Source organism: Bos javanicus, chromosome 16, assembly GCF_032452875.1.
Source record: "Bos javanicus breed banteng chromosome 16, ARS-OSU_banteng_1.0, whole genome shotgun sequence".
Taxonomy (NCBI): Eukaryota; Metazoa; Chordata; class Mammalia; order Artiodactyla; family Bovidae; genus Bos; species Bos javanicus.
In genome coordinates, this window is record NC_083883.1 from 36,977,076 (window position 1) to 37,049,164 (window position 72,089).

At 42.0% G+C, this 72,089-nt stretch overlaps 1 protein-coding gene across 1 annotated transcript; it reads right to left on the reverse strand.

Annotated features, from left to right (window-relative positions):
- Nucleotides 1–19,907: 19,907 nt before the first annotated feature.
- DPT (dermatopontin) lies at nucleotides 19,908–56,535 on the reverse strand. The gene is made up of 4 exons (XM_061382541.1): nucleotides 56,138–56,535; nucleotides 37,767–37,892; nucleotides 26,193–26,300; nucleotides 19,908–21,031 (listed from the first exon to the last, which is right to left on the reverse strand). Exons 1-4 carry the CDS (start codon nucleotides 56,440–56,442, stop codon nucleotides 20,965–20,967), a joined length of 606 nt encoding a protein of 201 aa, XP_061238525.1. The 5' UTR covers nucleotides 56,443–56,535; the 3' UTR covers nucleotides 19,908–20,964.
- Between the last annotated feature and the right edge of the window lie 15,554 nt (nucleotides 56,536–72,089).

Sequence of the window (72,089 nt, forward strand, 5' to 3'; positions counted from 1 at the left end):
GGAATGGGTTGCCATTTGCTTCAGTTCAGTTCAGTTCAGTTCAGTCTCTCAGTTGTGTCCGACTCTTTGCGACCCCATGATTCACAGCACGCCAGGCCTCCCTGTCCATCACCAACTCCTGGAGTTCACTCATACTCACGTCCATCAAGTCAGTGATGCCATCCAGCCATCTCATCCTCTGTTGTCCCCTTCTCCTGTCCCCAATCCCTCCCAGCATCAGAGTCTTTTCCAATGATGCTTAGGTAAAGTTAAAAAAAAATGGACTATTAATGTTCATGATTACCATGCTTTTAAGTTGCACACTTCAGTATTATCACCTGGAGTAATGCCACAGTGAATGACTGTTATAGTGAGCTGCAAATACGTAATCATTGCCAAAACCAGCAGTTGCTATGATTTGAATGATTGTGTCCCTCCCAAATTCATGTGCTGAAACCTGATGCTCAAGGTGAGGTGGTTGTCTATACAGTCTAGACAAAGAGGCTTGCTACTGTTGGTAACAAGGCAGAGATGAGCATGTGCCATGGATAATCTGATCATTGACCTCTTCCATATATTCAGATACATGCAAAGGAAGGAACTTGTCCTTCTGAGCCAGAGTTGTCTGTGAAAAGCTCCCATTGAGGCCAATAAGAAAAATAAGCTCTTTTCCTCAGAAGGGTCATTGAATGTAAGCAATTCTAGCTCTATCACTAAGAACCACCTTTGTTCTTCACTTCCCTGTACCTTTTATGGAATTCTTTGTTTCTTAAGTCTGTCTACAATTGGTCCTCACCACTCATCTCCAGAAATGAACTTACCCTGATTTCACTGGATGAGGTCCCAATCCCACCTCTCCACGCAGGGGCCTAGGTCAGGATGGAGTGTGCTATGTGACACTTGCTTGGCTATTTGAACTTGAGGTATGGTTTGCTTATATGACCATTGTACGCATCTTAATGCCTCTGCTCATCTTTTCACTCTGCTATTTCTGCTTATTTTTACTCATGGTGATTACTCACCCTTTTCATTGCTCAGTTCCTACCCAGGTGCACAATCCAAAGAGGCATTTGGAGCTCTAAAATCTTCAGATTCAGTTGAGTGAGAGGCTAAATTTTTCCCAAAAGGCCCATTTTTCTACAGCTGCCTGTGACTGAGAGGCACTGCTTACATTTCAGAAAAAAAACAAACAAAAAGCCTAAATGAGGACTTCTAAGAATGCTAATTTTTTTTTCAGGATTTAAAGAAAATTAGTATCTTCTCTGATTTTGTCCTGGGGGAAAAAGGCTTGCTGTCTGAATTCCCCTCACTTTTCTATGTTGTCCCTTTATAAAGGTATGTGTGTGTGTGCTCAGTTGCTTAGTTATGTCTGACTCTTTGCAACCCCATGTATGATAGCCCAGCATGCTCCTCTGTCCATGGAATTTTCCAGCCAAGAATACTGGAGTGGGTTGCCATTTCCTCCTCCAGGGTATCTTCCCAGCACAGGGATAGAACCCACGTCTCCCTTGGCTCCTGCATTGCAAGAGTATTCCTTACCACTGAGCCACCAGGGGTAGCCCCTTTATAAAGGTACTTTGCAAAATCAAAACATTTATGCAAAACTTCGAACACTTTTATGAAAACCAAACAAAGTGATCTAAAACAGCAACAAAAAAGCACATCGAGTTCTTGAATAATACTTCAGCCACACTCAATTATAGCATGACTTATGAGCATGTTTCTGAAACACAAAAATACCTCCAGGGATGACAAATGGCATCTGGGTCAAATGGAAAGAGAAGATGTTGTCTAACAAGGCTCCAAGCCTGTGACTTTCATCATACCCGTGACATGAGACTGCTCAACCTAATGCTGCCTGCATGCAACTTTCACACAGAGGAAGAGCTGTTGTGGCTAGGTGGAAAGGTTTTCCTTTGTTATTGGGAGATTTTCAGTTTAGTGGTAGGGACAGAGGTGGAAATACCCAGACTTGCCAGCTAGAACTCAGGACAATATTGAGAAAAGATGTTCGGGTGGTTAAAACTGTATTTTACCCACATGTTGTTTTAATAGACTAGATTTCACAAACCTAGCAGGGCTTTTCTTACTGCTGCCAGGGATCCTAACCCTTGGCATTGCAAAAATGCTTAAGAAGGCCACTTAATTGGCTTCCAGGAATGTTCATGGTGCCAGGCAAGGATCCTTGATTCTGCCTTTCTTAGAGTTTTTAATTTGTTCACCAGTGGTTTTCAAACCAAGGAACATTCCATGTCTGAAAAGTTTAGTGCCCAAGTGTTCAGTCACTAAAACAGAATAATGAAGGTTACATACCAACTCATAGAGAAAACAAAATTACCAAATAGCGATCCAATCTTATGTTTCTCTCCTAAATGTTTCCTGATCTTTGAACATCTGAATGGACCAGTAGCTCATGAAAAAATAAAAGAAAAAGATACATTTTTAAAGATGATTGAAAACATGTCTCTTGAAATCCTCACTCTGCCACGAATGTAGGCAAATTAATCCACTGCTTTAAAGCTTCGGTTGGTTTTATCATCAGTAAAAAGGGGATATAAAATTTAGCTCACTGGGTTGTTATATTAAATTAGATAATATATGTTTGATAATATCTGTAAAGGTCTTAGTATAGTTATCTTGCACATGTTACAGACCAGACTCAAAAAATGTTCATCATTTTAAGCTAGACAGAGAAGGAGAAATACCGAATGAGATCCTTTTTAAGTGGAATCGCAGACTTATAGGCTTAGAGAACAAACTTATAGTTGCCAGGGGGAAGGATCGGGGAAGGGGATAGTTAGAGGGTTTGGGATGGCTATGTACACATTGCTATATTTAAAATGGATAACTAACAAGGATCTACTTTATAGTACATGGAACTCTGCTCAATGTTATATGGCAGCTGAATGGGAGGCCTCAGTTTGTCCTTTAGCCCTGGTCTCAGCTCAGGAGTGGATCAACTAAAGGGTGAGCTTTCCCACAGTTTAATCTGTCCAGGTGTCCACATCTGCACCCAGCTTATATTCCTCTTTCACAAATCTGTGCCTCATCACTGTCTGCTTTCCACCTCCGCTATGTATTTATCCATCCACGAGGTCTCATCTAATTGGCTTCAAACCCACATTAGCCTGATTTGTTCAGTTTGTGTTTCTTTTGTATCCATATCTTCTCCATGACTATATCATGAGGTTCTTAAGGTTAGGATTGCCATATATTTGTTCCTTCATTTATTGTTAATCCTCATAGTTCCTAGCAGAGGGTGGGACTCAAACTTGGTACTCAACAGATAACTGCTTACAAATGCTTTCCTATTCAAAGGTGAAAGCATTTAAGGGATCTGAAAAGATCCTCAGGCAATCTGATTTCCTCAGGCAATCCCGAAAGGCAGGGCATAATATAAAATTAATACTAATAATGAAATCAGCATATGGTATTTACAGCATGTTTTATCATGTTTATATCTAAACTGACTCTCACAACAACTCAGTGAGGCAGGGAGGGATTAATACAGTTATCTTCGTTTTACAAAGACTTCGACTCCCGAGGACTGAGTTACTTTCCCAAAGTTGGCAAGGCAAAACATTATGGAGGCAGAATGAGACCCAGGTATCTCGACTCCGTATTCCATACTCTCCCAATGGTGCTGAGCTGCTCCCTTCCCAAGTCAGCTGATAAATTATTTCCCTATAAAACCTCTATAATGTTTATATGATCCAAGGCATGAGGAGCCATACTTTAGAAGCAAGAGCTCTCATTGTAAAAAAAAATGTTTTCCTGCTTTTCTTTCCTTAACTACATTTGTATAAGACCTATGGTCCTGGTTAAGGCTGGATTGTTTTCACTTTTGGTTAAAATGTTGTCTTTCAGAGAAGTTTGTCTCAGGATGTAGCAACTACATTAAGTGTAAAAGCTTGAAAGTCAGGCCAAGACGTTTAGAATGCAGCTGACAGATACCCAGGGGACATCTTAGTAGCTGCAGTCCAACACAAAGCTGCTGAAGGCAAAGAGGCTGATACCTGAGAGGTACACTTAGGAGGTATCTCTTATTGTGGTATTTAAAAATCATTCTCACTGATGTTCATTATTTGAGGAAGCAGGAACACACCCTAGGAGAAAAGAAAGCTGAAAGTTTGCCTTGAACATTTCACACTGTCTTCCCAAATAGTGTGGAACTAGAAGCCCCAGAAGATTCTCTTCATGGCAATTCAGATTAATAGTCTAAGACACACTTAGAATGTCCTAGAAAAGTGGAACATTCTTGTGATTATTTAGTAATTACATAATGTTCAAGTCATAGTGATATTAATATATTCAACAATGTATTAGAAATTAAAGAAATAAATAATAGGATATTGTGTAAGAGTACAGAGACATGAAAGAAACCAGAAGAGACTATCTAAATATTTTGGAATAGCCAAAGTACTTTTTTTTAGAACCTATAATAGCCAAAATGCAGTTTTAATGAGGGCACGGTGCTCAAAAGGAATTCAGTGTATTATTTGTCATAACACTGAAGGAATGAAGTCATATTAAGTCTGGCTAAGACTATGGTTTGGTTTCACTCTTAAATGGTGTAACCGTTGTGGTTAAAACACCCACTTAAGAAAGTCAGATATACTGTTTATTTCTTCATTGCCCTGATTGGTTGGTTGATGGAGCAATTCAGTCATAATGGCTGCTTTATGGCAGAATTGGTGCCCATAAGTACAGTCTAGAGAGGACTAGAGATTAGAAGCCATAGTATATAGTTTCTTGTCCACTATCTGTAATCAACTGTGCTTTTATAGATCTCATCTATAAAATCTCATGCTGGAAGGGATTTGATAGGACTAATGATACTTTTTGGCAAAATTTGACCGTTGCTTCTTGCATGATGTTTGAAAAGAGCTTGGGCTTTGAAGTCGGAAGATAGTTCAAAGTCTTGGTCCTGTCTCAATATCTATGTAAACTCGGTCAAGTCACAATCGCTGGGTGTCTACTTCCTCATTTGTAAAATAGGGTTAATAATACCTAACACACAGGTCTATTGAAGAGCTATATGGGTATGTTTTTTTTTTGGTTGCATTATTTTTAGATTCCACATACAAAAATTATCCTTTAGTATTTTTCTTTTTCTGTTTGATCTACTTCACTAAGTATAATATTCCATAGGTCCATTCATGCTGCTGAAAAAGGCAATATTTCACTCTTTTGTGGCTGAATAATACACACACACACACACACACACACACATCTTCTTAACCCAATTGTCTGTTGATGGACACTTGGGTTGTTTCCATGTCTTGAATATTGCAAATAGTGCTGCTGTGAACATTGGGGTGCATGTACCTTTTTGAATTAGAAGATTTTTTTTTTTCTGAATATATACCTAGGAGTGGAATTGCTGGAACAAAGGATAGGTCTATTTTTAGTTTTTAAATGAACCTCCATACTGTTTCCCATAGTGACTGCACCAATTTACATTCCTACTAACAGTGTAGGAGGGTTCACTTTTCTCCCCACCCTTCCCAGCATTTACTATTTGTAGACTTTTTCATAATAGCATTATGACCCATGTGAGGTAATAACTCATTGTACTATAGATTTGCTTTTCTCTAACAATTAGTGATGTTGAGCATCTTTGTTGGTCATCTGTCTTATTTGGAAAAATGTCTATTTAGGTCTTCTTCCCATTTTATCGGAGAAAGCAATGGCACCCTACTCCAGTATTTTTGCCTGGAAAATCCCATGGGTGGAGGAGCCTGGTAGGCTGCAGTCCATGGGGTCGCTAAGAGTCGGACACGACTGAGCGACTTCACTTTCACTTTTCACTTTCATGCATTGGAGAAGGAAATGGCAACCCACTCCAGTGTTCTTGCCTAGAGAATCCCAGGGACAGAGGAGCCTGGTGGGCTGCTGTCTATGGGGTCACACAGAGTCGGACATGACTGAAGTGACTTAGCAGCAGCAGCAGCCCATTTTATGATTGAGTTCTTCATTTTTTTGATGCTGAGTTATACGACCTGGTTGTATATTTTGGAGATTAATCTCTTGAATCTCTTGTTGGTTGCATCACTTGCAAATATTTTCTCCCATTCCATAAGTTGTCTGTTCATTTTGTTGATGGTTTCCTTTACCGTGCAAATAAAACTTTTAAGTTTTATTAGGTCCCATTTGTTTATTTTTGCTTTTGTTTCTTTTGCCTTGGGAGACTGATCTAAATAAATATTGCTACAATTTATGTCAGAGAATATTTGCCTGTGCTCTCTTCTAGGAATTTTATGGGGTTGTGTCTTATATTCAAGTCTTTAAATAATCTTCAGTTTCTTTTTGTATATGGTGTGAGAGGATGTTATGATCTTATTGATTTACATGTAGCTATTCAGGTTGTTTGGAGAAGGCAATGGCACCTCACTCCAGTACTCTTGGAAAATCCCATGGATGGAGGAGCCTGGTGGGCTGCAGTCCATGGAATCGCACAGAGTCGGACACGACTGAGCGACTTCACTTTCACTTTTCACTCTCATGCATTGGAGAAGGAAATGGCAACCCACTCCAGTGGTCTTGCCTGGAGAATCCCAGGGACGGGGGAGCCTGGTGGGCTGCCGTCTATGGGGTCGCACAGAGTCGGACATGACTGAAGCGACTTGGCAGCAGCATTCAGGTTGTTATGTATGTGTTCATTAGTAATAATCATGGATAGAACACACATGACTGTGACCAGACTAGCACTTGGAGGTGGAGACGAATTTGCACTGGACTCTTAGTTTCAATGTCTATGTGATAAATGAGTAAAAAGACAAACAGATGAAGCATATATTGACTCTCAAACCCTATAAAATATTTTTTTTTTCTATTTCCTCCTGTCCAAATAACTTCCACTTTCTCTATTCAGCTTTTAGTGACTGCCTCCTCTCATCAGATTTGCAGTGGTTAGCTTCTGAGTTTTATATTTATATATTATCTTTTATTGCAAGAGGGTACCTCCTTCCACCCAAACAGATTATGAGCTGCTTAAGTGCTGTTATTTCATTATTCCCCCACTGTGACCATGTGGTGCTGTCCCCACAAGATCCTTTTAATAAATGCTTGTTGACCAATTGACTGGAACCTTGCCTGATGAGAAGGGGCATTGTGGGGTGGCAAATAGTGAGGCAGAGCATGTAATGGAATGCAGTCAGCTACTCTTTATAGTAACCAATAAATGCAGTGATGCTAATGTCATGTGTTATTAGTTTAGAAACTACCAAACTAACATTTTAATTTTCTACTTATCTTTTATGGTATAATCAAATTTCAATTTGTAAAGCAGATTTTCTTCTGTGGAAAACCTTTGGTGAGAAATACAAGTCCCCTACCATTCTGAGATACATTAAATTTAGACTCCTGGAAGGCCTGATCTTTGTTCAAAAGTTTGCTTTCCTTTGCAACACTTTTCTGGCCATCTAACTACTGTGTCTATTTCAGATATTATTAATTCAGTACCCATTGATGAGTACATGCTCGAACAGAAGCTGTAGTAGCTACTAGGGATTCAGAGATAAATGTGACACAGTCCCTGTCCTAAAGAAATTTGTTCTGGGGATAGGAATATCACTTAAATAGTTGCCATAAAGTATCAGGAGACTCAGGTTCAACCCCTGTGTCGGGAAGATCCCCTGGAGGAGGAAAATGGCAACCCACTCCAATATTCTTGCCTGAAAAATCTCATGGACAGAGAAACCTTGCGGGCTACAGTCCCAAAGGTCACAAAGACTCAGACAAGACTGAACAACTAAGCACAGCACCTTGTGGCAAAGGCAGGGAGGGTGTTCTGCACACAGTGTTGTGGGATCCCCATGGAGACCTCCTAGCCAGCCTGGGAGAGATCACGGAAGGCAAGGAAGACAGTGATGCTTTACTAGGAAATGGAACTTAACCCCATGCTCTCCAGGGAGCATATAAAGTAAGAGTTAAAGATCACTATGTTAGATCACTCCCCTAGCGGTGTGTAAGTGGCATTTGAAGGAGGCAAGTCAGAATAGGGATAAGGAGACCTGATAGAAAAGTGGTGCAGTAGTTTGGAAAAGGGAGGATGAGTTCTAGTTGTAGCTATTTTCATGGAACTATAGAAACTCTCTGGTGTCGGAAGGCACTTCTTTCATTGTTTAAATATTTGTATAGCTAATAGTCAACAAATACCTGCTGTAGGTGGGGCAGTGGATACAAAGAGACAAAGAGAACATTTAGTTTTGTCAAAACAGGAAAACACAAAAGTATGACAAGTGATGTAAAGTAGGAATTATGGCAACATCCCAGAGGGACTTCTTTTATTTATTTATTTATTTATTTATTTTTACTTTACAATATTGTATTGGTTTTGCCATACGTCAACATGCATCTGCCACGGGTGTACACGTGTTCCTCAGAGAGGGACTTCTAACACACTTGGGGAATCAGGGCATATAGCACTGTGAGTCAGCCAGGGAAAGAAGGCCCAGGTACAGAGGCTTCCAAGTATGGAAAATAGTATATAAAGGGTGCAAAGGCATAGGGGAACATGACAATGTCTCCTCAGGGAAACGTGAATTATTTTGCATGACTAACATAGAATTATACCTGGTGGGCAGTGTGTGAAGCAATATATGTCATCAGAAGGAATGTGTTTAAGAATCATGTGAAGATTTTAGCAAGGATAAAACATATTAGATTTATGTTAGGAAAAATCTTCTTCCAGCTGATGGACGGATTTCCAAAGTAAAGACTGTAGCTAAGGAGACCAGGAAGCAATGATAAGGGTTTAAAAAAGTAATATTGTGAGACTAAATAAAATAGATCAAATCCAAGAATTGCCCAGGAAGTGAAAATTATAACTACTCTGATGATTCCATAGTACTTGGAGCATATGAGAATGTCTGGTCCCCACTCAAGAGAAATGCAGGGAAAACTAGGATTTACTTAAAGCAAGGAGGTAGGGCATGCATCCATGAACACAATGGAAGATGTATGGTTTTTTATTTTCTTTTACTTTTTTTTTCTTTTTTTTAATCTATGGGATAGAAGTTCTAAGAGCCTAGGAAGTATAAATGCATGGGGATGTAAGAATGAAAGGAATAGCTAGAGAATATGACTGGAAGAATATGAATAGAGAGTATGGGAGAGTGGCATTGAAACATGTATAATATCATACATGAAACAAATCGCCAGTCCAGGTTTGATGCATGATACAGGATGCTCCGGGCTGGTGCACTGGGATGACCCAGAGGGATGGTATGGGGAGGGAGGTGGGAGAGGGTTTCAGGATGGGGAACACGTGTACACCCGTGGTGGATTCATGTTGATGTATGGCAAAACCAATACAGTATTGTAAAGTAATTAGCCTCCAATTAAAATAAATACATTTATATTTTTTTTAAAAAAAGGGTATGGGAAAGAAAATATAAAGGGGCTGCTGCTTAGTCCTTCAGCAAAGAATAATCTACAGAGTCAGTTGTTCAATCACTCAACAAATATATTTTGATCTCCAACAATGTACTAGGTACTCCACCAGGTGCTGGGGATACAGTAAAGGACCATGTGTACCAGGCGGAGACTGACTGCCTTCACAGTTTCATTTGTTCGGTTGATTTGGTGCTCATACTGGCTGAGGCCTCAGATGGGGTGAGAAAGGATGGCATTGCCTACAGAAGGCAGCTTAGCTCAGTCTACATTGGAACACACATGCACGGGCCTCAGCCAGGTCTGACGAGTAGAGTCTGCAGTCTTGAAAAACTAACTCAATATCTGTGAGTCATTTTTCTCATTTGTAAAATGAGATTAATGACAGCCACCTTGTAAGTCGACTTACTATGAGTTTTCAAATGAGCTTCATTTAAGGGCCAAGTAAGGTACCTGGCTCAGAGAATGTATAAAAATAATTGTTATCATAATCATGATTTTATACCTATATTTAGAGACACAGATAAACCAAAGACTTGGTTACTTCAGTACATGAAGATCAACTGTGAATTCATGGAGGCCTGTGTGGATCGAAGCTTCACATAAAGTCAAAGGCAGCAGCATCCTTAATGATGATTGACTTCATGTGGAAGGACCTCAAAATTGCCACTACCTATAAATTTGCTTATTTTCTACTTTTCTTTTAGAAGTGAGATCTTTATAATGTCTGATGAAACTGGGGCACACTATTTTACTTCCTTAGATTAGGTGTCCAAATTCCTTCATTGGGAATTAAAGATAATAAAAAATAATTTATATGTCTATTGAATTGGTTGTGACTACCAAATACCAGTGATAAATTTGATTTATGATGCAGGTAACCTTCATCCTTCAAGACAATGTTGGAGAAGAGCCTCAGGAGATGAAGTGAGCTAGAGCTTTGATATCAGCCCAGCACATTCCTGCTAACAGACTGGGTATCCTGGGGTTTAATCAGCTGAAGAGAACAGTAGTGCTTATTAAGCGTGATGATGATTCTCTAGGCAGAAATCTTCCCGGGGCACGTGCAGCAAAAAGAAATGAGTCTGAGACTCTGTGTGGAACTGAAACAATTGTGGAGGCTGGGAACAAAGAAAAGATGAGTATGTCTCAGCTGTCAGAGTAATTCTTCTTAGCTGGGTTAGATTTATGGAATTGGGGGTTTGTGATGTAGGAGTCATTACAGAAGGCAGATAACAACGAGGTATTGTCACTACAGGAGATGTTGAATCTCTTCCTGGTTTTATTGGGATGAGTAAAGTCTAAAGTAATATGAAATAGTTGAGTAGTAAGGTTATGATTTTCAGGCCACCCGTCTGACTTTTTAGACCTCCAACAATGTTCTCTCACTTACCTTACAATGTACCTCTCTCTCTAAAGGTAATATGTAAAATATTGGAATAAAGCTGTAAGTCTTTTCTATTGTACAACATTTAGCTATGGAATAATAAGAAGCAGTTTAAAAACTTTCTTCTTACTCTCAGTGGAAACCCTTGGCTCCAGGTTGACATAGCAGAGAGAAGCTGGGCTTCACAAACAGCCAGACTTGGATTCAAAGTCCACTCTCACTAGCTGTATGACCTTGGGCAAGTCTTCTATTTCAGGAACTTTTGAACTGAGCTATAAAATGGCAATAAGAAGGCCCATGTAGAGTAGCTGCAAGTGTTAAATGGGAAAGCCTGTTAGAGCACAGAGTTCAAGGGCCTGAATCTCCCTTTCATGTTACCGTACTAAACCACTGTGCAGGGACCTGGGAGCGTACATCACTGAGCTAATAGCCCAGAGCCTTGAATTCTAGATCTGACTGTGCCACTTACTCATGGGGTATCCTTGAGCAAGTCATTGACTTCAGTGGGCTCCAGTCTTCTGTTAGTAAGACGTAAGAATTGCATGCATGGTTTCCCTCAGCTCCTTGAGAAGCACCTCACTTCCATAGGTTTGCCCAGGCAGTCTCCACTACTGGCATGACTCTTACTCTTCCTTCACTTGTTCTGATGTCTTCTGTTTCATCAGCCTGAAACTGTTTACCTCAGATGGGGACTTGAACCCATGTGCTGGGACTAAAACCTGGCCAAAACTTGACTGGGACTTAAGATTTACTGAGGCTCAGGTTCTTTGTGTCTCAGCACAGAAGGAATTCAGCCGGAGGCAAAGTGATAGTCGAGGGGTAGATTTTTTAATATAGGGTGCTTGTAAGAGATGCAAGTGGGCAGGCGACGGAGCTCTGCCCCAACGATTAAATGGGCTATGATTTTATAATCAAAGGAAAGTGGGGGAGGGGGAAAGACCACCTTATTCAAGAAGATGTCAGGCTTACATCACTAGCTCCTCCTTTATATCAGGCAGGAGAGTGTCTGACCCTATGAGGTCAACTAGGATTACCATTCTTATTAGATTCTTCCCTGGTGGCTCAGACGGTAAAGAGTCTGCCTACAATGCGGGAGACTCGGGTTTGATCCCTGGGTCCGAAAGATCCCCTGGAGAAGGAAATGGCAACCCACTCTAGTGTTCTTGCCTTGAAAATCCCATGGACAGAGGAGCCTGGTAAGCCACAGTCATGACTGAGCAACTTCACTTCACTTCTTCTTCAGGATTACCATAGGGCTTATTAAAATCAGTAGAAGGGTGGTGACATTTTTCTCGCCCCTACTGGGGCTTCTCCAAATACCTGTATAGCTGTCCCGTTCTATTCCTGTCAGGCACATAGTGATCCTCCTTCACAGTGTGTCACTCCCTGTGCCTTTGACTGTCACTCACTGGGCCCTCGACTGTAAACAGCTTTCTTTTGATTTCTAACCTTTCTGGATTTTAGGCCTTGGCTCCCCAACTAGAACAAAATTCTTCCTGAGGGAAGAAGTATGTTTTAGGCTTTGTGACTTCCTTCAGTGTGTTCCAGGAACAAAGTAAGTGATTAATGATACCTTGTTGAAGTAACAGTCGACATTAAATGTACAAAAGCACAGATGTGTGGGATTATGGATTTGGAACAAGCATTGGTGCCATTCTGGGAAGGGCTGAGTCTGATGCCCCCACCACCAATAATCCACTCATCCACATCTTTCCATTTTTTTTCTATCCCTCTGCAAAGGTTTTTATCAAGGCTTACCTGTGCATGTAGAGAATTAAGCTTGCCTTGGCTCTGAATTTCTGTGAAGTCCTTCTCCAGCTTGAGCTGTGCTGTTTTACACTGTGAGAGGTGTTTGGCCCCTTCCTCCTGGAAGCCATGGGCAGAACTAATTTACATGACATTGTACTGTCAGTGACATTATACTGTCTCAGTAGGGGACAGGCAGGTATGACTCAGAGCATGTTTGATTCCCAAAGACATCTTTCCAAGTGGTGATGGCTAATGAGCTCACTTTCGAGTCTGCCAACAAAAGAGACCTGGGAAACACTCAGGTCAGCTGAAATCCACCAGTCCCAGAGAGGGAAGATGTGGCACACAGGCATGGTCTATGGATGCATGCCAGGCAACCTCATGAACAGGAAACCCTGACTCTCAGAAACTGGCTTCGCTGCTTCAGCCCAGCTAATCACAAGCTAGTCTCACAAGTCAACTCTTTGTGGGAATAACAAGGAAAAACAAGGGTCATAAAATCTATATTCACAAAATTTTAATCTGTGTTATTGCTTGTCTTAGGGCTCTACTTGTATTTACTTATCAAATGTTTGTTGTATAGGGGATACATCAAACAAAAATCACTGCCCTCCTATCCTCTGGAACTCATATGCTATTATAAGACTCAAAATGCATCCAAATTCATACAGAGCTACACCAATTTACCAACCTGTGCCCCTTTGCCCTCGGCCCCTCAGTCTCTTCAAGGGTTAGTTACCTAGGTGCTACCTCATGTTTAACAAATGCCTAGTTCTGTACTTCCCTGGTGGGTCAGTAGTAAAGAACCCATCTGCCAATGCAGGAGACTTGGGTTCTATCTCTGGGTTGGGAAGGTCCCCTAGAGAAGGAACTGGCAACCAACTCCATTATTCTTGCCTGGAGAATCCCAGGGACAGAGGAGCCTCGTGGGCTGTAGCTCTTGGGGTCACATAGAGTTGGACATGACTTAGCAACTGAACAATAGCAACAAGTCCTGTACTTGTTGCCCAGATGTTGATTTCAATATAGTTGAAAAGGTCATAAAAATACTAAAATTCACATTCTGGTTTTTAGTATGGTGACACACTTTCTGAACACGTAAGTAACAATTGTGACTGACTGGTATGTTTTCCAACTCACTCATCATTAGTGAATAGCTCTTAGAAGGATGAAATTAATGATTACCTAATGATGTTGAAGAGAAAGCGGGAAATGGCATTGCATGTGTGAATGCTGAGTTGATTCAGTCCTGTCTGACTCTTTGTGACCCCGTGGACGGTAGCCTGCCAGGCTCTTCTGACCATGGGCTCTCCCAGGCAAGAATACTGGAGTGCATTGCCATGCCCTCCTCCAGGGGGAGAGGGCATTAACTCCCTTCTAAACCACACATTATCATAATACCATGCTTCTTAATACAGCTATGCAATTTTCAAAGTGCTTTTACACATGTTTCCAATTATTGATTCCTTAAAGCTTTGATTTTGTTGTTGTTTTAGTCGCTAAGTGGTGTCTGACTCTTTTGCGACCCCAAAGAATGTAGCCCTCCAGGCACCTCTGTCCATGGGATTTCCCAGCAAGAATACTGGAGTGGGTTGCTATTCCTTTCTCCAGGGGAATCTTCCTGACTCAGGGATGAAACCCACGTCTCTTGTATTGTCAGGCGGGTTCTTTACCACTAAGCCAGCAGGGAAGCCCCAGAGCTGTGATAGGTCTTCCCAATAAAAACTGAAAATCAGCCTGGAAATCCAGATAAATTTTAAAGCACAAGTCTTGGATGCCCACTATATGTAAAAATATCCTGTTAAGCACTAGAAACCTACAAACAAATAAGTCAGGACCTCTTCCCTTAGGGAAATGCAAACAAAGACTGGATTACTGAGGAGCCAGGAAGGGACCCTGAACCAGTCTTAGCAAACACTGCAAATTTTCTGGGGAAGCTGAGTCCCATGCTTGGTCCTGAAGGGCAAGCAAGAGCAAGGGCACTTCAATGAGTGGAGGAGTTTTAAATATTTGTTTCTCATTGGCCATATGACAGAATGAACATCTGTTCCATTGTCTCTGGGGATGGTGAGAGACGTTGGAAAGAGCAGGTAATTCTGCCTATTAAATTATAACCCACTAGGCAGACTGTTAGATGAAAGAGTCTGGTTTTATAATCTCTCTCTTTCCATAAAGTCAGCATATGCTCACCTTTCAGCTGGAGCAGAGTCCTAGGGCTGAACTGTTTAGCAGCTGGTGACTGTTCTTGTCCCATAAGATTAAAATTACTTAAGAAAAATTATAAACACAATCAATGGTAATTGTTTTTTAACGTTAGGAAAGGCAGAGAAGTATTAAAAAAATAAAGAAATAAACAGTAATGCTACCATTCAGAAAATTCAGAGGATATAATAATTTGCATTTTTTAAAAGATGTTTCTATTCAGCAGTTTTCACTGATACGGATATTCACTCACATGGATAACTGGGCTTCTTCAGGGGGTATTGGGAAGAGGAGAAGAAGGTTACAAATGATACATTTCCAGTGCTTAAGAAGGCACAGAGGAACCTAATAATAACCTAAGAATCTATCTCACAATACAGGGGACGTAGGTTTGATACCTGGTTGGAGAACTAAGATCTCACAGGCCGCAGGGCAACTAACCCGAGTGCATTGGTAATGGATAAACACCCCAGTTAGATCCAGACCCTGTTTTGCAAAAGATTTCACTTACCTTCATGACTCTGGCTCCCAGAATGGTAACCAGGCTCTGGTAGTACTTCTTAACACAGTGGTTTAATTTCACAAAACTAAACAGAAGGTTTAGTTAAAATGGACTGGATCTTTGTAAGATTTTTTTTTCCTTTTCTTTGATTTTCTTTGTAAGAGTGGATGCTGTTGGCTCTGTGGCCGTTGCTTGTGTTGGCCACCTGATGTGCATACCTGTTTGGATGCAGGCTGTACTGAGTGACAATTTCCTTCACTAAAAGGGGGAGAAGAACCTGGAAGTATAAGGAGAGAACCAAGTAGGTTGGAAGCTAGACAAGGGACTGGCTAGAAAGAGGGAAAACCCCTGACTACATGATGAATAATAAATAAACATGGAAGAAGGAAATTATTGAGTCCTGCCCCAAGGCCACTGAAGCAGAGCCTAGAACCAAGGACACCTCTAAAGCTAACTGAACCCCTTTACAACCATCACCAAAAGCCTCCTGATCATTACTAACAAGCCTCCTGACTCCAAATTAGGCAAAGATGTCCACTCCAGTAAATCCCCTATAGTGCTCCCACCAATCACCTACTGCTAACCTTCCAGCAGTAATTTTATTTGTCTTGAGGCTATAAAAATTAGCTACTAATCCATGAAAACTGTCAGCTTTCCCTGGTCTGTCAGGAGGTCAGTCTAGTGCATTCACAGTGGTCACATGATTTCTGCTCTTTGTTCTTAATAAACTTACTTCCTTCTGAAATGCCCAGTGTATGGAAATTCTTTTCCAACCTGCATTCAGACTGCCTCAACCAAAATGTCTAAATTTTTGTTCTTTGCTTTTTTAGTTTGAGTTTGTACATTCATTAATGCTTTTATGAGATTACATTCCTCTGTAGGAACTAAAAAAATGCTGAGTTTCTAGTCTGGGTCGAAGCAGTTGACCCATAAAGATAATACATATGGATGAACACCCAGGATGGAGAGAAAATTCCCCAGGCCATGGCATTGTGCATCTGGGTGCATGGAGCAGAGAGAGGATTTGTTAAATTCCCTCTCTCTAGATTTCTAGGAGGCCTCAGCTGCAATCTGAGTTCCAGATACCATAATTGTAATTATTAATATGCACACATGGTGGAATGCCTTATGGTGCTGACGTGAGCTACCTGTACATCCTTAGGGTATTTGTGACTGTGTACTGTGCCTCCCAGACACTGGTGGCATCAGTGTTTTCTGGGGAAACTTTCCTAAGCCTTTACATCCTTTAGTGCCTTCCATGATGTTGTTCCTCTCCCTTTCCGCTAGGGGCTCCCTATCCTACCCCTAGCCGGAGAATTGATGCTTTTGAACTGTGGTGCTGGAGAAGACTCTTGAGAGTCCCTTGGACTGCAAGGAGATCCAACCAGTCCATTCTGAAGGAGATCAGCCCTGGGATTTCTTTGGAAGGAATGATGCTAAAGCTGAAACTCCAGTACTTTGGACACCTCATGCGAAGAGCTGACTCATTGGAAAAGACCCTGATGCTGGGAGGGATTGGGGGCAGGAGGAGAAGGGGACGACAAAGGATGAGATGGCTGGATGGCATCACTGACTCGATGGACGTGAGTCTGAGTGAACTCCGAGAGTTGGTGATGGACAGGGAGGCCTGGCATGCTGCGATTCATGGGGTCTCGGAGAGTCGGACACGACTGAGCAACTGAACTGATCTGATCTGATCTGATGATGTTGTTTCCATTGCCTGAAATGCCACTCTCCCTTTTCCCACCCTAACCTCTCACCACTCTCTGTTGCAATGCCACCTATTCTTGACTCACCAACCTGGACTGTGATGATTTGCTTGCTTGTTTGACTCCCTTAGTTTATAATCCTCTGGAATGCAGGAACTCTGCCTTGTGAAGTGGCTGATATATAATAAGCCTTTAATAATGTATTGGTTGAGTGACCGAATGTGAATAAATGAATAAATAAGTGAATGATAGCAAAACTGATCTCACCTCTTCTATGAATTTTCCTTTTCTTCATCTATACCAATATCCAATTTACACAAGGAACATTATTTCTAAAGTATGCTAATAATATTCTATTTCTCTTACTACATTTATTGGGTCCTTATTAGTGCAAGACACTATGAGATCGTATTTAATCTTACAAGAATCCCACAGTGTGGGTGCTACTATTGTCTTTGTTGTTGTTTAGTCACTAGGCCATGTCCAACTCCTGTGACCCTATGGACTGTAGCCCACCAGGCTCCTGCCCATGGGATTTTCTAGCCAAGAATACTGGAGTGGGTTGCCATTTCATTCTCCAGGGGATCTTCCTGGCCCAGGGACTGAACTCACATCTTCTGCTTTGCAGGTGGATTTTAGTGACTTTTATAGAGTTAGGATTCCAAAGAAAAAAAGGTTTATTTGTGTTGTTTAGTTGCTAAGTAGTGTCCAACTCTTTTGTGACCCCATGGGCTGTACTAGGCTTCTCTATCCATGGGATTTCCCAGGACACTGGAGTGGGTTGCCATTTCCATCTCAAATTATTGTCTTTACTGGTAAGGAAATAGAGTGTTAGGGAAAGTAGGTGACTGAGCCTTGGTCATGCAGCTGGTAAGTGATGGAACAAGGATCTGTGCCCTGACTGTTGGAATCCAGGGCCTTCTTGCACTCACTTCACAAGTTCTATAGGTCCTTCAGGGCCAGTCATGGGCTTGGCTTCCTCAGGAAACTTTCCTGCACTTGTGTCTTCATTGTCTGTTTTCTCATCTCTTCCTGTCAGACTGTAGGCCCGGTGAGGCAGGAATCAAATCTCTTTTCTTCCCATTTTTTTGTGACCACCCTCTTGTGAAGTTACTGGAAAAGGGACTCCTGCTCATAACCAGGCAGATGAGGAAAGAGTGGGCTTGGGGATCTGTCTAATAGTACACAGCCACTTGTTGTCAGAGCCAGGGGCAGGAACTACGTTTTCAAATCCCATCCCAGGCTTCTTCCCTGGAAGAAAATGCCTTAGGAATTTGTAAACAATCTGGGACAGATTGTTCAGCATTCACAGGATTTCTGGGGTTGCAAGAAACCACAATATCACCTGGATAAATTCCTCATAGAGTGGGGAGGTGGTTTGTCTAAGGTTGTGTGCAGGTTACTAGAAAGATTGGAGAAATGAGAGCACAGAGAGAGATCACAGTCAGAAGATTAGGGATGAAGCCTCAATCTGGCACTTGGTTTCTTCTAATTGAGGCTGACCAAAAAAAAAAAAAAGTATAAATTCAGATTTGGACCAAGCTGATGATGACTTTCCTGTTATTGTCCTCGGCCTATATGCAAAAATAGCTTTTCTCTTAGTTCTTCTCTCTATTTATTCTATTTGGCACAGACATATATTGGATTGCTGTATTACTTTTTTTCCGTGACTCGTGCTGTCTGGCAGTCTCCTGGACTGCTGCTCCCAGTTGTACCTCTCCAACCTGAGCCTCCGGCGTCCTGGTGCCCTACTCCCCCACCTCCTCCCCAGCCTTTGGTTTCCTTCATGGCTGCTAAGTCAGCCAGTCTGCGTTGCTTGTCTCTCTTCCAGCTGTGCTCCACACACCCGGCTAAGTCCATTTCCTGGCTGCCATCCTGACCCAAAGCTGCAATTGCTAAAATATTAATGGTGCCGTTTGTGAGAAAAAAACACAGGGAAGCTTGGTATAAATGAAAATTGCCAGAGACGTGGAAACAGGGAAATGGAAGAAATAAAGCAGAAACATAATGTGAAAAAGGACCTCAGCGTTAAGTCAAAGGTGGACATCCTTAGCTCTGCCTTTCTCTTCCTAATACTGAGGTCTCACTGGGAAATGCCAGCTTCACTGGCTGAGATTCACTGTCTTGACCACCTGGATGGGTTGCCTAACAAGGTAGGTGATCCCTGTGGATTTGCCTGCCTGCCTGGGTCTCCTGAGAGAGAAGAGAAGGGAAGCACAGCACAGATTTGAAAAGAAAAGGCAAACTGTGTGGATAAAGAAAGTAGAGGCTCCCTGTGGTCAAAAATCATGTGACACATTGGCATGAGGAGGTCTGTAGGATGCTGAGGACAAATCAGCTAGATTCAAAGGCAAAGAAATGTGACTCCACCCTTTATCCAATCCTTAATGAAAGCACTTAGCACTTTATGCTTCATTTATTGGATTTCTCATACTCTGTCATTACCAGTATTGGATTCCTGGTGCCCTGCATGGTGCTTGGCACAAATCACAATGAGAAGCTATATTTTCTGAATAATCAGAAAGGGGAAGAGTAGAGAGCAAAGTCGGAGAAGGCGATGGCACCCCACTCCAGTACTCTTGCCTGGAAAATCCCATGGATGGAGGAGCCTGGTGGGCTGCAGTCCATGGGGTCGCTAAGAGTCGGACACGACTGAGCGACTTCACTTTCACTTTTCACTTCCATGCATTGGAGAAGGAAATGGCAACCCACTCCAGTGTTCTTGCCTGGAGAACCCCAGGGACGGGGAAGCCTGGTGGGCTGCCGTCTATGGGGTCGGACACGACTGAAGCGACTTAGCAGCAGCAGCAGCAGAGAGCAAAATGGAGAAGCAAATGGCAACTCACCCCAGTACTCTTGCCTGGAGAATCCCATGGACAGAGGAGCATGGAGGGCTACAATCCATAGGATCGCAAAGAGTCAGACATGATTGAAGTGGCTTCGCACAGAGAGAGAAAAATGACCCTTAACATTTGCAACATAGTGAATGTTAATATTTTTATTCTTTTTATGATGAAGAGAGTACAAAGGGCTGGGGATGGGGACATCACAGGAGGAGGAACGATAGTGCCATCTCTGCAAAAGACACCCCTAAACTACACATTGAAAAGAAGTAGATCCCCCAGGGCAGCCTTTTCCATCCAGAAAATGGAAACCAGTCAACATGAGTTTGCCAGTAGCTCACACAACTACAGGGCCTTTGCCAGTTTTTCCAAGTGCTGGCAAGTCAAACTCCTTTTTCAGTTTTCCTCCAGGTTCCTAACTTGAGTCCCATTCTCTGACCTCTCTCATCCTCCTTGTTTTTGTCTTACTTGAGACTGATTCTCACAGGTTTCTCTGGTTCCTGTGCTCATTTTCATTACTGGGCATGTAACAATCTTCTTCCAGTTTAGGAAATTCTTCCAATCCTCAGTCTTTCAGGCCCAAACAATTTCACCTCCCCATTTCACCTCCCAGTCTCCTCCCTCCTGGAGCACAGAGCTCTGCACTTGAACTTCTAGGCAAGCTTGGCTTATGCGGAGTGGGAGAGTGGAAGCAGGTCGCCCTAAGGCAGAAGGTCTGTTCTCTGTGAAGATCCTAGGTTTCCTTCAAACAGACAGAGCTCCAGAGAGCATTCCTGGTCCCCTTCTTCAATTTCTGCCCCTTCATTCCACTACTAAACCTCCTCACAGGTACTGCTCAGCACTAGGCAACTCACTGGGTAGTAAAAGCAACAGCAAGGCTGAGACAGGTGCTCAAGCAACTAGGCTTGTTTTCAGGCTGTGCCTGTGCACACAGAATATATGGTGTGCAACACAGCCATCGTCACTCATACAAAAGGGTTTCTATGGAACATGTTGAAAGTGAGAAATTAGGGATTTTATTATAAGCGTGATACTAGTCAGAAGGCCCAGAAAACTGGCATTCCAGCTACCAACCAGCTTGAGCAGAAGAAAAGAGAGCAACAGAAACCACTTAGGAGTCCCTGCTGATGTTAACATCTGTGGAGTCCTCAGGCCTCCTGGACCTCTTCCCTTCACTCAGATTGGTAGGTTGCAGATCTAAACATTTGCAAATTCACAGTCATAGTCGGTCATCCGGCACATTATGAATTTCCACTGGCGATCCCTGTAGGGAGAGAGTCAGAGAGCTAATGTCAGTGAGAAAAGACACCTTGGGAAGAATAAAGCAATGAGCAATCTTTGGAGAATTTAGGAACTTAAGGGACAGCTAATCTCACTTTCCTCTCAGGAAACATCTCTAAGAAGTCTCTAGAAAACCTATTGGTAATTGTCTATGAGGTCAGGACTCCTGGACCCCTCCTCCCAGTTCAAGGTGCATCTTGGACGGGACTAACTAGGTTGCCAGTGTGTTTAGGTCCTGTTTATCACCAGTGATCAGCTGATCACTGGTCCATCTCAAAAGCACCTTCTTGGACATACAGGTTAACAGCTTGGGATAAAAGCATTTATTTAACATTTTCTTCATTTCATTGTTGAGAATCATCTCTTACATTGGCTATCCATCACTCATTCTTTCTTTTTCTGAGAATGTACAATGTGCTGGGCTCTATCCTGTACCCTCTTCAGAAAACACTATCACAGGGAAATGGACAGAGAGAAAACAACTCTAAAAGCCTTAACATGAAAAGGAAAGTCCCTGTTATTTTTGCATGACAGAAACTGAATTGCATATTTGTTTAGATGGTCAGGCATAGGTATGAGAAAACATAGAATTGTTTAGTTTTGAAAAATATAGTGTGGATGCCTTTCAAGGAACATTCTTTGCTAAGGATTAGCCCAAGTCCTTTGTTCACCTATTTAACAAAAATATATTGAAAGCCTACTCTGCATAGCACTCTTCTGGTCTGATACTATTTAACAATGATAGCAGCGATGGTAATGAAACTGTAACCACTATTCGCTGAGTCCTCCAATATGTCCAGCATTGTACTAGATGCTTTACATATTTTCTCATTTAATCCTCACAATATGTCATTGTTTAGGTGGAGAAGTGGACTCAGAGAAACATGAACTCTATTAACATAATTAGATGACAATTGCAAGTTCCAAGTTTGTTGGACTCAAATCTTGCTCTTTATCTGATACCACAACGACTCCGTAACTTGACACCCATACCCCCATTGAGAACACGGCTGTCATATCTTTTGCAAAGTCTTGATGAAGGGCAAAAAAAGTCATTCCGTATATAGCCACGCAAATGCTTCTCAAGCACAGTGGGGTCATTTAACCTTAGAATATTCTTCCTCTTCAGTCTGAAAGGCTTCTTCCCAGATTTTTCTTAGACACCAACACTGATAAGATCGTTATCAAGCTGCAAATCTGGAAGGTGGGACTGACCACTCTCAAGTTCTGGGAGGTAACTCTTGCCAACAGCTATGGAACAGGCTGCTCACACAGTAAGGCAGGCTTTGTAATTTGAGTCTGCTGCTCGAGGTTGTTTAGAGTAATGGGCATAGGCTGCCCAAGTATAAAAAGTTATCAAGAGCCTGGGTAACCAGTTATTTATTAGTATTTATTCCTGCAGTTGTTAACAGAGAACATGGCTTGTTTCAGATGGAGGTTAGGAAATCGGTGGCATGTGAGTTTATGAAATAAATTTCATTACTGTAGACAAGTCTGATTTATCTCTATGCCAACAGACATAGCTAAATAAGATCTTGAGCCAGGCATTCACGCTGCTCTTTCAAAAGGCTTTAATTGATGCTAAGCAAAATTTAGACTTGGTTGTAAAAGAACCAAGTTATAAGAATCAGGCTTAGTCTCTGATTTCCCTCCTGGATGGTGGTTCTCAAGAAGGGGCAGTTTTGCTTCTCAGAGTTTTTTATTGTTGTTGTCACAACTCTGGGGGAGGGGAGGTCACTATTGTCATCTAGTGTGGAGGGGTCCGGCTGCTGCTGAACATCTGGAATGCATGGGAAAGGCTCCTGCAACAAAGAGCTATCTGTGCCCCAGCTGGGCAACTCCATTCCAGGAGAAAACCACTATGATCTGCCTGTGGAGGAAAAGCTCTTGCCCAATGAGTCCTACACTGAAAATATTTCTTGAAGGTGATGACCTCAGCATCTTTCAGCAGAGCGGGAGAAATCCAAGTTGTGGATCTTCACACCACTGATTGTTAGTGACCGTGGCAAAATTGCATGGGTATATTAATTGTAAACAAATGCATGATATAATAGCTCAGTTTTCCAAGATTTTAGGTTAAACTACATAACTGAAAATGTCCAAGTCAATAGCCACTGGACATTTTAGCTGTCAAAATATATTTATTTTGAGGAAATTTTGGATGGTGTACTCTCTTTACTGTATTCCTTCCTGTCTCCTTAAACAGAAAATGCCGAACTAATTTTCTCATTGAGTTGGAAACGTCATTAGGAACATTGAGCACCCTTCTATACTGTTGTCCAGAGTTGCCCTTCAGGGCTTTGAGTTCTTAGGTTTTTCCTTTTCTTTTTCTTAAATATAGTTTTATGTGTGTCACATCATTCAGCTGTTTTATTTTAACTGGTGAGAAGTAATATCTTCTCTATTCATTAAAATTTTTTTTTAATAGAAGGATAATTGCTTTACATAATTTTGTTGTTTTCTGTCAAATATCAACATGAATCAGCCATAGGAATACATATGTCCCCTCCCTCTTGAACCTCCCTCCCATCTCCCTTCCCATCCCACCCCTCTAGATTGTTACAGAGCCCCTGTTTGAGTTTCCTGAGTCATACAGCAAATTCCCATTGGCTATCTATTTTACATATGGTAATGTATGTCTCCATGGTACTCACTCCACACATCTCACCCTCTCCCTCCATAAGTCTATTCTCTATGTCTGTTTCTCCATTGCTACCCTGCAAATAAATTCATCAGTACCATTTTTCTAGATTGCATACACATGCATTAGTATACAATATTTATCTTTCTTACTTCACTCTCTGTAATAGGCTCTAGGTTCATCCACCTCATTAGAACTGATTCACATGTGTTCCTTTTTTACAGCTGAATAATATTCCTTTGTGTATATGTACCACAACTTCTTTATCCATCCATCTGTCAATGGACATCTAGCTTGCTTCCATGTTCTAGCTATTGTAAATAATGCTGCTAAGAACAGTGGGATACATGTGTTTTTTTCAATTTTGGTTTCCTCAGGGCATATGCCTAGGAGTGGGATTGCTGGATCATATGATGATTTTATTCCTAGCTTTTTAAAGAATCTCCAGACCATCTTCCATAGTGGCTGTATCAATTTACATTCCCACCAACAGTGTAAGAGGGTTCCCTTTTCTCCACACCCCCTCCAGAATTTATTGCTTGTAGATTTTTTGATGATGGCCAGTCTGCCTGGTGTGAGTTTATAGCTCACTGTAGTTTATTTTTTAATTTGCCTGCTAAACCATTCCAGGCTGCAAAAAGATGGACAGTTTTCTCTCATGTCTCATGTTCCTTCTTGCCACTAAACTAGACACTAAAAAAGATATAGCGAGCTCCTCAGGCCTTGAGGAAACATTGACTAATATCAGTATTAGTTCATTCCAATCAAGTCAACCAGAACCATGCTTTCAAAATGTGGGTTGAGAAAATAATAACTAAGCTAGATAAAAAGGTATGTAAAATGCAAACAATTAATGTGTGAGAATTGAGGGGGTTTTCTATGAATAAATGTAAGGGTTTTTGTTCATTGAGCCTGAAACCTGTATTGCATCTTTTCAGATTTCGTTCATGTTTGTTTTTTCTGTTTAATTTTTTTAAATTAAAGGTCATATTAAATAAGTTAACTCCAATTAGGTATGATATCATTGCACTTAAAAACATAAATATACACCAAAATGTCCCAACCAAATTTGTCATTCTATTATTTAATGAATTAATGAGTTAGGTTTTGTTCATTTGCTAAACAGTTATTGGTAACTTTTCAGGAATTCATTTGCTGTGTAAAGTGATGATCACCTAACTATAAGTAGGTCAAATCAACCTTCTAACACCTGAATTTACTCATATCTCTTTCTTTATTAGCAGGGAGAAGAATTTTTATTTTCCTCTTATTGTTTTGCTTTGATGTATTTGTGATAAAATTGGAAACTGATTATGAGAGAAAGGGGTTTTGAAAAATTAGTACTGTTTTTCTCTGAAGTTCTCCATTTTTTAAAAAATTTTATTTTATTTTTAAACTTTACAATATTGTATTAGTTTTGCCAAATATCGAAATGAATCCGCCACAGGTATAACTGTGTTCCCCATCCTGAACCCTCCTCCCTCCTCCCTCCCCATACCCTCCCTCTGGGTCATCCCAGTGCACCAGCCCCAAGCATCCAGTATTGTGCATCGAACCTGGACTGGCGACTCGTTTCGTACATGATATTATACATGTTTCAATGTCATTCTCCCAAATCTCTCCACCCTCTCGCTCTCCCACAGAGTCCATAAGACTGATCTATACATCAGTGTCTCTTTTGCTGTCTCATACACAGGGTTATTGTTACCATCTTTCTAAATTCCATATATATGCGTTAGTATACTGTATTGGTGTTTTTCCTTCTGGCTTACTTCACTCTGTATAATAGGTTCCAGTTTCATCCATCTCATTAGAACTGATTCAAATGTATTCTTTTTAATGGCTGAGTAATACTCCATTGTGTATATGTACCACAGCTTTCTTATCCATTCATCTGCTGATGGGCATCTAGGTTGCTTCCATGGCCTGGCTATTATAAACAGTGCTGCGATGAACATTGGGGTACATGTGTCTCTTTCCCTTCTGGTTTCCTCAGTGTGTATGCCCAGCAGTGGGATTGCTGGATCATTGTTTCTAAATATAGTTGGTGAGTTTTGTGTGTTTCTCATCTCCAGTCCCCTCTCTTCTCTTTTCTCTCCCTTCCCACAACCCAAAGTGAGGATCATATAGAGAAGTGGTATTGGAAAGGGTTCATTTTGACACTGGGCACTCTTTTAATCATTTTTGTCCTCTCTAACATGTTTGGCAAGAAAAAAAGTGCATTTTAAGACTGAGTAAAGGGAAGAGCATAAACCATCATGGAATACCAACTTGGCATCTCCTGCTCTGAGCAATCTGGAACCCATTCTCATCTCCAAGGGTGAGCTGCTCCACGAAGTAGGTTCAATTCCCATTGTTTTCCATTGTCATGTCAATCTTTTAGTTAACCTAGACCAAGTAGGAAACTAAAATAGGGAAAACCCCAGATCAAAAATCCTGCAGATATGACCCTTGCAGAGAGCTGGTTCTGACCACTCCAACCTTGCCCATGGGGAAGGCTCACCTTTCCACTGCAGAGAAAGTGGTTGTTGCCCCTCGCATATAATAATCATAATTGTAGGAAATCATGTCCATCTCCTCACCATAGTGGCCTGGATATTCTGTTGTCAGCCTATGTGGGAAGAACAAAAGGTTAGAGGGAAAAGATAAAACTATACTGCTGGGAGCAAACAGAAAACATGTTATAAAGGAGAGATACAGTTTCAACATTATGGGAGACCCAAATCAGAGCTGGATGACCTCTGCTAAACCATTCCAGGCTGCAAAAAGATGGACAGTTTTCTCTCACGTCTCATGTTCCTCCTTGCCACTAAACTAGACACTAAAAAAGATACAGCGAGCTCCTCAGGCCTTGAGGAAACATTGACTAATATCAGTATTAGTTCATTCCAATCCAGTTAACCAGAACCATGCTTTCAAAATACAGGTTGTAACTTACTAGTAGATCATGAAATCAGTTTAATTGGTTAGGACCAACTGAGCTTTAAAAAAGAAGAAGAGATTGAATAGAAAATATCAGAGACTGCATTGTACATACTAAAGTTATTGTGTATGTAGATAAAAACTTTGTTTCAAATATATATGTGTGCATGTATTTATATGTTATTTGTATGGTCTGATAATTTAATATGCACTTTTTTTTTACTGTATTTGAAAAATATTAAAATAAAATATAGGCTGTATAAAAATAGTTTTTACCTAGTCTGCCATTGTTTATTTGGCACCTAAAACAGTTCCTGGTACATAGTAAGTATTTTTTGAATAAATAAATAGCCTTGAGAGAGTCATTTAATCTGTTTCCTGGTCTATAGAAGAATGAAAGTTACCTTACAGGTTTGTCATTTGGATTAACACAAATAAGTATGACACGTGGTAGGAGTTGAATTGTTAGGAGAAATTTTGTGTCTTCTTCCTCCTTCACATTTCCTTCTTTCTCCTCCAAGATTAAGCCAAGCCCTGGCCTCTCCCTGGGTAGGCTCGTTGTGGTCCACTAGAATAAATCTAGAATTTCCTGGCTCTTATAATGCTTCACCACTGGGGATCTTCAGGATCAAAATAGTCCTTTTGGTGTGATATGTGTTCCCCAAAGTCTTTATCTGCACCCCCAAACTGCTTGGGAAACAAATAGTGTCAGTAATTTAATCTGATTTGGGGTCACAGGTCATTGTATGTTGATGATATAAAGATCTCCCTACATGTAGACTTAATACTGCAAGGATTGTTATGAGATCTTAAAAGCCTGATTCATAAACTAGAAGGTCTCTTAGAAGATTCTCAAGCTTCGATGCAACAAGTTAACACAAGATAACCTGAGTTATTGAAGTTGAAGTTGTTCAGTCGTCTCCAACTATTTGAGACCCCATGGACTATAGCCTACCAGGTTTCTCTGTTCATGGGATTTTCCAGGCAAGGATACCACAGTGGGTTGCCATTTCCTTCTCCAGAGGATCTTCCCAACCCAGGGATCGAACCCAGGTCTCCTGCATTGCAGGCAGACGCTTTACCCTCTGAGCCATCAGGGAAGCCCAAACTGGAACTTAAAACTTCACTCTCTTTGTTCATAACCGTTTCTTTTACCACATTATGCACTTGTTCTTGTTCTCTGATTCTTCTCTTCTCAAGACATAATTATGCTCTATCAGAACACCAAGCCCTATCTAGAGTGGGTTCCATGTGTTTCTGCTTAATATTTATGGAAGGAAACAGGCTAAAGCAGAACCCTATTTTGTGCTTCCAAGGAGACTCAGAACAAGGACTTTCTCTTCCTAATGAAAACATTAAATGACTCATAAATGGCCCTAATAGGTTTTCATTTGGATTCTGTTGGTTTGTGATCCCTGAGGATTCTAACAAGTGCTAGATTCAAGTTTACCCAGAGGAGGGATTTGTTGATAATGAAAATTAGGATTAAAAGAGATGGAGTAGAATGCATTTTTTCTTACATCAGGGAGCACAAAATATTTTCCAGAATTTTTAGAGCACTCTTTAGATACAATATATAAAAGTTGATTGCCAAACATTTTAAGATGTGCTAAGGCAGAAATCCACCTAAGGTAATAGTGTACAGTAGTCACTCAGTCGTGTCTGACTCTTTGTGACCCCATAGACTATAGCCCACCAGACTCCTCTGTCCATGGAATTCTCCAGGCAAGGATACTGGAGTGGGTTGCGATTACCATCTCAGGGGATCTTTCTGATCCATGGGTTGAAACTGGGTCTCCTGTTTTATAGGCAGATTCTTTACCATCTGAGCCACCAGGAAAGCCCCAAGGCAACACTACATTAGGCTAAATCCAGTTCCCAAAACTATTGGAAATCATTATGCTAGACTGATATTTTTTTAAGTTTTTACTGATCTACTTTCAGATTATTTGGATAGTTAAATACATTTGGAATGAAGTGGGAAAGAGAGGCTTGCATTTTTTTAAAAAATGACATTTTAAGCTTCAAAGGGGGACAAAAGTTATCCATTGCTTTTTTCAACTAGCAGTTCCTATGGCTTCATTTTTGGTAGTGGCCAGACCAAAAGTCTCCTGTTCAACTGACAGTTTGTCTATGAGGTTTCTCTGTGGGGGATTGCTGTTCAGTAAATTTCTAGAATACCCTCAGGAAGGTGTCATACATGCTTATTTGTGTATTTCCATCTTGGTCCCAGCCAGTTTTTTGTTCTTACTTGATATTGGGGATTTTCATGTTGCTTTGTTTTTGTTATAAAATCATGAGGTCAAGTGTAGATTATTTTACAGAATCTTTGATTAAGAGGGTAAGGCAAGAGTTTGGGTTTCGGTAAAAATTACTTCTACTTTATGAAAGTAAAAATACAGAGGAAGAAAGAGCCCCAATCAATAAGCCTCCCAAACACCATTCATAGAGGGAACTGCTGTTTCAATACAGTCAGGATTCTGAATTTTAGAACAAGATAAATGTTCCTCCATTTAGTTTCTGAGGATGTCATGCACACACAAAATATTCCAATAAGTGAAAGCTCTAGTAATAACTCCTCAGAAGGAAAAAATAGAATTTAAACGTTCAGAACAAGACACGGGGACAAGGACATAGGAACTTGTCAGGAAATTAAAAGAGACTACACGGAAGCACAAGATAAGGGTTTCATAAACTATGGTGATGGGCTTCCTGAGGGCAGAAGGGGAGGAGTTCAGTGTGGTTCCAGATTCCTTGTGGATTACCAGGTCACGGCAGGCAGTTTTATGGCAAAGTACACTTCATACTGAGCACTGCCATACATTTCCAGACCAATTAAAACAATCAAACAGGCCTTCCCTTGCAAGAAGAAGAGAAAGTTCTGTCAGTAACATTGCTGTTGTTCAGTCACTAAGTTGTGTCTGACTCTTTGTGACCCCATGGACTCCAGCATGCCTGGCTTCCCTGTCCTCCACTCTCTCCATGAGTTTGCTCAAAGTCAGTGATGCTATCTAACCATCTTATCCTCTGCTGCCTCCTCTTCCTTTTGCCTTCAATCTTTCCCAGCATCAGGGTCTTTTCCAATGACTTAGCTCTTCACATTAGGTGGCCCAAGTATTGGGGCTTCATCTTCAGCATCAGTCCTTCCAATGAATATTCAGGGTTGATTTCCTTTCAGATTGATTGGTTGATCTCCTTGCAGTCCAAGGGACTCTCAAGAGTCTTATCCAGGACCACAATTCAAAAATATCAATTGTTCAGTGCTCAGTTGTCTTTATGGACCAACTCTGACAATCCATACATGACTACTGGAAAAAACATAGCTTTGATTATATGGACGTTTTTATGCAATTTACTGAAATGAGTCTACTACTGAAGCTCTTCTATCAGGATCCTTATATATCCCTTTACAAAGAGCTAATTGTCCCTCTGTGTGTGTTTCCCCTATCACTTTTGGATGAGTGGCTACTGGAGCATAATTTCTCACTGTAAACTACTTTTAATGCCATCTATAGGCAAGAGTATGGCATCACCGACTTGTTGGACATGAGTTTGAGCAAGTTTTGGGAGTTGGTGACCGACAAGGAAGCCTGGTATGCTGCAGTCCATGGGGTCACCAAGAGTTGGGCACGACTGAGTGACTGAACTGAACTGTAGGCAAGGGGACAGGACCAGAAGGTTGTTTCAAAACTAAGTGAGAACTTGATAACATAGAACCACTTGTATAATTTCTTGAATTAGATAAGTTTGAAGAAGATGGAAAGAAATTAAATAATGTCTTAGGTATGAATTGAAGAAGGCCCTTGCAAATGGAGGTGATTTTTAAAACAGATACAGGATTTTCTCATCTAAGATTATTAAAGCTCTGAAATTATCAATGGATTCAGCTAGAATCAATAAATGATTGCTGTCCAGTACGTAACCACAAATTGAGCCACAGCTGACAGATGGCATTCTCCTTTTCTATGAGAACATGACATGTCACAGACCTTACTCAGATATATATCATCACATTCATTTTAAAAAGGAGAGTGGAGATAGAATTTAAAAAGGACAATTTACCGCTAACAGCAAGTCTTGGGAATTTAAAAATATTCATATATTTTCTTTTATTTTATTTTTTAACTTTACAATATTGTATTGGTTTTGCCATAAAAGAAAATAAAAATTAAAAAAAAAAAGGACAATTTACTTATTGTTGGAGGTTTGCTTGAGAATTTATGCAATTTTTAATAGTTAAAGGAAAGGGTTTTGACTCTTTCTCAACAGAAAGTGACTCAGTATAGATTTTATCAAACTTCACCTTTATTATTGATTTGTTTTGTTTAGTTGCTAAGTCATGTCTGACTCTTTTGCAATCCCATAGACTATAGTCCACCAGGTTCTGTCGATGGGATTTCCCAGACAAGAATACTGGAATGAGTTGCCATTTCCCTCTCTAGAGTATATTCCCAACCCAGGGATTGTACCCTCATGTCCTGTATTGCAGGCAGATTCTTTACCATTGAGACATTCAGGAAGCCATTTATTATTGATTACTGAGACTTGAACACAAGGTCAGGCCTTGTAGCACCAGCATCTATTTGTTACATGTCTGACCTGTTAGCAAGTAGGACAACTGGATTCTTTGGGGGTCATCCCAGAGGCTCCACTTTTAGGCTGTGTACTTCACTGGTGTGCACGAGAACAAATGGGGCCATGCCCTATGGCCCAGCATCAGTTAGTATCACATCCTCAACCGTATCCCACTTTGTGGGATGCCAGAGAAGCACACACCACAGATGTCCTACCCTAAAAACTGGGAGAAAACCCAGCATCTACAAGTTAACAAACTAGAAGGGGTTACCTGAGGAAGCCATACATCAGCTTTTTTCAAAACAAGAGTAAACAGTATTTCCCATCCCATTCTTTAGCGCTCAGCCCATCCTCAAACAACATTTTAGAGAAGCTTCTTCTGGTCAATCCAGCCTCTAATTCTGTCTTACTTCTATTTTCTATGCTTCCTAGAATTCCCTGATGACTCAGATGATAAAGAGTCTGCCTGCAAAGCAGAAGACCCAGGTTCCAATCCCAGGGTCAAGAAGATACCCTGGAGAAGGAAATGGAAACCCACTCCAATATTCTTGCCTGGAGAATTCCATGGACAGAGGAGCTTGGTGGGCTACAGTCCATGGGGTCACAAAGAGTAAAACATGACTGAGCAACTAACATGTCACTTTTCTGCTTCTCAATTAACACCTTGTTTAAAATACCCTATTCTAATGTTCTGGGCCTTGCAGGTGGCTCAGTGGTAAAAAATCTGCCTGCGATGCAGGAGACATAGGTTTTACCCCTTGGTCAGGAGTGATCTCCTGAAGAAGGAAATGGCAATCCACTCCAGTATTTTACCTGGGAAATCCCATAGACAGAGGAGCCTCCCAGACTATAATTCATGGGTTCGCAAAACTTAGCGACTAAACAACATTAGCGACTAAACAACATTCTAAAGTCCTATTACTTGTCAGCACCACATATTTAGCTTTTGATCGAAAAACAGAATACTGTATAGCATCTTGTTTCACAATGGTGATCAGTACAGTGAGCTCCTTGAGGGGTCATTAGTACATGACAAACATATACACTTTTATAATCTAGTTCAGTTGTGGATGTGGAGAAATTCAACATTTATAGACTTGGGATATGTTGAGATTGGCCTACATTCCACATCCAGTCAAAAAGAGGACACCCCTTTCTGACAGGCAAATCACTGAAAAGTGTCTTAAATAAACAGAATCTGCTTGTGGTCAATCCTCTTGATTAATAAATGCTTTGCCAGGTAAGCTACAAAGAATGAGAAAATTTTAGGTGAGACTAATTTGCCTGTGGCCTGGCATCCCCAGTAGGTGCTATATCAGAACCTATTTGAATTATTTTTGCAAAAATGAAAAAAGTAAAACCCAATTGCAGTTATGCATAAAGGAAAGCAACCTCGGAGTCAACTGACTTCTGCAAAGAGCTGGGGGAAGAGTTCAAGTGGGACTAAATGACTCTGGAGTCACCAAAGTGCCCTTCTCTGCAGAGAGGCCCTGAACTCCAGGGGTCAGAGAAAGAATTCAATACGGTCATGTCTGTCCTCTTATGGCATTTTGGAGCACTATATATCAAAGTGTTCAAATATGTATCACAAAAGGGGGAACACAGTTCTAGATATATCTGTCATTTTAAATTAGAATAGGAAAGTCCCTAACTATTTTCCAAATCACTCTCTTGGAAATGAATTTCCAGCTCACCATTGCAAGCCCAGGGCTGGTCAGTAAGCACATTTGTTTTGACTCATGTTAGTTTTCACCGGCCACACTGCATCATGGTTGCCCAATCCCGCAGTTGGTGGGGACAACTCCACCTGCAGTGTCTCCCTTCCAGCTAAAATAACCACTTTCTTCTCTGTTTTCACTGTGAGATGCCCACTGTATTGTTACCTAATACTCCAATTTTCCAGGTCTTATTTTCTCATCGAGATTCAGAGGACTCAGTACTATGCAAAGCATGTGGGATCTGGAGGCAGATAGACCTGTTGGAATTGAGTTCAGAACTTTGAACAAGTCACAACTTCTGCACCCTGGTTCTATCATCTGGGCCATAGATTATGATTTCTGTGCATCAGAAGTAAATGAACTAATGGTGTAGATTAATAAATAAAATAAAATTTATCATCATCATTAGGAACTGAATCAAAGTTTATGAACTTTACTTATATCCATTCATATTCAGTCTGATTAAGTGAATTAATGAATAGAGGAATGAATGATTATTTCTAGAATACAATAAAAGAGAGTGAATAAGAAAGTATAGAGCCACAAATTTGGAATTGCAAGGTTTACTTTGTTCTAAGCAGCAAGTGGGACCTGATCTTATGTTACCCAATACTTACTAGACAACCAGCCACATCTCTGAAGTTTCTACTCTTGAAGGTTGAACATAGGAAGGGAGGAAGCACTGACATGAAGGCAGCAAATACATTTCTAAATTAGAAATATGGCACAATGATTACGACAGCCACGCCACCCCAACTGATGACAGATATGATTGATTTTGCTGAAGCTCAAAGGGCCCATCAGCCCCTAAAATGAGTGCTTCATGCTTCATGCAGTGCCAGGCGATGGTTGATCGAAGCCCCAGAAGCAGCTAAACTCAATGCAGGCTGCTTAAAAATGTAACATCCAGTCTTACTTTCTCAAAATGTGGGTGTCTCCATCTCCGTAATAACAGCTTCCAACCTGCTCAGAGGAAGCATTGTAGAAGCTGCCCTTCCCACCAGGCTTCTGGGAGTAGTGCTGTAGTAGGCATCTGAGCAGGGGTGGGGGGGGCAGATGCCACATGGAGATGGCTATGAGGTCATCTTTGTCCCTGTCATGGTTTCACGGGAAATGGGAATGCAAACATTATCCATCTTGTATTAAAAGCTGGACAATGAAATCAGTAGTTAAAGATAAGCTTTGATAGAGTGCTTTGGGGTAGGAAGAGGAGAATATTCAGATGAGCTGGTTTTGTTGTAGTTGTTAGCCAGAACTATCTAGGAATTAAAAAAAAAAATCTCTGGCTTATGACTTCAGCATAATTGAAGGGGAGACCAGATAGTGGAGAACAGAATACAGTATCTAAGATTCATATAGAAACTCATAGTAGAAATTCATTATAGAAACTCAAGGCTGAAGGAAAACTAATGGGTTATCTATGCTGATTCTGAGGAAGGTTTTTTTTTTTTTTTTTGGTCAAAACATATTATGCAGTGAACCTGAGGAAAGGCTATGAATCTGGAAAAGAAACATTTAGGAAAGGAAACACATGCTCAATTCAAAACTGTTGGTCCCTGCGACATGGTCTACACCTGGACAGCCTCAGCGTGCTGATGGGGGACAGCCTGATGCATGGCAAGCAGCCACTGGAGCTGTGTGGAGACTGGGGAATTATTCAGTCTCTGAAAGGTTGTGGCTTCCTCAGTGACACGTGTTTGTGGTTTGCAGATGAATGGACTAAGAATGCATATTCTCACACATAAATAAATCTGTGTAACAACATTTACGTCTGTATCCAGTCCCAGTGGGGACTTGAGAGTGATGCCATGTCTGCTTCTATCAGGAATTTGCTTTCTTACCAGACTTCAGTGATGCTATAATATCTCATGAGAAACTGCAGAGACTGAAATGGGAGCGGCGCCTTGGTCCCCACCAAACAAATAAATCCCGCACTTACGTGGGAGTTGCTTGGATGATTTACTTTTTTTTCCTGTGCACAGGGTGCTATTCCTGAATCCCTAAAAGCTTGCAAGCTCGGAGAGGATAGATGTTCACTTCTCAATGTCAGGCTCAGTGCTATAGAACAGCCTTCCAAGTGGGAAGAGAAAAATGTTTCCACCCACATATGCCCAGTTCCCTGGGAGGTGATTCAAGTTAGTTAAAGTGATGTGAGGGAAGGTTTAGAGGAAGAGGGTTATCAGGAGCTTTCACTGTAGGAAGGTGTGGGAAAACAGTTCTCGCTCCGAAGGGCTGTTAAAAGGGTCGGATAAAATAATGCACTTGAAGAAAGACTTTTTTCCACTATAAAACCTCCTCATATCAATGTCAGGTTTCCCTACTGTTACTGTTCCAAGGGGCCTTTGATGCTCAACTATTCATTTGAAAAATTTATTGCCTACTTTGTGCCAAGCAATATGCTGAGATGCCAGAGAAATAAGACCTAATTCATGCCCTAGAGGTTTCATGCAATTTAGAAAAACATAGAATGTCATGACTCAGGAAACTTAAAGATGCCACTGAAATGTCTAGACATGCCGGCGGGACAGTGACTCATGCCCTGCATACCACAGTGCTTCCTGCAATCTCATTGTGCTGTTCCAAGTGTCCCTTTGGAAAAGGACTATTTCCTTGACAACCATAGTAGTTCTCAGCTCTGACACCACACAACCAGGAAGAGGTCCAGTCAAGGGAAGCCTTTCTTAGAGGGACCACTTCAAAGTGACTTTCTGTGTCTTTTGGAGGAATTATCTCCTCTCTCCATTCTTCTCTCTCTCTCCACAGTTTGATTCTACCAACTGTCAGTGTCAAGTCTGGGTGATGGAGTGGGATGAGGAATGGGGAGAGTGGGGTGGTGGGAGAGGATGGGCAGACCATTGCAGACCACGGCCAAGGATAAATTTTGTTACCAGAGATTTTAATGTCTTGGGTAACTTAAGTTGCTCATCTCTGTCAGCCTTTTATCTCAAGACTTTGGTCCCACATACACGGCTCCATGCTCATTAAATTCTTAGCCTCTTAGAAACTGGTGGGCTCCTGCTACTCTACCCTGAATGTAAGACCATTTAGGTCTCGGATTCAGGAACTTTCAGAGTTATAACCTACACCCTAGTCATGTCTGTTCACCAACCATGGTGGAGTAAGACCAGCTTTATGGAGGCATCTGGTCCCATCACTTCATGGCAAATAGATGGGGAAAAAGTGGAAGCAATGACAGATTTTACTTTCTTGGGCTCCAAAATCACTGTGGATGGTGACTGTAACCACAAAATTAAAAACAAACAAACAAACAAAAAAAAAAACAATGCTTGTTCCTTGGAAGGAAAGCTTTGACAAATCTGGACAGCGTATTAAAAAGCAGAGACATCAATTTGCTGACAAAGTTCTGTAAAGCCAAAGCTAAGGACTTTCCAGCAGTCATGCACGGATGTGAGAGTTGGACCGTAAAGAAGGCTGAGCGCTGAAGAATTGATGCTTCCAAACTGAGGTGCTGGAGAGAAGACTCTTGAGAGTTCCTTGGACTACAAGGAGACCAAGTAAATCAGTCCTAAAGGAAATCAACACTGAATATTAATTGGAAAGACTGATGCTGAAGCTGAAGCTGCAATACTTTCACTGCCTGATGCTAAGAGCCAACTCATTGGAAAAGACCCTGATGATTGAAGGCAGGAGGAGAAGGCGACGACAGAGAATGAGATGGGTAGATAACATCACTGACTCAATGCACATGAATTTGAGCAAACTCCAGGAAACAGTGGAGGACAGAGGAGCCTGGCGTGTTGCAGTTCATGGGGTCGTAAAGAGTCAGACATGACTGAGCGACTGAGCAACAAGAGCATGGAGGCATTTTGGACAGCTGGCTGAAGTCCTTCCCCATCAGAGAGCTTCTGCTCTCAGATGACTTTGAGCTCTGAATTTACCATTCATCACTGCTTCAAACAGAAAAGTGCTGCCTGTCCCTAGAGACACTGTGCCCTACTTGAGCATCTGTGGAGTTGTTTGGTTACAGAGAATAAGCGTGACCCACAAGGCTGTTTTTCCAAGCATCACATCACACTGTGGAGAGATATGTCACTTGAGTGAGTCAACCTTCAAATGTTGACACTTATTCTTTTGTTCTAAGTAGAAATGTCTGACTTGTTTCCAGACTGAAGAACTTGGGACAAGTTGTGTTGTCAACATCCAATGCAAGTTATCAGAATTTATATATACTCAAAGGCCAGGTCCTTTTTAAGTCTATGATTATATACTATGTTTGGCACTCTGACCTGGAAAAAGGCTGGATCTTCAAAAGAAGTCCTGCAAGAAAACATAGGGTCCCAGATATGTCCAGTGTCCTTGGATGTGATGAGAAGTTATAATGATAGAGACAGAAAAGAGCACTGCAACAGGAGTCTGTAAACTTCAGCTTAGAGGTGAACCACCATGAAATAAGCTGGCTGGTCTGGGGCAAGTCACGTTTTTGCTCTATTGCTCTTTTTTTTTTTTTTTGCTTTTCTACCAAAAGAGGGATGTAGGAGCACTGGGTTGATGACCTGTAAGGTCCCTCCCAGTGTGAATACTACTCTGGCCTTTTCTTTCATCTATCCATCCCCTTCTATAGGCTGCTGCTGCTGCTGCTAAGTCACTTCAGTCATGTCCGACTCTGTGCGACCCCATAGATGGCAGCCCACCAGGCTCCTCTGTCCCTGGGATTCTCCAGGCAAGAACACTGGAGTGGGTTGCCATTTCCTTCTCCCTTCTATAGACTAGCTGCTATATTTAAAACTTGTTTGTGATGGCTTATGCTTATCTGAAACTAGAAATGTGGACCAAAGCACACCCCCCAGGCTACCTTCCAGTCCCAGTAGCCTAAAGGGATTGCGTTTGGCTGCCAGGCTCACCAGCAGGAATATGGGCATCTCTTGCTGTAGCGACAGCAGTAAAATTGCCACTCGCGATCCAGCACTGACTCGAAGTAGCGGCTCTGGAACCCTGCCACCAGTCCATTGTTGGAGCATGTCTGGTACCTGAAGAGAAGAGAAAACTCCAAATAAGCTAACACAATGGTGCACAAATTCACCCCCTCCCCAAGACCTCAACACCCAGTTACTAAGCCAAGCCACTCTTTCAATGACCTAGATTCCTTACAATTTATTCTATTTTATGCAAATAAAAAAGACTTTGTTTTATTGGTAGGAATGACATATACTCACCGTTAAAATTCAAATGATTCAAAATCTTTCAACTGGAGGAAAATTGGGAAACTCTGCTCTTGTTAGACCTCTGAGAATATGTTGTTAGATGGAAGAATGCATAAATGGATGGATACAGAGGCATCTAGAATTTTTACAAATGCAAGATTGTATTATTCATGCCGTTCAAAATAAAAGATAATATAATTCACTTTTTCTGAATTGAAATAAAATGAAGACAAGGAAAAACACAACGGATTGATGAACTTCAAATAAACATTTCTTCTGCTTAAGAACGGGCAGATTCTCTACCCTTGAGCCACCAGGGAAGCCCTGAAAGCTTTCAAAAGCTTTTCCAAAGTGAGTCTTAGCTAACTCTGTTTTTCTGCATTTTTACCCACCTGGACATTGATCCTGTTCCCTCTTGTGAGGAAGCAGAGCAGGAATTTGTCTCTGTGTCACTACCTGGCAGTTGGAATACATCCCTGCTTTCCAAGTAAAGATAAGTTTCCAGAAAATATAATAGATTAAGAATAAGTACCCAGTGCTGATAGGTGAGAGAGACCTTGCTGACACACAAACTATAAAACCATCAGTGACCGAACTTCATTTTGTTCTTTTTAATTATTGGAAATGATCTTCTGGATCATATGTAGATATGTATTTGAATATATATATATATATATATATATATATATATAAGCATGAATGAATAAATGAATAACGAATGGGGAAAAAAAAGATGCTTCCTGACAAGACATGAAATATATTTATTATCTAGTTTGATCAGATTCAAATAAGGACTTCCCAGGTGGCTCAGAAGGTAAAGAATCCACTTACAATTCAGGAGACCCGGGTTCAATCCTGGGTCAGGAAGATCCCCTGGAGAAGGAAATGGCAACCCACTCTAGTATTCTGGCCTAGAGAATCCCAAGGACAGAGAAGCTTGTGTGCTATACTCCATAGGGTCTCAAAAGAGTTGGACGTGACTTATTCAAATGTATTTATTTATCCATTCATCCAACAAACTTGTACCTCCTCACTATTCTGTATCAATCTCTGTGTTGAAACAAAAATCAAGAAATGGGCTTGTTACTCAGTCAACAGGCAAATTGGCTCGAACTCCCTGTTCCCAGGACTTGCAAGAAGTTGTGACAAACCTTTGAAAGCTCGGCTATAAGATATAAATAATGCAAGTTAAGATGTACATTGAGACCTATGCCCATTGATGACCTAGCCTTCTTTGCTCTACCATTGTTCATATCTCAGCTTTTGAAAGCACCTGGTACATTTCAGGAATCCATACAGTTGGAATGGATGACTAAGGTCTGAAGGGTAGCCTTGGGGGCTGATTTTCCACAATGGTTTATCCTATCCTAATTCTAGCCTTGCTAGTGAGATGCAACTTCAATAGAAAGCTCTAAGAGTTGTAAACCAAGCTCATATGTGTCCAAAGAGTGATGGTGCAGCAAACTGGTACTCTCTGTGATCTTTCTCCATCACTAAAAGTTTGCCTCCCTCTAAATCAGCCCTGTCAGAACTGAACCAGGCTTTCCTGGAACTGTTGTTCCACTGTCTTGGTTTGTCCTGGGCACTCAGACTGTCACAGGGACGCATTCCCATGATGGTAAGTTCCCATAAGCAAAAATAAATGTAACAAGATAAGCTGAATGGTTTCGGTACCAGTTGTGAAGCCCATCCAAGTTCCATGAATTCTCTGCCGGCTGCCAGCCAGGCAGCTGACCCCACAGTCCTATATGGGAAGTGTGTGTGTGTCACTCTCTCAAACGCCACCTAAAATAACACTGCCTTGTGAAGATTATTTGGACACTACACGCCCAGGGCCCAAGGACATATGATGAAAGCTAGTTAACCAAACAGAGCTCGCCTCCCCCAGTTTCTGTCCCACTGCTTTCACATTTTGGTAGAGTGAGCCTGTACTGGAGCTTGGCTGTGTGTGTGGCCAACGTGATGAAATTATCCCTTCTAGAATTGGATTTTTGTAAGGGGACATTTTCACACTCATGTAGAAGCAGTCTAGCAGGGTAGTTAAGAGCACAGGCTATGTTGCTGGACTGCTACTCCAACCATTCCTGACTGTATCACCTTTGACAGGCTTCATACCCTCTAAAGGTCTCAGTTTTCTCATCTGTAAAATGGGCATAATAACAGTATGTAGTTATTAAAGTTATTGTGAAGACCAAATGAAGCAATGCATACACAACTCTGTAGCTGATAGTAAATAATCTACCTGCAAAAGAGGAGATGCGGGTTTAATCACTCAGGAGGGTCAGGAAGATCCCCTGGAGAAGGGAATGGTTACCCACACCAGTATGATTGTCTGGAGAATACCCCATGGACAGGGGAGCCTGGAGGGCTACAGTCCATGGGGTTGCAAAGAGTCAGACACAACTGATCGAGACTAACACTTTCACTTTCATACATAACTCTCTCCAGTTGAGATGTGCTAGTTCCATTGTTCTACAGCATGTGGCATGCCAGGTCCCCAATCAGAGATTGAACCTTCATTGCCTGCACTGCAAGATGGACTCTTAACACTGGACCATCAGGGAAGTCCCCCAGAATGCACTTGTAAGAGTCCATCATTCAAATCCAGGAGGGACCCTGAAACTTTCTGCAAGCAGTTCTCAGAAACTCACGTGAGCGGTACATCTTCCCACTTCTACCTTCTCCTTCAGGAACAGAGCCTACTCCAGGATGAGGGTGCAAAACGAATCTAGTTTGGGGCATTCCTCACCTCCACTCCTCTCCCTTTCAATCACCTTTTCAAAAAGTACTTAATAAGATCCACCTAAAGATTTGCCCACAAACTGCAGGATTCCAAACACAGGAGCCAGGCAGGTGAGAAGGGGAATGAAGGCAGCTTATCAACAGGAGGGGAAGGAGGGGGAGTTGGACAAAGCTTGCATTACTAAAGTGTTTCAAATTCAATTTTTTTTTTTAAGTTGTGGAAAAGACATCCCTGAGGCTCTGCTTCACTGCCCAGTGCATGACTGTTGTTCTTGAATGGTCTGCAGAAAAGAGGATGGGCCCAAGACTGCAGCTTTCCTGGTAAAGGATAATAGGACCCAGCTGAGCCCTAGGCACAGGTTCCCTGAGAACATTTCCTCAGAGTCTGAGGGCCCTGGGGTTCCTTGCATCTGGACTTTCTCCTCTCCCTTTGAAAAGACATTCTTCCTCATCAACCCTTTGAAGGCTGGAGGCTCAGATTCACAAACTCGAGCACTGTGAGCCCTGCTCCACCTGATGCTGGAAACTTTCTAGAAGGCAAATCACCAGGCAGTTGTTCCTCCTCTGACAACAATGGTCATGGACATTTTCTGAGAAAATGGCCTTTATGAAAGTGATTTCTCTTTTCTCAGGGCCATCACCCCGGAAAAACTTTCTTCTATATCCACAATAGCAAAATGTGGAAGCAACAGGATTCAGGGGAAAGAGTCCTTGCTGAGGGATTGGCAGGCATTGAGTTCTGGACCTAGCTGTGACCTTCACATTCCATGTGGAGTCTCACCTAGGTCACTGTGAGAATCAAGTGAAATAACACCTGCAAAGCTCTCGGCCAAGATAGAAACAGGAAGAGCAACGATCCAAACTCAGATATTCCTGAGGCCAGAGCTCCTGTTCAGGAACTCTCAGGGAGCCCAAAAAGTTGCTCCATGATTGTCCTTCTGCTTTCTGGTCCATTCTCCAGTCAGGCTTTCTCCCTGCTGTTGTGTCCTTCCCTGGGTCCAGGGCCATTGGTCAGGCTCAGTGACAGTGGCCAGGATGGGAAGCTGTTCACGTGTCTGGTTTTGCCAGTGAACTTCTCTGTGAAGTTTTAGTCTCTCATTCCAGTCTCTGCTGGTCTCGGTCCAGACTCACAGAAAACCCAGACTCTTAGCAAGTTGGAGGTGGCATTGGGTTGAGTAAGGAAAGTAGCATCAACTTGGTGAAGAGCTTTCAGAATCCCATCAAATGGATGGGCCGGTTGTGCTCGTCTCTTCTTCCAGCTCCACAAACTGTGTTTCCAGGTCTGCTAGCCAGTCTTCAACTCCACGACAAAGATGGAATAAAAGCAACTTTTCCCATCGTCCAGGCTGGTGGCCACTCCCTGTGACTAGAAGACCATGTGGCTCAACCTCTTACTCCCCAACATTGCTCTCCCAATGCAGGTGATAAGGGTTTAAATTTCACCAAGGGAGAATCATTCTTTTATTTATTTATTTATTTTTCATTTTAGATAATGTATCTTGTGAAAATTAAGCTTACACGAACACAAACATGTATTTTCCACGGATATTTTTCTTTTCTTTTCTTTTTAATTTTAATATAAATTTATTTGTTTTAATTGGAGGCTAATTACTTTACAACATTGTATTGGTTTTGCCATACATTGACATGAATCCGCCACAGGTATACATGTGTTCCCCATCCTGAACCCCCTTCCCACCTCCCTCCCCATCCCATCTCTCTGTGTCATCCCAGTGCACCAGCCCCAAGCACCCTGTATCATGCACAAACCTGGACTGGTGATTCGTTTCACATATGATAATACACATGTTTCAATGCCATTCTCCCAAATCATCCCACCCTTGCCCTCTCCCACAGAGTCCAAAAGACTGGTCTATACATCTGTGTCTCTTTTGCTGTCTCGCATACAGGGTTATCGTTACCATCTTTCTAAATTCCATATATATGCATTAGTATACTGTACTGGTGTTTTTCTTTCTGGCTTACTTCAGTCTATATAATAGGCTCCAGTTTCATCCACGTCATTAGAACTGATTCAAATGTATTCTTTTTAATGGCTGAGTAATACTCCATTGTGTATATGTACCACTGCTTTCTTATCCATTCATCTGCTGATGGACATCTACGTTGCTTCCATGTCCTGGCTATTATAAACGGTGCTGCGATGAACATTGGTGTACATGTGTCTCTTTCAATTTTGGTTTCCTTGGTGTGTATGCCCAGCAGTGGGATTGCAGGGTCATAAGGCAGTTCTATTTCCAGTTTTTTAAGGAATCGCCACACTGTTCTCCATAGTGGCTGTACTAGTTTGCATTCCCACCAACAGTGTAAGAGGGTTCCCTTTTCTCCATACCCTCTCCAGTATTTATTGCTTGTAGACTTTTGGATCGCAGCCATTCTGACTGGCTTGAAATGGTACCTCATTGTGGTTTTGGTTTGCCTTTCTCTGATAATGAGTGATGTTGACCATCTTTTCATGTGTTTTTTAGCCACCTGTATGTCTTCTTTGGAGAAATGTCTATTTAGTTCTTTGGCCCATTTTTTAATTGGGTCGTTTATTTTTCTGGAATTGAGCTGCAGGAGTTGCTTGTATATTTTTTGAGATTAAATCTTTGTCAATTGCTTCATTTGCTATTATTTTCTCCCATTCTGAAGGCTGTCTTTTCACCTTGCTTATAGTTTCCTTTTTTTGTGCAGAAGCTTTTGAGTTTAATTAGGCCCCATTTGTTTATTTTTGCTTTTATTTCCAATATTCTGGAAGGTGGGTCATAGAGGATCCTGCTGTGATTTATGTCAGAGAGTGTTTTGCCTATGTTCTCCTCTAGGAGTTTTATAGTTTCTGGTCTTATGTTTAGATCTTTAATCCATTTTGAGTTTATTTTTGTATATGGTGTTAGGAAGTGTTCTAGTTTCACCCTTTTACAAGTGGTTGAGCCGTTTTCCCAGCACCACTTGTTAAAGAGATTCTCTTTTCTCAATTGTGTATTCTTGCCTTCTTTGTCAAAGACAAGGTGTCTATAGGTGTGTGGATTTGTCTCTGGGCTTTCTATTTTGTTCCATTGATCTACATTTCTATCTTTGTGCCAGTACCATACTGTCTTAATGACTGTGGCTTTGTAGTAGAGCCTGAAGTCAGGCAGGTTGATTCCTCCAGTTCCATTCTTCTTTCTCAAGATTGCTTGGCTATTCGAGGTTTTTTATATTTCCATAAAAATTGTGAAATTATTTATTCTAGTTCTGTGAAAAATACCGTTAGTAGCTTGATAGGGATTGCATTGAATCTATAGACTGCTTTGGGTAATATACTCATTTTCACTATATTGATTCTTCCAACCCATGAACATGGTATATTTCTCCATTAGTGTCCTCTTGATTTCTTTCACCAGTGTTTTATAGTTTTCTATATATAGGTCTTTTGTTTCTTTAGGTAGATATATTCCTAAGTATTTTATTCTTTTCGTTGCAATGGTGAATGGAATTGTTTCCTTAATTTCTCTATTTCCTCATTATTAGTATATAGGAATGCAAGGGATTTCTGTGTGTTGGTTTTATATCCTACAACTTTACTATATTCATTGATTAGCTCTAGTAATTTTCTGATGGAGTCTTAAGGGTTTTCTATGAAGAGGATCATGCCATCTGCAAACAGTGAGAATTTTACTTCTTCTTTTCCAATTTGGATTCCTTTTATTTCTTTTTCTGCTTTGATTGCTGTGGCCAAAACTTCCAAAACTATGTTAAATAGTAGTGGTGAGAGTGGGCACCCTTGTCAAGACTCATTCTTTTAGAGTAAAGCTTGCTGCTAAGTCACTTCAGTCGTGTCCGACTCTGTGCGACCCCAGAGACGGCAGCCCACCAGGCTCCCCCGTCCCTGGGATTCTCCAGGCAAGAACACTGGAATGGGTTGCCATTTCCTTCTCCAATGCATAAAAGTGAAAAGTGAAGGTGAAGTCACTCAGTCGTGTCTGGCCCTCAGTGACCCCATGGACTGCAGCCTTCCAGGCTCCTCCGTCCATGGGATTTTCCAGGCAAGAGTACTGGAGTGGGATGCCAGCTTGGACTCCTGTTAATTCTCTTTTCCCCAGAATATTCTTTGAGTTGCTATAAGACATGTATAACATGCTTCACAGATTTTCAAAATATTTGTTAGGTCAACAAGTATTCATTAGAACCTACTCTATGACAGGTGCTGTACTTGGTCCGGAATGCTTTCCAGACAACTGTACTGGTAAGGGACATCACAATGGTACAGACGTTGGATGGAAGAAATAGACGGGTACTAAAGACAAAGATGAGAAACAAGAAACTGGCTGGGGATGGTGGGGCAATGAAATGGCAAGGGACAAAGACACATCAGTTTGGGGGCAAGTTTACCTATTCAAAGGAGCTTTACATGTTTTGGATATTTCTCTCAAGCCCCAACAGAATGACTCCATGTCCCATCTTGTTCTTTCTGCTGATGTTTATGCCTACCTCCACAAAAATGGGGGCTTCCCTGGTAGCTCAGACAGTAAAGAATGTGCCTGCAATGCAGGAAACCTGGATTCGATCCCTGAGTTGGGAAGACTCCCTGGAGAGGGCATGACAACACTTCAGTATTCTTGCCTGGAGAACCCCCATGAACAGAAGAGCCTGGTGGACTGGAGTCCATGGAGTCACAAAGAGTCAGACATGACTGAGCAACTAAGCACAGCACAGCACAGCCACAAAACGGGGATGACAACTTCAGGCCTGATAGTATTGCATGAAGATTAAAAAGATGTTATATGTTAAGTGTCTACCCCAGAGCCTCATACAAAGTATGTTATGAAAAGACAGAAAAGGTAGTGGTTGTTACTATTACTGTTATCATAAATATTTGCAATTAAATGGAAGGAGAAGCTACATCTGGGCCAAGAATTGTTCTAGGTGTCTTCTACAGTCTTCCAGGGAATTGAAAATTCTTCCATTAGGAGAATTTTGTAAAGACTGAAGTAAATAGAAATCTGAAGGTACAATGTCTGGTGGATAGGGGAATGAATCAGAACTTTCCAGCCAGGCTGTAACAGCTTTTGCCTGATCATCAAAGAAACATGCAGTCTTTCAGTATCCTGATAGAAGACTATGGGTTTTCTGTTGACTAAGTCCAGACACTTTCTGTCAAGTGATGCTTTCAGTTGGTCTAATTGGTAGCAGTACTTATTGAAATTAGTCATTTATTTTTCCAGAAGGAGCTCATAGTAGAGGACTCCCTTCTAACCTCACCATATATACATCATCAACTTCTTTGGATGAAGATTGGGCTTTGGTGTGGTTGATGGTTTTTTCATTTTAAATGCTCATTATCTCTTCTGTTCTGCATTATTGTACAGTACCCACTTTTCATCTCCCATAACAATTTGTTTTTAAAATGGAATGGTTTAGTTACGCCTAAGTAGAGAATCGTATGAGGAAATACTGTCAAGAAGGTTTCTGTTTGTTTTTTTTTTTTTTCTGTTTAGCTTCCATGGAACATCAAAGCAATTAACATAACCAAGCTGGTGCAAATGATTCTCAACACTTGATTTGGATATTTTGAGTATGTCGATTATTTCCCACATGGTATAGCATTGATTTTTCTCAATTAATGTCTCAATTTGATCACTATCAAATTTAACTGGTCCACTTGACCATGGAGCAATGTCCTATGAGAAATCTTCAGCACAAAACTTCACAAATCACTTTTGACATGTTCAATCAGTCACAGCACCTTCTCCATACACTGCACAATTTTTTTTTTTCCATTTCAGCTGCTTTTTTTGCCTTTCATGAAATCATAAAGCATAATATGCCAAAAATGTTGCTTTACTTCTTCCATCTCCAATATTAAAATGGCTGAACAAAAATTTACCAATTTTGATATATATTTTTTAAATCCACACTGATATGATAGCTGTTACAATACAGCCTAACAAAATTGTTTCAAGTGAAGTTAAAAAACAACTAAGCACTACTAGAGACATCTTATGGAAGAAACTGAATGAACTTTTTGACCAACCCAATAGTAATTTTGCCTTGCAGTATTATTGTGAAGCTCAAATAAGATTAGACCATGAGTAACTCAGGGGCATAGACTATATGTTATTCATCTTCATATTCCTGGAGTCTGGCAAAGTTTGTGATAATAAGTATTTGTTAGTGAATAAATAGGGAGAAGGCAATGGCACCCCACTCCAGTACTGTTGTCTGGCAAATCCCATGGATGGAGGAGCCTGGTAGGCTGCAGTCCATGGGGTTGCTAAGAGTTGGACACGACTGAGCGACTTTCCTTTCACTTTCCACTTTCATGCATTGGAGAAGGAACTGGCAACCCACTCCAGTGTTCTTGCCTGGAGAATCCCATGGACAGAGAAGCCTGGTAGGCTGCAGTCCATGGGGTCGCACAGAGTCAGACACGACTGAAGCGACTTAGCAGCAGTAGCAGCAGCAGTGAATAAATAGGCAAATGAATGAGGAATATTTTATAAATTATATAGCATCATATCAATTAAAATTAGGGTAATAGCACTTATACTTCATACCTGTTTCATTGCTTTTTCAATTGCTTAACTCTCACCTTTGTTTTTGAAGTCTGTGAGTTTGTTTCTGTTTTGTAAAGAAGTTCATTTGTATCACTTTTTTTTTAGATTACACATATCAGTGATATCATATGTTATTCGTCTTTCTCTGTCTGACTTACTTTACTCAGTATGATAATCTCTAGGTTCCTCCAAGTTCCGGCAAATGGCATAAGTTCATTCTTTTTCATGGATGAGTAGTATTCCATTGTATATATGTAGTGGGGAGAGGGGGTAAATTAGGAGTCTGTGGTTTACATATATACACTACTATAATAAAACAGATAATCAAGAAGGATCTACTGTATAGCACAGGGAACTCTACTCAGTATCCTGTAATCACCTATATGGAAAAAAAAATGAGAAAGAATGTATCTATTTATCTATCTATCTACATATATATATGTAATTGAATCACTTTGCTGTACACCTGAACCTAACACATTGTAAATCAGCTTTACTACAATATAAAATAAAATAAAATAATTTAAAAATGTAACCAAAGTGGTTTCCTGTGCAGGAAGATCTGCAGGCTTCTTCATCGAGGGCGCTAAGGACATTGGCTGGAATTTGGGCTGCTCAATGAACTAACTAGTCTTTTTTTAAGGTTTTTTGGGTTTTTTTTTTAATGTGAACTATTTTAAAGTCTTTATTGAATTTGTTACAATATTGCTCTTGCTGTTTATGTTCTGGTTTTTTGACCATGAGGCATGTGAGATTTTAGCTCCCAACTAGGGATTGAATCCACACCCTCAGCGGTTAAGAAGGTAGATTCTTAACCGCTGACTGTCAAAGAAGTCCCTAACCAGTCTCATTTGATATTTCACTACATATTTAGTGGGTCCCACAATGTGCCAGTATTATTCTAGTGCTGAAAAATATTCTATACAGTGGTGAATGAGACAAACTCCTTATATTCATGAAGCTTATATTTTGAAGGAAAGAAACTATAAAAATACAAACCAGGTAAGGACAAAGGCACCACAAGAAACATAAAGCAGATTGGAAAGCAGAAGGTGAAAGACACTGGTGTAGAGGAGCTGATCTGAGAAAACCAGGAGAGCACAGTGTGTACTTAATGACCAGCATAATGAATCAGAAAGGACTGCTCTGTACTAGACAGGACCTTGGTCTCAATTAGAATTACACTGTGGAAAACTGAGTTCCCACTGTTAAAGAATGAAATAGAAATCTCAATTAAATAGTCAGGAGATGGACCAGAAGGGGGAGCTCTCATACCCTGTGATGCTGCTCAGCCAATGAGAGTTTGTCACAAGGGAACCAATGAAAAACCATGGACTCTACGTTTACTGTAGACCTCCCAACTCCTTTTACCCCCACAAAAGCGTTCTCTCCATTTTGTAGGGACTTGCACATGCCTCACCATGGTCGTAGACCCCAGATTGTAATTGTCTGCTCACGCCAACCAAATGCATTGTTTTCTGGAGCTATAACTGGCAGTCTGTTTAAGTCAACATTTTGGTGTTCCACTGGGGGATCCAGTGAAGATCCTTGATCACTTTGAGGCTTGTGAGCAAACAGATGTGGTACCCACATTGAATTTGTAGATGCTCACTGCATTTCTAACTGACCCTGAGATTTCTAAGCAAATCTTTCTCCTGGATCTGAGCTTCACCCTCGTTGCATTTTGAAGCTTTCCAGGTTTTATTCAGGATCTGTTTTAAGGTTTCATCTTTTCTGGTTAAGACCTTGTTTCCCTATGAGAATATTTATTTGGCACTTTGACTCAATTTTTGAAATCAGACTGATACAGCTGGAACTGGCTGGCCATCAGCGCATGCCTTTAGGAAAGGGGGGCTGTCTTATTGGAAGTATGCTGAGTAGCTTCCTGTCTCTTTGGGGCCAGACTGCTGTCTTAGAACTGGCTGATACTAGACCTGCATGCAGTATGGGCTATTCGAGCTAAGTTGTTTGAAAATAATTCTCTTACTCAAGAGAAAACAGCTCTGAGAAAATAGGATCCCAGTTATTTAAATATTTTGAGGGTACCCCTTCCCTACAACAATCCTGGTCCATTTTATGTGTGAAAACCAAGGTTATTCTTCATGTTTACGTCTAACTAAATTGGATTGACCTAACGAAAGGCAATTAGGAATACCAATGACCATTCTGGGGGAACTTTTGAAATCCCTAAGCTTACTTTTCTCAAAACCAAATTGGACAGCCATCGCTCTAAATTTTCCAAAGCTAAGTGAAAAGCCTATTCTGATGGGTATTTTGAGGCTTCCAAATATTATCAGGAGACTAAAATTGCATCTCTGCAAAGTAAAATGTTCAGATTAACTGAGGAAAATGTTCAAAGAAAGATAACATGGCTCCCAAAGCCTCGGTTCTTCCTCGGCTTCTCTGTCTCTTACTCCACCTCTGCCACCTTGTCTGTCTCCTTCGGCACCCCCTGCTCAGGACCCACCCTCAGTGCCATCTTTCTCCTTCTCTATCTTGCCGTCTACACCTCCTGTCTCCTGTGTGTGTTTGTGTGCTCAGTCACTTCAGGCGTGTCTGACTCTTTGTGACCACACGGACTGTAGCCCACCAGGCTCCTCTGTCCATGGGATTCTCCAAGCAAGAATACTGGAGTGGGTTGCCATGCCCTCCTCCAGGGATCTTCCTGACCCAAGGATCAATCCTGCATCTCATGTGACTCCTGCATTGCAGGTGGATTCTTTACCGCTGAAGCCCTGGGGAAGCCCCTATATCTCATATAGACCCCCAATCCCCCAGTACTGATTCTCTCGCCAGGCTTCCTCTTTTCTCTGAAGGTCTCCCCATTCTCTTTTCCTCTGAACTGATCAGAAACTGTCCCTTTCAAATTAAGCTTTTTGGGAACCCAGAGGCTCAACCCTTAATCTCTAATATTTCCTGGACTAAAGCTAAACTGCAAGCCACAAACTTTTTCCCAAAGTAACTGAAGATCCTCATAGATTTGCTGAGTACTTTAGTCATTCAAACTTATCAACCTGGTTTCTTCAACATATATCAGCTAGTTCATATGCTTGTCAGTGAAGACAACGCCCAAATTCGAATGAAAATAGCTAATATAGAAATTCCTAAAAGGTCTCTAGAATTACAACTGTAAGACCAGCACACTAACTTACTATGTGTCCAGGCTCAGGCAATCACTAGGCATATTCATTGAGTTATTACAAGGGCTTTTCTAAAGCCTGTTGATTGGAACAAAATTCAGGCTGGCACACAAAAATTTCACGAATGTGTTTATGACTATTACAACTGACTTCAGATTATTTTTAAAGCAAATTCTGATCTTTCTCCAGATGTTGATTCCATTTGGGTAGCTCTAAACTCTATGCTTAGTAACAGGCTGATCCGGGACCTCTCCCTTCTAGTAAAAAGAACCAGCATGGAATACAAAACTGTCCACTCCAGACTCAGTTAACCTAATAAACCAGCACTCTCTTACTTTAGATGAGTTACCTAAAAGGAAGACTGCCAAAATTCTTAATCTTCAACTTCAGCAAATGAAGGCCCCTAAGTGAACCCCTTCCTCTAAGTTTCTGCTATTTTTGCAAAAAGTCAGGACATTGGAAAATAATTTGCTACAAATTTAAGGGCTTTAGTTGCCTTCAGCCTTTTAATCAACCTTTCCAACATCCTCCCAGTCCTCAATGACTAGACTCCTGGGAACAAAAGGAGCTCCTCCCAATCATCCTTCTTAAATGGCTTGAAAAAAATTTGTCCAGGTTGGGGGTGAATCTCTTCCAGTTCTAACTGACACTGGAGCCACGTTCTGGGTACTCAACTGCACTATTTAAATCAGCCCTTGCCTTGTAGTACTAAAACAATTCAAATAGCGGGAAATCTCTAATAAACCTCATGAGGTTTCTGTCTCTGAATATATTCCCTTTTGCTTAGGCCTTTTAAGAGGCACATACCTTTTCCCCTGAGTTTCTTTTCCCTTCCATTTATTAGGTGAAGACTTCTTAGAGATGTATACGGGTGCGAGTGCATGCTCAGTCACTAAGTCATCTCCAAATCTCTGTGACCTGTTGGACTACAGCCCACCAAGCATCTCTGTCTATGGGATTTTCCAAGAATACTGGAGTGGGTTGCCATTTCCTTCTCCAGGGGATCTTCCTGACCCAGGGATTGAACCTGTGTCTCCCTCATTGGCAGGTGGTTTCTTTACCATTGAGCCACCAGGAAAGCCAAAGAAATATACAGGACTTTTTCCTAAAAGGAGAAAATAATTCTAGAATTTGACAGTAGTCATCAAAGCAGCCAACCAGGTGAATTAAGTGACTCTTTGACATTTATTTGTTTTGCTCTTGATGGTACTAGAGCTGATTCTGGAAACAACTGATCATCTGCTTCTACTGAATCAATTACCACCTTTTTTGTGGCAAAATCTCCAACTGATATCAGGAAAATTAGCCCACTACACATCAAGATTCAAACAGATCCCTTAAAACCTCTTCCCAGAATTAATCAATATCCTGTAAGTAAAGAAGCCCTTCAAAGCATAAAAATCATATTAGATTATAAGGCTCAACACCTCATTGTCCCTTATTCTAGTCCCTATATGTTATGTTAGTTGCTCAGTCATTTCCAGCTGTTTGCAACCCTATGGACTGTAAGCCTGCCAGGCTCCTCTGTCCATGGGGTTCTCCAGGCAAGAATATTGGAGTAGGTAGCCATTCGCTTCTCCAGGGGATCTTCCTGTGTGGGATCGAACCCAGGTGTCCCAATTACAGGCAGACTCTTTACCATCTGAGCCACAGGGGATCCCAATGCTCCTATTTTACTGATGAGAAAACTTGAGGACTGAGAGTGGAGGTTTGAGACAGAACCATTTAACCATTTTTGTACCTCAGTAGAAGTTCTCCTGAATTCTCATCACACTGAACATTTCTCAGTCAGCTGTCTCACCTCACAAGAAGTCCTTTGGCTAACTGTTCCTCGCACCACTCATTCATGTTGTTATAACCTTGACTCTGCTACTCTTCTCCCCTCTGGCACTGATGAAGTTCCTCATGATTGCTTAACACTGATGGGATGGCCTACTGACTTCTTGTGATGATCTTTAGGAAGTTCTCTGGGTAACTGTGATTATTCTTGGTTCACTGACAGTTCTTATTTAAAAGATGACAATGGCATATACTGTGCTGGGTATGCTATTGCAACTTCTTCTTATATTTTTGAGGTAGTACCTTTATCTATGGCTACTTCAGCTTAACAGGCTGACTCATATGCTCTTATGTGGGCCTGTACCTTTTAGCCAAGGATAAAACTGCCAAAATGTATACTAATATAGATATGCTTTTGGAGTAGCTCATGATTTTGGAACGTGGTGGAAGTAATGTGCTTTCCTCTTGTTTATCACGTGACTTATCTTTGGTGAATTATTAAATTCAAATAGTCAGTTCCAAAACAAGCTGCCATTTTGAAATGTCTCCTTGGGAATTCTTTGAGGACCTGGGAAAAAAGCAAATGCCAGGAGACTGAATGTTCTTCTGAATTCAGACTCCATGTAAAGCTGACTTGCCTCTTTAATCAGCCTGGTCAAATTACAGATTCACAAAATCTTCGTTGACTGCCCATGATGTGCCAGGAATTTGTTTTAGATTTGTGTTAGAGTTCTCCTGCACTTTAGCTTGTGAGCATGACAGTACTTCTCCCTAACAGCTTGCAATATGCATATTACACTTTTTTTCCAGAATGAGAAATTGAATGCCCAAGACCACAGCGCTCAGAGACGATAGGAAAAGGAGCTGTGAATCAAAGTTTCCTGATTCTAAAACCAGAGCTCCTCTCACCACACTCCAGCTCAGCCTCGCTAACAGATTTTAGCTTCACCTTGTCCCACATGGGACCCACATGTCCCACAGCCTGGGTCAACCCAAGTTTGAGAAGATTCCCTGAGAACAACTGGGGCATGCTCTGAGATGGCAAAATGCCACTCATGGGACCAAGGTAAAGCCTCCAAGCAGTTGTAAGTAGGGGCCAGCATGCACACTTCAGAATCTGGCACCTAAAGATGTGATTTTTCAACAGAGAAGCCCTAGCAAACAGCCATGTTACAAGTCAACTCAGACATGTCAAAAGCAATTTTTAAAGACTGTGCTCCATTTAACAAGAATCTTTAGCAGATCCTATGTGTTTTTGTTATATCTGTGTTTGAGACTCCTCCACCCCCTTTAAAACTAAGCTTGCAAGCAAATGTAGTTATACAAGGCAGCCATATTGCACAAAACTATCAACTCTTCCCCCAGAATAGATTAAGAACCCACAGTCAACGGGAAGATATAATTGCTCCCCAGTTTATGAACAATTTCTCTCCTGATTTTTTCACCGAGACTGGAGCCTAAACTAAAAGCAATAATCATCTAACAGAAGTGCCTCTGGGGTAATCGGGATCAGTCCTGGGGCAGCTGAGTCCTACTGGTTTTCGTTTGTACATTTTTTTTTTTTTTAACTCTGTGATTAATGGAGGAGGAGATGGAGACAACAGAGGGTGGAAAGGAGGAAAGAAAAAAAAAATCATTTGACTCTGCACAATCAAAAATGTGGAGGAAGTGAAGGCGGAAGAGAGATTGTGTCTGTCCGCTTCTCATTTGATTCCCATTGGCCAAACAAAATCATATAATTTGCACTCCCTCTCATGCTTTTCTTCAAATAGTTTGGGAGTTAATGACAAACAAGTCACACGTTGGCAAGTTTGAAACCAAACACAATTTGCCTTCTCTCCCTAGCAGGGATAAACACAAAGATCAACAGAATGAAAGAACAATCCAGCTGTATTTTCAGAGCCAAGCAGAGATTAGGAGCCTTGGAGCCCTACAAGATTAGGCAGTCTAACTGCTTATTTTCCAAATGAGGTGGGAGCCTAAAGAGCCGAACCCATGGTCCAAGGTCACCAGGCAAGTTGTCTTCAGAAGCAGGATCCAAGTCCAGGCCTCCTGATTCAGAGTCCAGCTCTTCCTTTAGGATTTAAAAAATCATCTGAGTGCTGTTTTGTGTGGCTCTAAAAGGGGCCATTAGAAAGGGGCCACACCCATCTACTGGTCCCCTAAATTGGAGGACTAGACAGACAGTTGTAATTAGGTCATCCCCAGGCTCTGTGCCAGGCAATGGCCTGCCTACGGGAAGCCACTGGAGACTGTCATTGAGGTGAGGCTGGACTCTGAGTCAGCCATCTGTCTGGAAGGGTTTTAGATAATTAAATATGCTCGCTGGAGGCAGTGGGGATGGATGAATAAGGCCTGATAAAGGGGCCCCCACCTGCAGCTGTGAACCGTTACCCCCATCCCTTTTGCAGGCTGGCTGAGCCCCTCTTCAGTCCTGGCAGTAATCAAGCTGACCCCATCCCTCCAGGACTAGCTTCTGCTGTCATCTTACAGAGCCCTCCCTTCCCAGGATGAAGAACTGCCCTGAGTCCAGTCCCTACCACCCTGACCCATGCTGACTGAGCCCATGCAGTGGGGCAGCAGACTCTCAAGTAGCCCATCACCATGGCTAAGCACTTATGCTCTGGAGCTGAAACTCGCTGGATCCAAATCCTGGATCGACCATTTTCCATTTGAGGAAACCCCTGATCTCTAGACCTCAGTTTATCTACCCATAAAGTGACTTCTAGATTTAAAGCACTCAGCATGGTGCTTGGTTGGGTTAAGCAATCAATGACAGCTGTTTTTATTGCTTAGAAGTCCTCTTTATTGCCTGGCTCCTCCAACCATCAGTCTTTTTCTCCTGACCTCTCATCTCTGTGCTGGTGGAGTGACACTCAGAATTTTGTGCTTGACCACCCCTAAGCCCCAATCCACCACATGCCCATGGAAACCCCTCAGTAGAATCTCCTCTTCACAGTTACCATAGCAGCAACCAGCCAGCTGGGCTTCTTCCTCCCCAGGCCAGCCTCCCCCTGAGTCTGCCTTCACCCTCTCCCCCAACCCACTCCGTGGCCTTGCCTCCACTCAGGCTGCTAACTGGCCTCACAGTGCATAGCTCCTGGGATGGGCTCTGACCGAGTACTAGTGTGAGACAGTCACACTCCACAGTGAAGACACAGGCTCAGGCCATTTCTGGGTCATTAACCATTGCAGAACCCAGTTGAATGAGAAGACTTCTCCCAAAAGATTTCAGTAAACTATTTCCCAGCAATGAAATCCATTTTAAATGCAGACAGAGAAGGACCTTGGTACTCAAAACTGAGAGGGCACATTTAATTGGGATGGCAAAAAGCCATTTCATTTCACTTCTCTTGGCTTAAATTTCTTTGACCTCTCTCCCCCACTCATTAGCCTTAAATCAATATTTCTCAAACTGTAGTGAAGGTTCTGTTGTTTATTTTCCCCAATCTATTGGGTACCAATACTTTTTTTGTAAGATAGTCTGAATAAGTTATTACCGTACTAAAGTGCCACTTGGATGTTACAGCAAAATTGAATTGCTACAAAGTTTCATAAAGACTTTCAGTTTCTGTACTTATCTTTTGGCAAACTAGTAAATGTTTCACAAAGCCATACTAGTCCCTGGACCAAACTGAGAGCCACAGAGAAGTCCATCTGCCATGGACACTCCTCTGCCCCATCGTGAGTTTTTGTCCTGTAAAGTGGTCTGCTCAGCATCGACCCTGCCACACCCGGAGCATGCAATGGAAAGGATCGTGGTAGGATCTGCCCAGTCTCCAGTGAGCTCTCTTCCCTGAGGGTCAAGCCTCCCCCAGCGAGAGGGGTCTGTTGCTGCCTCACCAGCCGTGTGCAGCGCGCTGGCTCTTACCATTCCATTCCAGCCCTGTTGATCTCCTCCCACCAGCACTCCGTAGGCTCCCCCAGGCTCTGGGGTGTGGGCATGCAGGCGTAGTTCCACTGTCTGTCGGAACCTTCCTTCTTGTTGAAGATGCTCCTCACGGCCACCACCACCTGCCCGTGGGGACACTGGTAGCTGAAGCCCTGCCGGTTCAGATTCACCCACCCATCGTCACTGTAGTCATGGTACTGATGATAGGAGTACCCATAGTCACCATACTGTCCCCAAGCCACGGTGACCAGTGGCAGAAGCACCCACAGAAGAGTGAGGTCCATGCCGTCTGGGCTTCTGGCAAAAACTGTCACCCTATGTCTGCTGGGCTGCTGGTTTTATACAGCTGCTGCTGACATGTGGCTTCCAGATGTGGGTGAGCAGGCTCCAACTGCAGTGTGTCATCGTTTAAGCAAAACTTTTCGGCGCGGAAATATTGGCCATAAGTACATTCAGTTTGTTTTAAGGTGGAATTCTAAGAAAATGTAAGGAACATGCAAATGGAAGAAACTCCTAGAGAAGGAAAAAATTAGCAGTTAGATTATAAAAGCAAATGGCTTCACACTCCTTAGAAACAGTGTTAGAATAAAAACAGTGTGTTTTTCCCTCCTCTCTTAGCACCTCACCTCTCTCTGCCCCTGCTTCACCCACCACTAGCAAACCCCTGTATTTATTCTTCAAACCACCAACCACCCTTCCAGGATCACACAAATATGCAGAACGAGATTTCGAAACACCAAAATAATAGGATGAAGGAGCAGAATCATTTAGATTTCTGTAAGTCTGGATGCCTGCTTTTTAAAATGTTTTTCTTTGTGTGTGTGTGTGTGTGGTAAGTCCCTTAATATAAAACATACTATTTTAACCATATTTAACTGTACAGTTCAGTGGCACCAACTACATTCACATTGCTGTGTAAATCTCACCAACAACCACCTTCCAAATTTTTCACTTTCCTTAACTGAAACTCTGTTCCCATTAAACACTAAGTCCCCATTTCCCCTCCCCATATCAGTCCCCACTCCCTGGTCTCTGGAAGCTAACAAGATACTTTCTGATTCTATGAATTTGTTTGCTCTAGGTATAAGTGGAGTCAAATACTGTTCCTACTGACTGTATATTGGAATGCATTTTAAGGTTAATTTAATAAATGTCCTATAAACAGATTATACCTTCTTTTTGCCCCTGTGCTACACAGTAGGTTCTTGTTAGTTATCTGTTTTGTATACGTCAATCCCCATCTCCCATCCTAACCCTGCTTTCAAGTTCCCAGCCCAATCCCTTTTAACCCTGAGTATAAGCATGGAATGGGCTTCCCAGATAGTGTTAGTGGTAAAGAACCCGCCTAATGCAGCAGACATAAGAGACGCAGGTTCGATCCCTGCGTCAGGAAGATTCCCTGGAGGACGGCATGGTAATTCACTTTAGTATTCTTGCCTAGAGAAGGCCATGGACAGAGGAGCCTGTAGGGCTACAGCCCATAGAACTGGAGTTGGATAGGACTGAATGACTGAGCACATGCATAAGTATGGAATACTGATTTTCAAGCTACTCAGAATTTTAAAGTCACATATGGATATATTATGGGCCTCTGGAAAGATAACTTGGGCATTATCTCTACACTTAAGCATCCTTCTGAGCTGCTGAAACTGGACCCAGCTACGCCTAGAAACTGTGCTTGGCTTTTCAATACATAATGAGTTTAATCTGAATAAAGTCACATTTTATCCTTTGGTGGTTTTCCCTTCCATGTTTTCTTTTTAATGAGGTATATTTGCATATAATAAAAGTCATCTCTTCTGTGTTCAGCATACAGTCATTCATCCAGCACCATAATCACAACATAGAATAGTTCCATCAACCCTCAAGTTCCCTTACACCCCTTGGTAGTCAAATCCTTCCCAAAATCCAGCCACTGGTAAACACTGAACTACTTTCTGTTACTGGAGTTTTGTCTTTTCTAGGATATTCCGTAGATGGAATCACACAGCATGCTATCTTTTGTCTGATTCCTTTCACTAGAAATCTTTTCAAGATCCATCCATGTCATTAAATATCAGTAGTTCGTTTCTATATACTGTTGGTGTGACTGTACTACAGACTGCTTATATACTACCAGTTGAAAGAATGTAAGTTTATACATAGTATCAATAGTGTATATACATCAACCCCAATCTCCCAATTCATCCCATCCCCCTCTACCCCGCCTTGGTATCCATCCATTTGCTCTCTACGTCTGTATCTCTATTTCTGCTTTGTAAATAAGGTCATGCTGTATAGGAGAAACTCATATAACATTGTAAAGAAGCTATATTCCAATAAAATTTTTTTAGAAAGAATGTAAGTTTGGAGATTGGGATTGACATACATACATTAGTATGTATGAAATATATAAGTAATGAGAACCTATTGCATAGCACAGGAAATTCTACTCTGTGATGATGTAAATGGGAAGGAAATCTATAACTGATTCATTGTGCTGTACAGCAGAAACTAACACAACATTGTTAAGCAACTATATTCCAATAAAATTAATTTTTTAAAAAGCAAAAAAGGAATATAAGTTTAATGCATGTACAGCTCACCATGTATTTTCAACTAGGTTATTATATTATCTTTCTCACAGCCTTATATAGTAGTGAGGCATTATTGTGATTTTTTTTTTTTCCCCACAGGTAAGAAAACTGTGGTCAGGAAGTTTTTTGGTTCAAATTCCTAGAGCTGGAAGGCCATGACCCCCAGATCTTCTGAGTCCTAGTCTGTGATTCCTTTCATCATTTTATCAAAACTAAAGTCTACCAATTACACTAGTACATCAACATTTAGAAATAATTTCCAAATAAAATATTTATAAGTTTTTATAATATTAAAACACACACTGAGCCTTCCCTGGTGGTCCAGTGGCTAAGACTCCATGCTCTCAATGCAGGGGACCTGAGTTCTGTCCCTGGTCAGAGAACAAGATCCCACATACCACAACTAAAGATTCCATATGCTACAAGGAAGAGAGAAGATACTACCTGCCACAGCTAAGGCCTGGTGCAGCCAAACAAATAAATATTAAACACATGCACACTAATTCACACTATGAATTTCTGCTATTGTTGGCAAAGTATGCTCAGTAGGCCCTGGGGAACTTTGAGAACTAAGTTCTCAATAATTCATCACAATAATTATTAATCTAAGTATTAGATTAATAGTTTTCAAAGTGTGGTTCTAGGACCTGCAACATCAGCATCCCTTAGAAAATTGTTGGTAGCTCAAATTCTCTGGCCTTGTGAAGTGAAAGTCATTCAGTTGTGTCTGACTCTTTGTGACCCCATGAATTATACAGTCCATGGAATTCTCCAGGCCAGAATACTGGAGTGGATAGCCTTTCCCTTCTCCAGGGGATTTTCCCTACCCAGGTCTCCTGCATTGCAGGTGGATTCTTTACCAGCTGAGCCACAAGAGAAGCCTAGGAATACTGGAGTTAGTAGCCTATCCCTTCTCCAGCAGATCTTCCCAATCCAGGAATTGAGCCGGGGTCTCCTGCATGGCAGGCTGATTCTCTGGCTCTACTCCAGACCTGCTGAATCAGACATGCTGTGGTGGGGCCCAAAGGTATTCAATTTTACAAGCCCTGCAGGTGATCTGATGCATGCTAGAGAACCACTGCACACAAATCATCTCAGAAAACTGTAGCCAAATTTCAGGAGTCACTTGGGAAGGAGTAATATAGTGATGCTAATGCCTATCTGACCAAAACCATTGACATTTATGCCAGAGCCCACAGTGTAACCACTGAGATCTCTTACTTCTTAGTAGTAACGGACTCAAGATGTTTAGGAGAGATTCTGCCCATGGGCATTCCAGTGATTGGATGATTCTTCCTTTTTATTTTTTTTCTTCTCCTTTCTTTTCCTCCTCCTCCTTCTTCTAATATCTTTATTGAGATACACTTCATACGTCATACATTTCACCATTTAAGGCACATAATTCAATGGCTTTGAGCATATTCACAGAGTTGTATCACCATCACCACAGTAAATTTTGGAACATCTTTATCATCCAACAAGAAATTCTATAACGCTATACTATTAGCAATCACTCTCCACTTTTCCTCAACCCTTTAGCCCTTGGTAGCCACCAGTTTACATTCTGTCTATGGATTGGTCTAATCTGGACATTTCATGTAAGCGGGATCATTCAATATGTGTTCTTTCATGGATGGTCTTTTACTTAGCATGTTTTTCCCCAAGCTTCTTCCATGCTATAGCATGTGTCAGTACTTAATTTATTGTTATTGCCAAACAATATTCCACTGTATAGACATACCACTGATATTTACCCATCATAAGCTGATGGACATTTGGGTTGTTTTCAGCTTTTGGCCATGAACATGGTTGCTATGAACATTTACATACAAGTTTTTGTGTGGCCATATGTTTTAATTTCCCTTGGATGAGTACTTAAGAGTGGAGTTTGGGGGCTATATGGTAACTATTGTTAACTTTTTAAGGAACCACCAGGCTCCTTTCCAATGCAGTAACTGCACCATTTTACATTCCTACCAGCTGTGTATGAGTGTTTCATTTCTCTGCATCCTCACCAATACTTGCTATTAGGGCTGAGTTCTTCTGAAAGCTGTGGAAAGCCATAGTCACTCTGGTGAGACTAAGCCTGGACCTGCTCCTTCCTGGCAGCTTCCTCAGAGATATAGTTCATTCTTAAGAAATTCTGAATATACTGTTTGCCCTGATCTCAATGGGAAACCCCCACACTAGCCTTTGAATCAACACTTCCCTTCAAGTGAACTATTTTTCGACTTTTAGGACTAGAGCAGATCCCGTTGTACATTGTCAGTTGAAAGTGAAAGTCACTCAGTCAAGTCTGACTCTTTGCGACCCCTATACAGTCCATGGAATTCTTCAGGCCAGAATACTGGATTGGGTAGCCTTTCCCTTCTCCAGGGGATCTTACCAACCCAGGGATTAAACCTGGGCCTCCCGCATTGCAGGCAGAATTTTTTACCAGCTGAGCTACAAGGGAAGCCAAGAATACTGGAGAGGGTAGCCTATCCCTTCTCCAGTGGATCTTCCCCACCCAGAAATCAAACCAGGGTTTCCTGAATTGCAGGTGGATTCTTTACCAACTGAGCTATGAGGGAACATTGTCAGTTAGAACAGTGTATATTTACAGTGTCACTCTAGAGTTGATCTAAACCTACTATTAATAGATAAAACCTGTTGGCTCCATGGACAAGGTATTAAAGGCAGAGGACATGGCTCTGCCTAGTGCCTAGAGGAAGGTGATAGCCCCAGATGAACAGATATTTAACCTAAAATGTGGACTGAAAATTATTGGAGAATTCCAATTTTGCATACTTACTTTTTTCCCTTTTAAGTTCTGTGTATTATGAGGATTTGGCTACAGTTCAACCGACTGGAGTGACTTCATGCCTATGCAGTTCTTTGTGGCTAAATGCGTGTTAAGTCACTTCAGTCATGTCTGACTGTTTGCCACCCTATGGACTGTAGCTTGCCAGGTTTCTCAGTCCATGAGATTCTCCAGGCAAGAATACTGGAGTGGGTTGCCATGCCCTCATCCAGGGGATCTTCCTGACCCAGAGATCGAACCCGTATCTCTTATGTCTCCCGCACTAACAAACAGGTTCTTTACCACTAGCAGGACCTGGCTATACACAGGGTCCTTATATACACACTCTCAGGAAAGCTGGTGAGTATCTGCTGAACCATTCATATCTTCCCTCCAAAAAGAATGTTATCAGCTTCCCAGTTTATCTGAGGAAGGTCCGAATAGCCCCAGCACACCCAGGCTGTCCTCCTCTTCCTTAAGCTTGTCTCTCTTTGTGTGATCCTTTGCTTTCCTGTGATGGAACCCACCTTTTTGCCATTTGAAGTTAACTGTAAGAGCTAAAATGTTAAAAAATGCTCATATTGGAGGCAGCAGAGAAAGAATAAGAGCCGAAGTTAAGGAGAGAAGATTGGGAGGGGTAGAATAAAGTGCATCTACTGTGTGCTGGATTCTCTACCATGTGCTTCACATTGGACAGGCCAGTTAATCTTCCAGCGGTTAATCTAGGATAACCATTTTATGGTTGAGGAAAATGAGGTTCAGAAAGCATTAGTCATTTGCCCTAATTTTTCATAGCTAGCTCAAGGCACAAAGGGGACTTCAATGAAATCATCAATCCTTTTCTCATAATCAGGAGATGATATTAACCAAGGTAGTGATAAAACCTGAAAGCGGTGGCACAAGATCCCTAGAACAGCAGAGGCTCAAGGACTCTAACCAAGTGGGTTAGAATTCTGGTTTTGCAAGTAAATGAAACTAGACCAGAGTTTCACGACATCAGAACTATTGATACTTTGAGCCAAATGATTCCTTGTTGGGGATACTGTCCTGCATGTTGTGGGATGCTGTGCAGCATCCCTGGCCTCTATTGAGTAGATGTCAGTAGATCTTGCCTCTGCAACATGTGACAACCAAAAATGCCTCCACATTGCCACCTGTTCCCTGGGAGATAAACTCATCTCTGGCTGAGAACCACTGAGTTAGACAAACCTGTTTCATTGTCTGTTAAACGAGAGATAATAACCACCATGAGATTGTTGTGAGAATCTCATCAAATTGTGGTCTGCCAAAGCCTTTGTAAATTCTAACGCTTGACACAAATGGAGGTTGTCATTATCACCCCAGAGAAACACAAGACGCTGGATAGGAGGCATCATTATGCAAATTAGTGTGATGAGCAGCCGAGGGCTCAGCAGGCAGCCGAGTGTCCCTGCACAGGCACGTGACTGGTGCAATTCGTTTGGGAATGAGCAAAGCTGGGAGCCTGTTGTTTCCCCACCCTCAGGGGCTGCAGTAGTCCATATGATGAGAGTGGATGGCAGAGGTCACTGAGAATGAGTTTGTGGGAAGAGATGTCAGGAGGACAGGGTTGGGCAATGAAGACTGAGAGTGAGGGACAAGAATTCAGGAGATTTGGAAGCAGCAGGCAGAAGGAGGAGCCTTTATGGTGGAGAAGGAGGACTTCGTGTGCACTGGGACCAAGATTGTGAAGGGGGAGCCAAGCCAGGTTAGTTCTGAGATGCTCATGAAAGGAAGGTGGCAGGTCTAAGTGCCTCATCAGTGCTCAGAGATCTGTGAGGATGAAGGAAGCCCAGAGACATGTAGGCTGCTGGATATATGGCTTTAGTAGATATATTATATGCTTGTAAGTGAAACAACATAAATCAGAATACACGTCATCAGGACTTGATGATCTGCTAGAGAACATAGTAAAGAAATGTCCCATTGGGAACACATGGATACAGATGAGGAAAAAAGATAATAATTCAATCGGAAAAACACTTAAGGGCTGTCATCCCAAGTCAAATCTCCTAATTCAAAATCAGCCTCCTCAATGCTTAAAACTCTGTGTATAATCCACATGATCTAGCAGGAAGTGGGCACTCAGTAAACATTTGGTCTTTTCCATTTGTGGGGCTTTAACATGATTCAGTTTATCTGAGCATTGTTGAACTGGGTTTATTATATACATTTTACCAATTTGGAAACGAAGGCTTTGAGAGGTAATGCCCAAAGTTGCAGACATATTGGGTGAGAGGGTCTGAATATCAACCCATGTTTCCCAGTTCCAATCTGAGGATCCGGAAGCATACAACACTGCACTGACAGTCCCCAGGGCTTGGCCAGGTTTCTTGGGTAAGACTTGAAGTCTGTGTCCCGTAGGGGAGCAAGGTGACCGATCCTGAGGAATCTCGAAAGATCCAGCTCATGCACAGTTAGCAAGCCCTGAAAGTGACTTTCATCTCCAGGGAGACAGTATTCCCACCATCTCAGCCAGTCGGTTCCCCAGCACTATCTGCCTGCTGCTTCTGATGATGCCCAGCTCCCTTCACTGAGATTCGCGCTCTTACTCTCTTTCCTGCAGTGATGCATTTGGACTTCCTTTGGCTTTGTACAATCACTTCACCTCTCTGGGCTTCTGATACTGGACTTGGTCACCTAGGAAGCCTATTGTCTCTCCCAAGTCTAAAAACACAAGCCCACTACACATCGGCATTTCTCAACTTCAGGTCACCCCAGACCACCTGGATCCAAATGTTCCAAAAGCAGATTCCTGGGGTCCTATCTGCCCTACTGGAGTGCAGTCTCTGGAGAGGGGGCTCTGGAATTTGTCTTTTTAATGAGCTCTCGCACCCCCATTCCCACCACCATGATGTTCATACATAACCAAATCTAGAACCACAGGCCAAGGGGCATATCCATTCCCTGAGAACAAGTCTGATTCATATTCTTCCCTAACTGAGTGAAGCAGAATAAGACAAGGTTCCTCTGCCCTGTACCTGGTGTGGCCCTGGCTCCTGGGCCTGTGGGCTGTGGTCAGGGCTTGGTCCTCTAATCCTGTGTTCACGGAGCCCACTCTACCCTCCCGCTCCTGCTCCGCCCATGCAGACAGTGACAGAGCAGAGGGGAAAACTGCAGGCCAGCCTTCCTCCCCTCCCCGTAGGCAGCCTGGAGCCAGGCGCACTGCACACTAATGACTCCTATTTCCCAGCCCAGTGTTATAAGATGCTGCAGTATTAACATCTACCCAAATCACTCAGCCCTCTTTGCAGGGTTGTGTGTGTGTGTCTGTGTGCACGCACAAGTGTGTGCACATTCATGCACTCATACATACAGCCCTATACTTTCCTTTTAATCTATATGAAATTAAATAAAACGGTATGTGGAAAGTGCTTGAGGAGAGGCTGGTATTAAAAAAAAAAAAAGAAGTCATGGTTTTGTAAGTAACGTACTGGATATTCTCATTTCACTTTTGGATCACTTCTCTTTCCAGCACTGCGCCCTGGGAAGGTTAATTCACTGAATGAGTGTGCCGTCCTGCCCTTGGGTCCTGATCAGGCTTGGCCAGTGGGAGGCACCAGGGGAATATGAAAGGGAGAGAAAAAGGGTCAAAATGTTAATTTCCCTGCTAAGTCCTGGTAAGCAGTGGCTGGATTTCTTTCCATGAGGCCTCAGCCTCTGTCAGCTGTCCCCTCTTCCAGGACAGAGTTCTAGACATCACTCTTTCCCTGCCCCTTCAGACCTGGGGGTAGGGTGGAGGAGCGGTTTTTCAGCTGTTTTTAGTGGAGCCTGCCTGGGTATTCACCCTTAATCCTGCTCACACATTTGCACATGATTCTTTCATTTATTCTCTCCAATCATCCCTTTTGAATATGTACCTTTTTCTTGTCAGGACCTGACTGATATAAGTGATAACTGGCTGAATTCAATACAAGGGTGACTCTGAAACACAGTAACTGTCCCCAGCACTGGGAATGCCTCCAGAAGCTTGTGGTTCTTAGCTACTCAGTGCGAGAAAAATGTTCTCCTCAGTTGTGTGATGTTGAGAACCATCAATGTGGTTCCTTCTTCAGTGGGAAGCCAGCCCCAACTCTACCCCCAGTCTTCTACCCTCGATGTTCATGCCACTCCATCCAAAGGCCCACCTTCCCACCTTTGGGAAGTCAATGTTAAATCTTATCCAGAAAACAGACTGGGAGTCCGTTTGAGTTGTCCTGATGATGTGTGTGAGTCAGCCTTCTCTACCAGGCCACTCAGTCTTTGTTCGTAGAGATCTTCCTGAGCAAAGAAAAATGACATCTCACAGACCTGTCCCTTACCTCAGTATGTCTAATTGTGGCATGCACTTTTATACTCATGATATTGAATGTCATCTTTGTACACTTCGAACGACAACTCTTGCTAGTTTTTCGAAGGAGATGACTGATGCTGAGAGAGAAACTTGCCCAAGGTCGCTCAGCTGGTGCAGATAATCCGCTTTCAAATGTGGTGGAACACAAAGCTCCCAAAATGAAGGATCTCTCAGGATCACATCCAAATCACCTAGAGAGCTTGAAAAAGAATTGGAGATTCCTGAGAAATTCCTGGCCCATCTTCAGAGCCTGCTGCAGGTCCAGAGAAGGATCTGGAAAGGGAGTCCACAGTGAACTTGCTGGGTCCCTCCTCTCTGCCCCCTGCAAAATTTCTCTTTTAGATCTCACCTTAAATCTAATTCCTGGGGAAGCCTTCTGGACCTCCTTGACTCAAATTCCCAATCTCACAGCTTCACAATGCTGCCTAAACTTTTTTCATAGCTGTTATCACAATCATAATTTTATATTTATTTGTGTAATCATTTGATAACATCTGACTTCCACCACTAGACTATATTCTGGCAGGGCGAGTTCTGTGCCTGATTTTAGCCACTGTTGCGTTTTCTGTGCCTGGTACATCCTTGACATTCAATAAGTGTTTATCAGATGCTTGTTGACTGAAAACAGGATACTAGACCAAATGGTCCATGGGGTACCTGTCAAACAGTTGACTCTATAAATACTTGTTTGCTTCCTCTTAAGACATCAAATTTAGAATAAGCAGTAGCTGAGAAAGTATGGTTTTTCTGACTTACCATCACTTGACATGATCACAGTATATCCAAGCAGCTGCTGTCCAGTGATCGCCACCTGAAATGAGCCATCTGAAAGTAGGGGAGATGCCTGGGTGCTCACTGCTGCATCCTTAGAACCCATCCCAGGGACTGCCGCACTGATCCCAGATGCTCAGTCAATGTTTTCTTCCACAAATGAGTTCAAATAGGCCAACATCAATGAAGTAAAGGCACTGTCTGCTCCTCCTTTCTCAGTTCATTTTTCTCTCCCTCAGAAATGCCTCCAGGGGTCCTTGAAGCAGGACTTAAACTAACATGTCCTTCTGGCTAGTGACATGACAGAGAAAACAATCAACAATAAAGAGCATACCATATGGCAATATCCAAAATGAGATGACTTCAGGAAAAAAATGTGATTCATGGAGACATGAGGCAAATTTGTGGGGAGAAGAGGTGAATTTGCAAAAAGTGCCATCCTTTGTAAACCAAAGTCACCAGTGACATTGACTAAAAGACAATTGTACAAAAATGCAAGGAAGTCTTGGCCTTCCTTTTCAGGTGCTGTACTTAGTCGCTCAGTTGTGTCTGACTCTTTGCAACCCTGTGGACTGTAGCCCACCAGGCTCCTCTGTCCATGGGGATTCTCCATGCAAGCATACTGGAGTGAGTTGCTATGCCCTCCTCCAGGAGATCTCCCCAGAGATCAAACCCAGGTCTCCTGCATTGCAGGCAGACTCTTTACCTTCTTAACCACAAAATACCATAATTAGTGGCATGTAAAACCTATGTTCTCTCGTTCTCTCTCTGTTTGTATATGTGTGCATGTGTGTACAGATGTATCTACTGCTGCTGCTGCTGCTAAGTCGCTTCAGTCGTGTCCGACTCTGTGCGACCCCATAGACGGCAGCCCACCAGGCTCCCCGGTCCCTGGGATTCTCCAGGCAAGAACACTGGAGTGGGTTGCCATTTCCTTCTCCAATGCAGGAAAGTGAAAAGTGAAAGTGAAGTTGCTCAGTCGTGTCCGACTCTTAGCAACCCCATGGACTGCAGCCCTCCAGGCTCCTCCGTCCATGGGATTTTCCAGGCAAGAGTACTGGAGTGGGGTGCCATTGCCTTCTCTGACAGATGTATCTATCACTTGCTAAAAGGCTTCTACATCAAATCGTCGATTTCTGTAACAGCATGGCTATATCAGCTCATTTTAATTGGACATCCCCCCAAAAATGCACTTTAGTTCAAAATCCTTAATAGCTGCTTAGTAACTTTACTCTTTAAGTTCAGTGTACCAAATTATAAGTACCTTCTGAGGTAATTTGATTTTAATTATTCAACTCCAAGTCTTAGAGAGCACTCAGTGGTCTTTGTAGTCAGGCAGGGGCATAATTATTCTATTTATTTCTCTACAACCAATATTGATGGTTTCCTAAGGTCTGTTGTAGTGGGTTAAATTATTTCCCCAAATCTATGTCCACCCAGAACCTCAAAATGTGACTTTACTTGGAATAAAAGTCTTCATAGGTATAATTCGCTAAGAATCTCAAAATGAAATCATGTTGGATTTTGTGTGGGCCTATGGGCTTCCCTCATTGCTCAGTGGCAAAAAAAAAAAAAAAAAAAAAAAATCCACCTGCCAATGCAGGAGACCTGAGTTCGATCCCTGTGTCAGGAAGATCCCCTGGAGAAGACAAAGGCAACCTACTCCAGCATTCTTGCCTGGGAAATCCCAAGGACAGAGGAGCCTGGCAGGCTACAATCCATGGGGTTGCAAAGAGTTGAACAAGATGGAATGACTAAACAACAATGGGTCAATGGCTGGTGTCCTTATAAGAAGAGGAGGGAATGCAGAGAGACACAGATAAGGGGGTAATGTGAAGAATGGGGAGACTGGAGTGATACATCTACCAGCAAAGAAACCCCAAGTGTTGTAAGAAGCTGCAGAAGCCGGGAAGAGGCAAGGGAGGATTCTCACCTAGAGGCTTCAGAGGGAGCATGGTCCTTCTGATGACTTGATTTCAGATATTGAGCCTCCAGAACTGTGAGAGAGTAAGTTTCTGTTCTAAGCCACCAGATCTGAGGTTATATTTTAGGAAATTACATCTAGGTGCTGAGGATTCCACCTACCACTGGAGTGATACAGTCATCCTTCTAGTTACACATGAAGGAAACATAATCCTTGCCAGCCTTCTCAGTTTCCTTCAAACACTCTCCTCTTTCTCTGACTCTGACAGCACCCCACCTGCTCTGTGTGGCCACTCCATGGCACAGCGTTGGTTTCTTGAGCAGCACCTCTCACTAGAGGTGAGAGGCAGTGAGCTGTCAGGGAGGAGGGCAAGGGCACCTCCACCAAAAGGGATGAGAACATGGTGGAAAAGGGTGGACAAATGTCCCTTCCATTCGATTCCTCCAAGGGATACTGTCTCCCTGATTCCAGAGAAATCCAGACTCATCAGGGAACATGCCTGCCCAGGCTTCACCTCTTTCCTCATCACCGCTGCTGCTGCTTACTGCTACTAAGTCGCTTCAGTCGTGTCCGACTCTGTGCGACCCCATAGATGGCAGCCCACCAGGCTCTCCCATCCCTGGGATTCTCCAGTTCACCAAAATCTGCGTCTCCCAAGTTGAGACTTGACAGTTTAGTCCTGGCTTCAGGCTCTGATTTCAGATCCTGGAAGATAGAATGGTTAACTTGAGCAAATTAATAAACATTTCTGTGCCTCAGTTTCTTCCTCTGTAAAATGGGGAGATTGACAGTTTCTACCTCATACAAGTATGGTGAGAATTAAATAAGTCAACATGTATAGAACACTTGAAAGGTGTACAGGTATGTAATAAGAGGTAAATAATGTTAAATGTTACAGAGGATAAGAAGATTTTGGTTTTAACACCAAATGCTAATAAGAATTCTCTAGTAAGCCCTAATTTTTCAGTAACAAGCTAACTATGTAAATATCTTACTTTAGAGTGATCAGAAAGAAGAAAGGAAAAAAAAAAAGAAACAGCATGTGGGGGGAAGAGTCACTAGGAAAAAAGGGCCCAAAAGCAAACATTGTTTTTACCAGGTGTCAGTTCATAAATCTTTCTTTAAAAAAACAAACAAACAAACAACAACAACAAAAAACCTGATTACCATAACAGAGGAAAATAATTTCCTATTCTTTTCTGCAAAGGCAAAGGGTACTTGGCTTAATGTCTACGAGCAATTTTATCAATAGCAACCACTTCACAGATGTAACAAAAGCTGCCATTCTCATGGTGATGTGCTGGGCATCAAGCTAAGCTCTTTATTCTTATCGTCATCTTTAATCCTCACAACAACCTTTGCCATGGGATTGTATACATTTCAGAGATGAGAAAACAGTTTCACAGAAAGAAGACAAGTAATTGCCCAAGGTCACAAAACCAGAAAGCAGAGTGCTTGGGATTTGAGTTCAGAATTCTGACTTCAAAGTTCATCATCTCATCTTTCCCTATTGTGTTAGGCAGCCTGTGTTTATCTCTAAAACCAGACAGTTATTACAAGGATGGAAAAGTACTGAAGGAGTATAAAGTACTAGCTTCCCCACAGGAGTAATCTGTGTTCTCAAACTACTTGGATACCCTACAAGTGAGATTGCATAAAAAGGAGGTGGTCCATTCCCAAGGGGTGCTGTGGTAAAGAGTCTGCCTGCCAATGCAGGAGAAGCAGAAGACTCGGGTTTGGTCCCTGGGTCAGGAAGATCCCCTGGAGAAGGAAATGGCAACCCACTCCAGTATTTTCGCCTGGAAAATCCCATGGACAGAGGAGCCTGGTGGGCTACAGTCCATGGGGTCATAAAGAGTCAGATAAGACTGAGGGATTGAGGACTGAGCACCATGCTCTGCAACCCTTGCCCTGTTAATTAGGAACCACATACACACACATGAGTTTTTAGCATCTGAAACAGACTCACTCACGAGGCATCAAAAAGGTGGCTTACAAGAAGTGCATGGTTTGAAACCATAGTACTAAAGCACACTGCAGTGAGCCAAGGACAGCAGCGTGGAGGGTGAGGCTCCCTAAACAATAGAACTCCCACAGCACTGCTCACGTGATGGAGTCAGAGCCCAGTGTAAATACCAACAGCCCTCCACAACAGCATCCCACTCCTGACACAAGTCCCTCCTTTCTTTCTGTCTCAGTCTGCCCTGCCGGTGCAGGCACTCTGCTCTCCTGACCCAAGAATGATGAATTAGAGTGTGTGGGGGGTAGGCACTCTGCTCTCCTGACCCAAGAATGATGAATTAGGGTGTGTGGGGGGTATGGGGAAGAGTAGTCATTTTCCTGAGCAACAAGAACTGACATTTTCCCATGCCTAATCAGAAAGGAACTAAGCACTGTAATGTTAGCCAATCCCTTAGAGCTCCTGGGATAAGAGACATTATATAAGTGTTAATTATTATTGCAGTTGGAAGAACAGCTAACACAGTAAGAGTTTTTAAGGGATGAAATGGAAGGCTTTGAGTCAGGGACGATTAGGATGGTTTTACTGCTCCTTTCAGTGAAGGCGTCATCATAAGGCTTACCTGAACATAAGCTTGTTGGCTGGCTGTCAGGTTGCAGGACAGTAATAAGGGCCAGAACACTTCCCTTGGAAAGTGTGTTCTTAAAATGTATTCAGACTCATTAAAAGTGGGATGTGTGTGCCATTTCCTCCTCCAGGGGATCTTCCCTACCCAGGGATCAACCTGGGTCTTTTGCATCACAGGCAGATTCTTTATGGCCTGAGCCACCAGGGAAACCCTGAAAGTGGGATATAACGCATGAAACTATCTTGTGTGTTCGGAGAAATGTGTTCCTATCTTCCATTCTACCTGTGTGTGCAGACTGTACTGTGGAATAGACAATTCCCCTGAATGACTTGAGCATTTAAGTTCACTGATTTCTAGAGTGATTTTGTTGGATTGTTTATAAATAATCCTTTTGACCCTTGAAGTGGAGTTGTATGAATGCTATACTTGATTTGGAAAAAAAAAAAAAAGTATTCGTTTTGACAATACTTTCATCTCATCCAGGAATATAATTTACTTGTGCATTTATTAAAGCAAAAGCATGTATTAATGCTCACTGGGACCTTGGATAAGTCATCACACCTCTCTGAGCCTCAGTTTCCTCATTTGTTAACCAAACGGATTACAATAAATGAGGAGCCCTTTCCATCTCTAACATGTAGTAATTCTATATCTGAAATTTATTCTTGAAAAAAGATACTCTTTGTTGTCAAACCTTCTGTTTCTGAAACCTCGAGGCCACTATTACATTCTTGGTTCTGGAAAAGAATGAATTATTGAGAAAGATTAGAAGCTGTCCTCTCCTAGTCTGTCACATGTGTGTACAGTCACTCGGTCTGACTCTTTGTGACCCCGTGGACTGTAGCCCTGCCAGGCTCCTCTGTCCATGGGATTTCCCAGCCAATGGAGTAGGTTGCCATTTTCTTTTCCAGGGGATCTTCCTGAATCAGGGATTGAACC

Excerpts from the sequence above, each read along its gene's own strand:
- DPT (XM_061382541.1), bottom strand. The coding sequence starts at position 56,442 with ATGGACCTCACTCTTCTGTGGGTGCTTCTGCCACTGGTCACCGTGGCT. Across the intron at positions 26,301-37,766 it reads AGATGCCCATATTCCTGCTG|GCTGACAACAGAATATCCAG; the intron begins GTGAGCCTGGCA and ends CTTCCCACATAG. Across the intron at positions 21,032-26,192 it reads ACTTTCTCTGCAGTGGAAAG|GGATCGCCAGTGGAAATTCA; the intron begins GTGAGCCTTCCC and ends CTCTCCCTACAG.